General features: G+C 40.7%; 1 protein-coding gene and 1 pseudogene across 1 annotated transcript; one reads left to right on the top strand and one right to left on the bottom strand.

Annotated features, from left to right (window-relative positions):
• Positions 1–18,258: 18,258 nt before the first annotated feature.
• Positions 18,259–34,543, bottom strand: LOC114108403 (formin-like protein 1 pseudogene; annotated as a pseudogene).
• Positions 34,544–41,298: 6,755 nt separating this feature from the next.
• LOC114108404 (uncharacterized protein C12orf71 homolog) lies at positions 41,299–42,087 on the top strand. The gene has a single exon (XM_027956019.2). It carries the CDS (start codon positions 41,299–41,301, stop codon positions 42,085–42,087), a length of 789 nt encoding a protein of 262 aa, XP_027811820.2.
• The last annotated feature ends 30,002 nt before the right edge of the window (positions 42,088–72,089 follow it).

Genomic DNA, 72,089 nt, shown 5'->3' with positions numbered 1-72,089 from the left:
TAGTCAATTGCTCTAACTTAAAGGGGGAGAAATCCAAGAATTTGTTCGAATTGCATTCCAAATAAGGTCGAACAAATGACTTACAAAAGTCTCAAAGAAATTTTGAGCCCTTTTTATAAAAAAAAAAAACAACAACAAGACACACTATTGGAAATCAGATGCTATACTTTCTATTTGAAATCTGTCTCTCTGAATGGAAACACCAAAGTTTTATACCCTTGCAAAAAAAGTGGGACATAAAAAATGCATAGGGTACACGAAAATAGGAGAATTCAGATCTAAGAGGGTGATCTCAGGTGGTAGAATGAGATAAAAGGATCTCACATAGGGTGTTCTTTGTTAATTCTATAAAAGGTGGCATTGCTATTGTTTGGTGAATAGGAATTTTCCATTTGGAGAAATCTGTACCCTTGTTTTAAAAGGGGTGGAATCCTTTGTAACCATCTGGCAACAGGAATGCTAGCATTCAGAAGCTTGGGTTCATTTCATCTTGCTACTCTCCACTCCCTCCCCAAAAGTCAGTCTTTTAAACTTGACTTCACAAATAAAAAGGCTTCTTCAGCTGGGCTCTGGTCAGCTGGTCACCAGTGTCTGAAGTGAGGGATATGAGGAATTCAGAGCACTCAGGTTGGAAGAGTCCTTAGAGGAAAACTGGGTTTATAGGATTTGGAGTTTTGAAAGCAGTAGAACCCTTTCTTCAGCTAAGATCATATATGGCAAACGATGTATGTCAGGATTGTAAATATATAGATATGGGGAGGCAGAACGCCATCTTCTGGAGCCTTCCATCCCTGGGCTGCAATTGAAGCACCACACAGAACTCCTGAGCTCTTTGGAGCACAATTTCATGACTACAGACTTAGTCTTACTCTCTATTTAAAATGAGGGAGCAGAGGCTCAGAGACTTGTTCAAAGGCCATCACTTGGACAGAGACCCAACTGGGAAAAACCACATCCCATGATATGGTGAGTGGTCAAGTGTACTCTCTCTCTCTGTGCTCTGATTATGATGCCTACTGACATTCAGTTGGTCAAGAAAGTTCCTTTTGGGGGACAGGAGAGTGTTGAAGCATTTTTTTTTTTTTTTTTTTTTTTTTTGTGGAGGGTGAAGGAAGGATCTACTTCAAATGCCTGGCATGAGGGTATCTAGATTTGATACTCAAAGCTGGCTCTCAAAGAGAGAAGTCGAGGAAGTATGTTGGCTTAAAAATCAAAAGATATATAGGCCAGCATGTTGGGTTTTACAACTGATGCTGTCCTATAGATACCTCCCAGAATATACAAGGCCTTTGCCTATTGGAAAGTCCTAGGCTGACGTTGTAAGCATTTCTATGAGACTCTGGGCTAGAGGCAAAGCAATGTCCTGACTTTAAATAACTCGAAGTCCCAGGCACACGCCCCCTTCAGCATCCTCTGGAGTCTTAGACACTCTGGGGTTCAAGCTGTTTCTACCATGTGCCACTTCTTGTTGTCTAGGGACTGAAATAGCCTCTTCTGGCTCTCAGGTAAATGGGCCATGAGCTCCTCAGAGGTGCATATTTTACCTATTCATCTTTGCCTCCCTTGCTACTGGCCCATTCACTCCCACATAGGTACTTGAGAAATGTCACATCCAGAGCTTGCGACATGATTTTGATTGGAAGAGGGCTTCTCATTAAAGCCACCAAGCTCAATGGTGGGAAGACAGCAGGGTATTTGTCAGAAAACTGACCTGGCTAATCGTATTACTCTATCCCTGACTTACAGTCCAATTTGGGGAAGGTTATACTTGCTAGGCTTTGATTTCTTCGACTGTAAAATGAGGAAGACAGATGAGATCACTTCCAGGGTCTCTTCCAGTCTGACCCCTCATAGGTAACCCTTATTTTTGTGATAATAATAATGGTAACTGTTCTGTTTATGGAGTATTCACTGAAGATATCCTCTATCTACGTGTAACAACACCCAGCAGGGTCGGAAGAATGATGCCCCCTTGCAAACAAGGAAATGTAAGAGCAAAGAGATTGTAACTTGCACAAGTTCACAGGATAAGCCAAAGACAAAAATGGGAGTCAAAGTTAGATTTGCCGGACCCTGAATCTCCCTCACTATGCCATGTTCCCCCAAACGTAAGATGAGAAAGGAAAGTGATGGGGGGAGAGCAACCATGACAAAAGGCTCTCATAAGCCATTCTTGTCCACTCTTTTTTCCACCCCGCCTGGCTCAGGAGTGTGGATTACAAACTTTCAGCTTCTGCTTTGATCATTACCAGGAGCAGAAATCTCATCCTGCATCTCACGGCATACACTGGAGCCAGTTCTAATTGTTGAAGTGCTCTTCCTCAAACCTCTCTTCTTTTCTCTTCTACTTCTGGGTCTTGGATCAGTTCATTAAAATGGAGAAAAAAGCATGAAGCCTGTCTGAGCAGATAAAACCAGCTAGGCCTCAGCAGTCACCTAAACTTTACTTGCAAACTCTGGGCTGTTTCTTGTAAATGCTGATATACTAAAGAGAAACAGAACTTAAGTTCAACTGATCAGAAACCGCCAATAAACTCAACCTTTTGTAACTACAGACTTTCCAACAAAATAGACCAAAGAGGGTCATTATAGAAATATGACCAAATATTTTCTTGGCTTTACTTCTATGGCCATTCTACAAACGCTTGCCCATCATGTTCTCTCAGTGGAGATTCTAAACCACTTCTGGTTCAGAACTGCCCCATCAAGAATCATTACTTCCTCAAATAAAAAAAATTTTAAATTCTGTGCCTCAGTTTACCTTTTGAACAGTCATGCTCTCCTGGGTCTTTTCTATCCCTCTGCCAGTGGAAGGATTTGAGTTTCACAGAAAGTCAGAATGTGAGAGGGCCTTCGAGCTATGCCAAGCTTTCTAGGCTATTTTTAACCAAGGAGTTTTTGGCGTGAACCAGATCTTTCTGAAAATGAAAGATTTCTGTCCATCTCTTGCGAGAGGCTACCTGGCACAGGGTGGTCCAACCTTCCTCAGTTTCTGTTTCTCTGCAATTGGCAAGGGAATTGCTGGTAGTGCCAAAGCGTGAAGCTTCTTAGTGTTTATGGAGACTCCTTTTGTTTGGATTTGAACATCTCTCTGAAAGTGGAAGGTGCGGGGGAAACCCCTTGGTGTTTCCTCAGTGATGGCTTTAATTGCTAAAGTACACTAAAGGTTAGAGTGGGTGCTGGTGAAAGACTGGGGAAGCTCACACTTTCCTGTGCCACATGCATTTCAAAGTTGGTTTCCTGTTCTAGTTCCTGTGTGTGGCTTTATAAACTTTGTCTTGCCAGAATGCTGGCCCCTGAAACACACTTCTGGGTGGAGCTGACCTGGGGAGGGAAATAGTGGCTTGGACATGCCCAGGGGCCAGTGCTTAGAAGGAACTGAAGGATGTTGGTGTTGAGCTCCAGATGGACTTGTTCATGCCCTTGAAACTTTTCTCTTGCCATGAGTGGTGGTGAGAGCATGGTTCTTCACACCCTTCTCCTTATAGAAGTTGAAAGGTGCTGGGTGTGGTGGTGCATGCTTGTAATTCCGATGGATGGGGGTAGGGAACTGAGTCAGGAGGACCATGAGTTCAAAGCCAGCCTCAGCAACTTAGTGAAGTCCTAAAAGCAACTCAGCAAGACCCTTGTCTCTAAGTAAAATATAAAAAAAGGGCTGAGAATATGGCTCACTGGTTAAGCACCACTGGGTTCAATCCCTGGTGCCAAAAAAAAAAAAAAAAAAAAAAAAAAGTCGAAAGGTATACATTTATTTGCAAGAGTCTATTGAATTTCTGTTATAATTTAAAAGTTGGACCTCTAAAATGATATAGAAAACAATGAAATGAAATTGAACCATTAGGAATCCCTTTGTCTAACTTTTTCATATCTACATTATGACTTTGTTAACTATGGTGTTACCCTACGGTGCAATAGAACATCAAAAGTTGTTCCTCCTATCTAATGGTAAGTTCATGTCCATTGTCTAATCTCTCCCATTCCCCTGCTCCTCCCTGTCCTCCCCAGTCTCTGGGAACCACTGTTCTGTTCTTGCTTCATAAGGTGATAGATATGCTAATTACCCTGATTGCATCATTGCATAATGGATATATGTCTCAAAGTATTGGGTAGCCCATAATATGTACAATTATTGTGTGCCAATTAAAAGGTTAACTGATTAACTAAAAAAGAAGGGTAAAAGCTGTGTACTTTACAATGTAAAAAAAAAAAATCAATATTTAATTTTTTGAATGTCAGGGTCCAGGAGATTTGACTTCTATTTCCTCCTATAGCTCTTCCAGTCTATGCCCAGGTTGACCTACAGGGGTCCCGAGGAGCCCTTTCCCTTCCATCTTTCCCCCCACCCCCTTTTTTTTCACTGTTATCTCTGTTTTCCACGTTGTCTAATCTTGAACACATTTCAAGGACATTTCCTCATTTTATCCTGTATCCTCACTCTGACTCACAAGTCAAACAAGCCTCTCTTGCTAACCCTGACCTCTTCTTGCAGCATAACTGAGATCCTCTGTTATTCCGGGAGCATTGTCCTTGAAGGTTTCAAGGGTGAAGGTGGGTGGGGTGGAGCAGGCAGACTGTTCCCTTTTGCCACACATGCATGGAGTATCCAAGAATAAAGGACAGTAGAAAAAATCCCAAGGATGAAGGATAGGCCAGAATAAGGAAGCCCAGAGAAAATAAGATTCTGAAGGAAAACCTCAAAGTCAGAGCTCCTGGATCAGAGACCAGACAGGGAAGAATAGAGGAGAATGCTCCACTGTGCCCACCACGTACAGGGACTTCGCCTTCCCCAGGCTCCTGGTAGAAGAATCCAGAAGAACGGTATCACATCTGGCTCCCTACGAGGGTTCTGGCCACGGATGAAAACCATCTGTTCACTGTTTTGCTTTAACCAAGTCCATTTTTTTCACTGCTCCTTTTGAAACCCCAGTGACCAAGTCTCCAAAGTCGCTGTCTCACTTTTCCCTTTAGAGGACTCACTTTTTACTTCATGTAAAGGGCAGGACCTTTGGGCTCTTGGTCCTTCAGAGATGTCCACCTTCACCCTGGTAAATCTCCATTCACTGAAACTGGCTTCTCCTCTTTTTAGGAATCACAGGGATTGATCGCCTTTTCTAAACCTGAGCATGCCATCTGAGCCCTCCAGCTAAAGCCATTTCCAATCTCCAATTGCCCTCTTCTCTCTTTCTAGAAGATTCACCCTTTCTCTCCCTGGGTTTCCTTTTGTGGACCTTAAAGAAGTTTAGGTCTCTTCTGATCTTTCTACCACTGTCTTTGCCATGTTCTATTCTGTCCTCTTCTTCCCCAGCCTTCTTGTCTTTGACCTTCTATAATCCATACCCCCCTCATTATAAAAGCACCCTCCCACTGCCACCACTACTTTCTTTCAAATAGTCTAGCCCCACCCCTCTGGGATTGAACCAGGGGTGCTTAACATCTGAGCCACATCCCCAGCCCTTTTTATTTTTTTTTTATTTTGAGATAGAGTCTTGCTAAATTGCTTTGGCCTTGATAAGGTGCTGAAGTTGGCTTTGAATTTGTAATCCTCCTGCCTCAGCTTCCCAAGCTGCTGGGATTACAGGCATGTGCCACTGTGCCTGGATGTCTCTGTTTATACTTGATAAAGATGTGTGTATGTGTGTGGTTCTGGGGATCAGATGAAGGGCCTCATGCATGCTAAGCATGTGCTCTACCACTGATCTATGCTCCCAGATTGAGGATTTTTTTAATTAGTGAAAATAAAAATCATCCATAATTCCACCATTGGAAATAGCAGTGATTAGCACGGGAGGCAGCAGAAAAGCACTTTTTCCTCTAATTCTGTTCTTTTCTATTGTACATGTTTAATCCTTATGGTGTTCATAGAATTGCTTCTCTTAACGTTATTTTGAAATGTTTTTCTTTTTGTCGATGAAATCCCACTTAATTTTCTGGTCTTTCTCTGTTCTCATTTTCTAAAATATACAATATGTAAAATATACATTATAGAAAATGTGTATTATCATATAAAATTGTATGTTAAAATTGTATGTAAAATTGTATGTTATTGGTCATATTGTATGTTATACAAATAATTACATATTATATTTGTATTTGTACAAATAAATAATATATGGTTATATGTTATATTTATAGGCATGCACATTAGATCTGAGAGTATTTTTTTGTTAGCTGTGGAATTTTCTTTCTTATGTACAGATAAACAGAAATACAAAATCAATTGACATAAATCAGCAAGTATAAATGCATTTTGATCATTCTTTCACAGGCTTAAAGCTGCATAAAACAATTTTCTAAATCTTGGTCTATGGTGACCATAGTAGATCTGTTACAATCTTCTGAAAGATGACCTTCTCAGTATCACAGCAAGGTGATGTCCTGTGACTAGACAAGTTTCTTTCTCTTTCTTTGCTGATTTTGACTTTGGGTGGGGAGTGCCAGGATGGCAATATTGATCGTGACGTAGGGAGGTCTAGGTGTACATCTCTATGAAAGAAAGCAAGTAGCTATAGAAAGAATCCAACAATTGCAGCTCTTAATAACTTCCCAGCACATTACACGGAAAAGATTGGATAGAAGTCTTCTTTCCCCCGGGATGAAGCCAGAATTGATTCCTTCGCAGGTTTATGTGAACTTGAACTGTGGATCAGAGAAGAATCTCATTTCCTTATAGGAGATTTTATTAATGCATACTTACTGCAGATTGCTTATTTGGAGAAAACTGTGCTTCAGGAAATACATAAAAACAAAATTACACCTTACATGCTAAGCAGAAGTTGAGTGTTATAGACAATTCAATCACCTTGAACTGTGTGTCAGGAGACCTGAATTTTAGCTCTAGCTCTGAACACGATGAGTGACCTTAACCCCACCAGCTAAAGGATGGGTTCATATATTGATTTCTAGATTCTTTTCAGTTTAAGTTGGTGTTGGTATTATTATTATTAACTTATACTTATTGACTCTTGATTATGTGCCAGGAGTCATGCTGGGTGCTCTGCAGAGTTATTTATTTGATTTTCATGTTAACCCTATGAGGAAGGACTGTTTTGTCAGCTTTAGTGAGGTATAACTGACAAATAGAAATTGTGTATATTTAAAGGGAAAGACATGATCTTTGATATTTGTATATACTATGAAATGATTACCATAATCAAGCTAGTTAACATAGCTATCATCTTAATAGTTAACATGATGAGAATACTTGAAATTTACTGTCCTAGAAAATTTCAAATATATAATACAGTACTGTTAAGGAAAGTCACCATGCTGCACATCAGATCTCCGGAAACTCATTTGTTTTGCATAAGTGAAAGTTGGTATGCTTTGACCACCGTCTCCCCCTCCCCTACCTCCAAGACCCTGGCAACCACCATTCTACTTTTTGTTTGTACAAATTTGACTTTTAAGATGCTAGATAGAAGTGCATTCATATTGTAATGTCTTTCTGTGTCTGACTTATTTCACTTAGCACCAGGTTCATCCACATGGCACCACCAAATGATATTCTTATTATCCCTACTTGAGCAAAAAGGAAATATTGGCTTAAAGAAGCAAAGTAACTTTCTCAGTGTCCCATAGCCCATGAAAATTGACTGCAGGATTCAAATCTAGGTCTCCTTGACTCCAGATCGCATGATCTAGACCCCGAATGGCTGCCACTTGAGTGTTAGTTAGAGGTGGGAAATCATGCTGGAGCCTGGGGCCATGGCAAACAGGAAGCTTGGTGAAAGATGCAGGGAGGAGATTAATCCTGAATAACAGCAGGATTTGAATTATCAAATAGGAGGAAAGCCTCAGAGGTGAGGACATTGCATAAGCAAAAAGAGATTGACATCTGGATTTGGTGTTCAAAAAGCTACTCTTTTGCATCTGACACACACACTTGGTACCCCTTGAATACTTGGTGAATAAACAAGCCACATGAAGTGGTAGACAGAAAGGCATTTAAGGACTGTAATGTATTAACCTTGAATCTAGGCAGAAGCAGGCAGCATGTTTGCACAACTCAATCAGGCAATATTCAGTATTCAGATAGAAGTGAAACAGATTTTCACCTCCCAACATGCTGTGAGACTTTGTTCCAGTTATGGTGCCCATTCCAACTTGTCCATCTCAGATAATGAATCAGTTCCAGTGGAGTTTAGATCTGGATTCTCCCTTGAACACAGCTGTCTCCCTGCAGTATCAAATCCTTCTTTGTGACAATTAAAATGAATGACTGTGTGGGCAGGGGAGCATACCTCTACTCTGAGACAGTCCCTTCTTTCCAAGTAACCAGTTGGTATCCATCCACAGGACAATCCAAGTTCAAGTCGGGGGGGCCTCTGTACTTTTCCTTGGGGCACAGGTGTTTGCCAGACCTTGGCTTGTGATTTTTAGGGTGGAGATAGGGAGCTTTTGAAATGAGCAAAATCTACACCAGGCCTCAGAGAATGAAGGACAAGCTCCTTTCTTCCCAAGGATATCAGTGAAACATGTCCCATGCTCAGTTTCTTCAACACTGGGATTCTCTCTCTCTCTCTCAGGATCACTATGCCAGGAGGGTTCCAAGGGGGAAGACCATGAACACAGTATTTTGAGCATCCAGGTCCGAGGGAGTGGAGAGCTGCCATTGTGTGGAACTCTGAATGCCATTGACATTGGCAGAGAGCTTCTGTTCTCCCTCTGTGCTATCATCATGAGTCCCCAGCTGAGATGGAACCAGGTGTGGACCATATGAATGGCAATCACACTGGCCTGGCAGTGCAGTTTCTAAATCTAGATTTTTTTTTTTTTTGTTTTTAACTGAAAAAGAACATGGGAGGACGTTGGGAAGATTTTCAGGCTGAGATTTGTTATTTTCAGGGCTGCATGTTAAGGGAAGCAGGATTTTTTTTTTTTTTTTATCTATTATAACTTTTTTTCTTCCAAGAATAATTAAAAAAATTCATTGCAGAAATTAGGGAATACGTAAGCAAGTCAATGAACTGAAGGTATCTACACCCCCACTGTAACAGTGGTCCACATTATGCTTTGAATATAGCCCTTGCGGCTCTGCCCTTGTGATTTTTTTTTTTAATTTTTTTTTATTAGCTACACATGACATTACAATGATCTTGGCAATTCATACATTTGAATCAATTGGGGTATAATTTCTCATTTTTCTGATTGTACAGATTGCCAGAATCACACTGGTCATAGAGTCACCTATATACATACAGCAATCATAATAATTTTTAAAATGGACAAGTTTCTTTCTCTTCCTCTCTCCCTGCTCCTCCCTAATCTCTCCCCCTCACTAATCTCCGGGGAAATGGGATTATCTTTCTTCCCCCATCCTAGGCAGAGTTATCTGTCCTTGAGTCCATACCTACTATCAGAAACTTTTGGTAACACCACTACAGAGATATAATAATTTAAGAATATTTCCTAATAGTCACATATACGTATTGCCGAAAGCTTGGTCCTTGTCCCCCAATACCAATTTAATAACAAGGACACTGTTTTGAGAAAAAGGAAAAAGAAGTTTTATTGCTTTGCTAGCAAAGGAGAAACACGGGGGACTCCTGTCCCAGGGGCTGTGGTTTTTTCCTGCCCATCAGCAGGAACAGGGGGCTTTTAAAGAGGGATTCAAAGGCTACATTCCATTGTTCTGTCTGGAGTTGTAATTCACTTGTTAATTTGAGAGACTGTCATTTCTAAGATCTTCTGCTACCATCCTGAAAGTCTGTATTACTTCCTTCCTATGTTGGGTATAATCCTATTTCCCCTGAGACTAGGGAAGAGGAGAGATTAGAGAGGAGCCGGGAGAGAGGAAGAGAAAGAAACATGTCCATTTTAAAAATAAGTCACAGTGGCAGAGCAGCAAGGGCTATATTCAAAGCATAACGTGGACCACTGTTACAAAAGAAGATACGAATATATACACACGTAAAGTCATATATTTATTCCATTTTTTAAGCATTGGAACTGTATTGCATGTTTTTTCCATATTATTCTGTGAGCTTTTTTCCATACCATTAAACATTCTTTAGATTCCTAAGGATCAATAATTTTTTATTATTATGATTATCATCATCATCATCATCATCATCATCATCATTTGAGGTATTGAGGATGAATTCAGGGATGTCATAACACTGAGCTACATGTCCAGCCCTTTTTTTTAATTGATTTAAAAAAATAAATAAATGACCATGGAATGTATTACAATTCTTATTACATATATACAGCACAATTTTCATATCTCTGTTTGTATATAAAGTAAGTTGACACCCAATTCGTATCTTCATACATGTACTTTGGATAATAATGTTCATCACATTCCACCATCTCTAACCCCCTGCCCCCTCCCTTTCCCTCCCACCCTCTTCCCTATCTAGAATTCATCTATTCCTCCCATGCTCCACCTCCCTACCTCACTATGAGTCAGCCTCCTTATATCAGAGAAAACATTTGGCATTTGTTTTTTGGAGATTGGCTAACTTCACTTAGCATTATCTTCTCTAATGCCATCCATTTACCTGCAAATACCATGATTTTATTTTCTTTTATTGCTGAGTAAAATTCCATTGTATGTATATGCCACATTTTTTTTTATCCATTCATCCATTGAAGGGCATCTAGGTTGGCTCCACAGTTGAGCTATTGTAAATCGTGCTGCTATAAACATTGATGTGCCAGCCCTTTTTATTTTCTATTTTTAGACAGGGTCTCACAAAATTGCAAAGGCTGGCCTTGAACTGATGATCTTTCTGTCTCAGCCTCCTGAGTTGCTGGGACTATAGGCATGTGCTGGATGTAGGATCAATGCTTTTAAATGGCTGTGATATGTGGTATAAACATTATTATTTAAATGATGCATTAATACATTACTAATGTATTAATAAGATATTATTTGATCATAAAATTATGTATCCATTTTCGTACTGTTGGACATCTGGGATGCCTCTCGTGTTCTTCCATTGTAAATAATGGGGCCATGCTGTCATGTACATTCATCTTCACACACATACTTTGTTTCCTGAAATATTCTCAGTCCCCAAAATCTTGTAATAGTGGGAAATATTTTCATCAAAGCTTAAGTACAGTTTGGGTCCTGGTTTTAATTAGGGGTCCTCATGCATATGGAGAGGAGATGAGAAAGACGCTTCATGAGTGAAAATACGAAACTTTTCAGCGCTGGGGTAAAGTCTGTCTTTGGAACTTGTTCTTGAGCTGAATAGTCAGACTGACCTGTGGTTGTTTCTTCTGTTCTGTGAGGAAGACAGAGTGCCACTTATCCTGTCCTTCATTTGGGATCTGTCTCAAAGCAACTCAGCGGGACCTCTAGACGAATGAGCTGTTGACAGAAATAATGGACCTGCACACTGTCTTGCCTCTTTCCTTCCTCCAACAGGAACTCTGAGACCACCCCACACCTCTGAGACTTCACCTCCTCTTGGCAATTGGGTGCTTAGATTAAAAGGGAAGGGGGTTGCAGGTAAATGGATGGCGTTGGAGAAGATAATGCTAAGTGAAGTTAGCCAAGCCCATAAAAACAGATGCAGAATGTTTTCTCTGATATAAGGGGGGTGGCTCATAGTCGGGTAGGGAGGGGGAGCATGGGAAGATTCGATTAATTCTAGATAGGGAAGAGGGGTGGGAGGGAAAGGGAGGGGGGCAGGGGATTAGCAAGGATGGTGGAATGTGATGGTCATTCTTATACAAAATACATGTATGAAGGTTTGAATTTGAGGCCAACATACCTTATGTACAAATAGAGATATGAAAAATGGTGGTATATATGTGTATTAAGAATTGTAATGCAAAAAAAAATAGTACATGTATAATGGCATAAGGTGGCGTGAACATACTGTATGTACAGAGATACGAAAAATAGTGCTCTATGTGTGTAATAAGGATTGAAATGAAAATAAAATAAATAAAATAATGAAATAATAAAAAATAAATAAAAGGGCAGGGGGCAGGGGAGGAAATTTCTGATGAGACTGTGGCTTAGCTTATGACAGAAAACGAGCAATGTTGTTTTCCCTCTTTGCCAACAATGGGGTCTCCGAGTTGTTCTGCTGCAAGGAAAATCTCTAGGATCAAAAGATGGGGAAGGAGTGGCCAGATGCTTCATTTCCCTGAGGTAGAATCTCACTCATCCAAACAGTGTCAGAATAACCTCCAGGAAGACAAGGAGATTCAACCACAGCAGGCCCCGCTCAGCCCTGGGTGCCCTTCCTGTTGGAAGACCCTGATCTCTTTTTCATCTCTGGGAGATTTTCTTCTAATAGTTCTTTGGTAATGTCCCTATTCAATTTTCTATCCTTTTTGTTTGGGTTTGGAACCTCTTCAGTTAATCATCTTTGTCTCTTTTCTTTCTTTTAAAAATCTTCTTTCCTTTTATCTTTATATTCTTCATGGCTTCCTCAATAAAGTGGAATTTTAAAATTTCCATTTTTATATTTGTACTTTGTAGGGCTTCTTTTCTGTTCTCTATACATATATCATTCTAGTACTGTTTTAAGAATATAGCGTTAGGTGGGGAAGGAGCTTAGAGTTGTGTTGGAACATTTGCACAGCATGCACCAAATCTTGGATTTGAACTCTATCACCACCAAGTAAAGATGAAGAAGAAGGAGGAGGAGGAAGAGGAAGAGGAGGAGGAGGAGGAGGAGGAAGAGGAGGAAGAAGAGGAGGAGAAGGAGGAGGAAGAGGAGGAAGAGGAGGAGGAGGAGGAGGAGGAGGAGGAAGAGGAGGAAGAAGAGGAGGAGGAGGAGGAGAAGGAGGAGGAAGAGGAGGAAGAAGAGGAGGAGAAGGAGGAGGAAGAGGAGGAAGAAGAGGAGGAGGAGGAGGAGAAGGAGGAGGAGGAGAAGAAGGAGGAAGAGGAGGAGGAGGAAGAGGAGGAGGAGGAAGAGGAAGAAGAGGAAGAGGAGGAAGAAGGGGAGGAGGAGGAGAAGAAGGAGGAAGAGGAGGAGGAGGAAGAGGAGGAAGAGGAAGAAGAGGAAGAGGAGGAAGAGGAGGAAGAAGGGGAGGAGGAGGAGAAGAAGGAGGAAGAGGAGGAGGAGGAAGAGGAGGAGGAGGAAGAGGAAGAAGAGGAAGAGGAGGAAGAAGGGGAGGAGGAGGAGAAGAAGGAGGAAGAGGAGGAGGAGGAAGAGGAGGAGGAGGAGGAGGAATAAGAGGAGGAGGAGGAGGAGAAGGAGGAGGAGAAGGAGGAAGAGGAGGAAGAGGAGGAAGAAGAGGAGGAATAAGAGGAGGAGGAGGAGGAGGAGGAGGAGGAAGAGGAGGAAGAAGAGGAGGAGGAGGAGGAGAAGGAGGAGGAGAAGGAGGAAGAGGAGGAAGAGGAGGAAGAAGAGGAGGAGGAGGAGGGGGAAGAGGGGGAAGAGGAAGAAGAGGAAGAGGAGGAAGAAGAGGAGGAGGAGGAGGAGGAGGAGGAGATGACGACAATGCTACCTCAGTATACCTAAGCAGACTCATTAAAGCATTTTAAAATTTTTTTTTCTTCTATTTTAAAAAATTGTCTTTCCATTAGAGTCAAATTTCTGTTTGTGCATCTATCATACTGTGGTGGGATTCCTCATTTCCTGGCAGATCTTTCTGTTTCTACTTAAAGCTGCCTGAAGAGTTGAGAGTGGGGAAGGCTGACCAGCTGGTCCGGCTTCAATTTAGTGTAAGTAGGCAAGAATCTGAGGTACTGTAAAGCCCAAAAAAGAGGACTTTTTGTTTTTGTTTATTTGTTCCTGGAAGGCCTCCAGAGGGGCTGGTATTCACTTTGTCCTCATTTCCTCCAGGGATTAACCTAATTTTTAGAAAATAATCTTGAAATAGTTAGCAAGTGCTTGAGTATTTGTTATTCTCCAGGGAAATGAAGAAGATGGTCCATGGGTTCTTGGTGAATGCCCATATGCCAGTCCGTTCCTCACTTGGGCCTTCCCCAGCCCCCTGGGGCTCCACCACCCACTGGGGCTGATGTCCCAGCTGCAGCCCCTCTGCCTGTATTGTGGGCTTCGGAGCTCTGTTTCATCCATCAGTACACCTCCATCTGCTTTGATTTAATTTTAATTTTTTATGATCATGGATGTTTTAAATACATGGAAATTATTAGGACACCCGGGTCCCCTTTGCCCAGATTTAACACATGTTAAACATGTTGCCATCTGAACTTCAAATTCCATCTACTTTCCTTTGTTTAGCAATTGGTTCACATCTTTCATTTACTGATGAACCTTATTCTGTCTCCTTTTCTGTATGTGCTTTCGATTCAAACAAACGTGAACCAAACCCTCCATATTACCAGATTTCAAGAGGGAAGAGAAGCAGAGATAGATATCGTTATTTTGCCGTCTTGAACTTGGAGGCTAGCCAGAGTTTTACTGCAATCATCTAAAAGTGATTGTTCTAGGCTGGTACTTGCCAATTCACTGGGTGGAATATGAAGTACAGTTGTCCCCTCTTATCCACAGCTTCCTTTTCTGTGATTTAAGTTATTCACAATCAACCCAGGTGGGAAAATATTGAATGGAAAATTCCAGAAATAAACAATTCGAAAGTTTTAAATTGCATGCTATCTTGAGTAGAGTGATAAAAATCTTGATCCATCCTGCCTGGGATGTGACTCATTCCTTCGTCCAGTGCCTTCCACTCTGTATACACTATCTGCTAGTAATTAATGGTAACTCTTAAATCAACTGTCATAATATTGCAGTGCTTGTATTCAAAGAACCCTTCTTTTATTTAGGAATGACTCAAAACACAAGAGTGAGGATGTTGGCAAGTTCTCCACTTACAGAGAGGAAGAAAAAAAAATCACATACTGATGTTGCCAAGATCTATGGTAAGAATGAATATTTTATTTATGAAATTACCAAGAAAGAAAAAAAATTTGTTCGTTTTTGTAGTCATACCTCCAACTGCAAAGGTAGCGCCCCAGTGTGTAAATATTTAACATATTTTACAATTAAGGGTTTGGTGCATTACTGCAGAGGATAAGAGGGGACAGGAGTTATCAAGTTCTATAAATATTGAAGTTTTGTCCTTCCTTTAAGTCATTCAATTATATTAAGTTTCTACAATATGCTTTGTAGCACATTGTAAAAACAATATCTTTGGAAGATACACAAAAGGAGCCAAAAGACAGGGCCTTTGTCAAACAGTTAGGGAAATAAAATTAACAGGCATGTTGATCTTTAAAAATTAGACTTGTAACTTCTGCTTGTATAATGTTTTAAAATTGCTTTCCCAGAGGTTTTTGTTTGATCTCTAAAATAGCTAAGCCAGGGAGGCTCAGACCATGTAATAAGTCCCATTTCAGAGGGGAATGAAGCTGGCATTGGGCACAGACGTGGGAAAGGCTTTGTCATGAGACAGGACTTAGGCTGGAATTTAATGTGTCTGTCCTGAGGGAGAAGGATAGGTGGGGGTTCCTGACTCCTTGTCTTGATCATTGCTTCAAAATGGATATTCTTTATCCGTATGTGGAAGACTGAAACTAGACCCTTATCTCTCACCCTGTACAAAAATCAATTCAAGATACATCAGAGACCTGAATATAAGACCCAAAACTCTGTAGCTACTAGAAGAAAACAACAGAAAGACTTCAAAACATTGGTACAGCCAATGATTTTCTGGAATGGGATTTAATAGCTCAGAAAACAAAAACAAACACAGACAAATGAGATCCTATCAAATTAAAAAGCTTTTGCATAGCAAAGGAAATAATCAACAGAATGAAGAGACAATCCACAGAATGAGAGAAAATATTGACCAACTATGTATATGGCAGTGAGTTAATATCCAGAATATACAGAGAACTAAAACAAATTAACAATAAAAAACATGTAATACAATTTTTTAAAAATGGGCACATGATCTGAATAGACACTTTTCAAAAGAACAAATATACATGGCCAACAAATACGTGGTAAAAAAAAATGCTCAACTTCATTAGCCATCAGGGAAATAGAAATCAAAAGTACAATAAGCTACCATCCTGTTGGAATGGCTTCCTTCAAAATGAAAACGAACAATAATCAATAATACATCTGATGAAGTTGTGGGGGAAAAAAAGGAACTCTGATACACAGTTGGTAGAAATGAAAATTAGCACAGTCATTGTGGAGAATAATGTGGAGGTGCCTCAAAAAAACTACCATAGTATCCAGCTTTTCTAGTTCTGGTACATAGCCAAAGAAAAGGAAATTAGTATACCTGCCAGTCCTTGTTTATTACACTATTCACAATAGCTAAGATAGGGCATCAGCCTGGTGCCCATCAATAGTTGAATGGAAAGGAGAATGGAATTCTGTGTTTTGCAGCAAAATTGATAGAAGTGGAGGATATTATGTTGACTGAAATAAAGCAGATGCAGGAAGGCAAGTACTGTGTTTTCTCTCTCATATGTTGAAACTAAATAAAGTTGACCTGAAAGTGTAATAGTGATTATTAGAGATTGGGAAGTGTGTGTGTGGGTGGGAAGAATAAAGGAGGTTGAGCTTTATCAGAGCATGCTGTGTGCACGTATGGAAATATCACAATGAATGCCATTAATATGCACAATTAATATGTGTTAATAAAAATTTAAAAAGAATGTCCTTTTTAAAAAAAATTTTTCATTCTAATTTGTTGAATATGACAGTAGAATGTATTACAATTCATATTACACATATACAGCACAATTTTTCATATCTCCTGTTGTATACAAAGTATATTCACACCATTCGTATCTTCATACATGTACTTAGGGTAATGATGTCCATTTCATTCCTGTTAGAGTCTGTAAACAAGTCTGGATGGCGCCTGGCATTTTGCCAGAGGGAGTGGTTTATGAAGTAACGCCAGCGAGCCATTAAGTGTGGAGATTCCTTATTGGTTGACTACTGTATCGAGTTTATGTTAATTAAGATAAACTGTGTGGAATGTATATATACCGCTCTGGTCCTACAATAAACGGCTCCCACTCCTGCTGTATCAATGTACACAAGCTGTTCGTCACCCTCCGGTTATTTTGCTGCAGCCAGACTGCGGCACATTCCATCATCTTTTCTACCCCCATGCCACCCCTTTGCCCTATCTAGAGTTCATCTAATCCTCCCATGGCCCCCTTCCCAACTCCACTGTGAATCAGCCTCCTTATTCCAGAGAAAACATTTGGCATTTGGTTTTTAGGGAGTAGCTAACTTCATTTAGCATTATATTATCCAACTCCATCCATTTACCTGCAAATGCCATGATATTATTCTCTTTTATCACTGAGTAATATTCCATTTTGTGTATATATATCACAGTTTCTTCATCCATTCATCTACTGAAGGGCATCTAGTTTGGTTCCATAGTTTAGCTAAAATTATGAAATGTGCTGCAATAAGCATTGATGTGGCTGTGTCCCTGTAGCATGCTGTTTTTAAGTCCTTTGGGTATAAACCGAGGAGTGGGATAGCTGGGTCAAATGGTGGTTCCATTCCCAGTTTTCTAAGGACTCTCCATACTGCTTTTCATATTGTCTGCACCATTTTGCAGTCCTAGCAGCAATGTATGAGTGTACCTTTTCCCCACATCCTCACCAACACTTATTTTTGTTTATATTCTTAATAGCTGCCATTTTGACTCGAGTGAGATGAAATCTTAGAGTAGTTTTGATTTGCATTTCTCTAATTGCTAGAGATGTTGAACATTTTTTCATATATTTGTTGATTGAAATACTGTCATTTTTTTTTCAAACATGGAAAGAGACTAAAATGAATGAGTTTTCAAGAGGAAGTGGAATTTTTTTATAGGGTTATTAATGGAAAATTATTTGCACTAAAAATAAAATTTTCTTTCTCAATTAAATTTTCATTAAAAATAATAAGTAAAAGTCATATTTTCATGCCCACTGCCCTTCCACACATGCCCCAAATAATCACACTGAAAGTTGACTAGATATTTATGGACTAAAAACACAGTATAATAACTAGGAAATGGAATCCTAGAATTTAAGAGTTTTTTTTTTTTTTTCAAAGATCTTTATTAATCTTGTATAAAAATAAGTCCCAAAGAGAGTCCTTAGGGGTGGAGTTCCATGAGGGAGGGCAAGGTGCACTTTAAAAGTTGCAGGCCAGGCTCCTGCACAGGCTAAGCAGGGCTATTTGGTGGTGGTGGTAGGGTGGGTGGTGGGGTGCTGCAAGCAGCATTTGGGGATTGAAACCCGGACTCTGCCCTCTGCTGCAGGAGGAAGCTGATGGGAGGAGGAGGGGCTGCCCAGAGCACCACCTTCCTTGTGCCTCATCCCCTACAGAATCTACCTATGGAAATAGGCTACAGTGAGAGGTCTGAGGTGACCTGCAGTGGGGTGTCCTGGAAGGTGCCAATGTCTGTGTCTGTACGGATGTAGGACTGGTCCCACAGATCTGTAATCATGTCTACAGTGACCTCATCATGGTCACTCACATAGATGAGTGATTCTTTCCATTGCTTCCATTTCAGCTCAGAGGTGAGGTCTATCTGTTGTCGCCAGGCCTTGGGTGGAGACTTGGGTACAGGGACTCCCCCTGCCTGAGGTGTCCACATGTCCTCCTGAGCAGCTGCTTCTTTCTTCTATGGTTCCACCTCTTGCTTAGCTTTCTTGTAGGCCTTGGTGAAACAGCTAAAGGGGGAAAAGAACATGGCGGGTGGGGGGTGTGGTCTTGGGGTTTTCTGGGAAGTACTCCATCACAGACTCACAGGCCTCCTGAGCAGTCTTGCTGTCTGCCAGCAACTTGTCCGTGGTGGGAGAGTTCGCCCCCAGGAGCAACTTGAGCACCAGGTGGTCATCCTGCCATACAAACTCCTGCTGGGTCAACTCCAGGCCTGACTGCAGGAAGCACACATCCCTGCCCCCCAAGCTTTCCAAGGACACTGAGCCTTTCTTGTTCAGGAAGTGCAAGTCACTGTGGACGCCTGTGAGCTCTGGGTACTTCTCAGCCATGACCTTCACCGGGCAGTTCAGCAGCGTCTGCTTGAGGTCAGTGGACTTCATCTCCAACAGCACATCCAGACGCTGGAGCCAGACATTGTAAGCTGCCTCATGCTTGCTTCTGTACATGTAGTTGTCCAAGGCCAGGACGACATCCAGGATCTGGCAGTTTGTCAGAGACTTGATGGACATTGAGGCTGCAATGATGGCATTCAGTTGTGGCATGAGCAGCTGGGACATATCCGGGAGGTGACACAGGAAGGTGAGTATGGCCATGCTCTCTGGTGTGACAGCATGCGGTTGAAGTGCAGCATGAAGCAGTCTTCTTTAGATAGCTTCTCCATGGGATGATGCTCTGGCTCAAAGCAGGCAACCGGGTTGTCTGTGCTCATATTCTGTGGGCAGGAAGTGGGTCAAAAGCTCCAAGTCCAGGCGGAGAGCCTGCAGGTCCTAAATTTCAGTGGCCTGGCAGGTGTGGTCCCAGGCTGCCCTTGCACAGAGTGATAGCCAGGTTTTTGGTCCTGTTGGCTTCAATGAGTGTTGCTACTGGGTGCTTTGTGGGCTGTCTTGCCCTTGAGAACACTGAGGTCCAGACTGGGGCCTTGGGACTTGGTCTTGAACTGTTCCCTGAAGTCACTCATGTTCAGCTCCTGAAACACTTTCTCATGATTGAGCTCTGTGAGTGTGGTGCCTGTAATCTGGCTGGGTTTCAGGGCCACCCAGTTCAAGAATGGCATCTGGAACTCGGTCTGGATGGGTTTCTTGGCCTTTACTCCTAGTCTGGTCTTTGGTCTGGGCCTTCTAAGGACATCAGGAGATCAGGATGTAGTGGGGGTGAGGATGGACGTGTAGGTCTCCTGGCAATGGGGACTTGGCCCGGGGCTCTGACTTTAGGAATTTTCGTAAATTCTCTTTTATTAAAGTATCTTTAGTAAATAAGACAGGTCTTTTTTAACTGATTAAAAAGGATTTTTGTTTTTAAAAAGCAATACATTCCTATTGCAAAAGCTACAGATAATATGAAATAGTAAAAAAGGAAGTAATGATCATCTCCCATGAAGAACTTCTATTTCCAGTAATGGTTCATGAAATCATTTGGATCAATTCTCTATCTGTGGACATCTACAAAAGGAAGACAAATGTGGAAACCGTTGGAAAACCAATAAAGTAGTGAAAAATTACTAGCCAAGATCCAGGCATAAAATAGAAATCCCAGAGGTAAGATTGTCATGTGGGGCTGTTTCTCTCTTGGGGGGTATTGCTGATTCTTGGCATTGCTGGTAGATGAGGAGTAAAGAACTTTTAACAGCGTTTCTGGTTAGAGAAACAAAAAATTGGAGTGTAGGGTTTGTTAAGGTGAAAGTATTCATTAATTGGGTTGAGACCACCAATAGTTGCCTTCTAGGAGTAAAGATGAGCCAGAAATAATTCTTTCCTCAGTCTCAAGTCATCTGAGTGGCCCAATCATGACAGAAAGGATTTGAAAAGCATGATTAATAAAGATGACCTACTTGACATATATAGGAAATTGCATCTAACAACTGCTGATTGCACATCTATTTTAAGTTCACGTGGAACATTCACAAACTAAAAAGGAAATTTAAAACATAGGACCACATTTTTAAACTTACAGTGTGAACTTCTTTTGATGTCAATTATGGACTTTATGGTGTTTTTTTTTTTTAAGAAATAAAGGTACAGAATACAGGTAGGGGTAATGTAAAATCAGTCTTCAAGCTGCAGAGAGTCTCTTGTTATTTAAAAGAAAAAATATTTTGTTGTTTGTGTTGGCATAGTGTGAGGATGTTTTAGGTCATTGCATTTGCTAAAGAATTTGCTCACTTGCTGTTGGTTTCTTCTTCATTTATCTCTTTTGGCTGATCTCTCCCAGGAATCTGAGTCCTACCCTAGCCAGAACCTGGTTGGGATTGGAGGGTGGTGGGAGGAAGAGGCTTGGGTTAAGGACATATCCCTCTCAATTTTGGATTTGTCGGCTGACTTTTGATCGCACCTAAGTATGGAAGGTCCTCAGTGCCGCAGTCTGGCTGGGCACAAAATCACGAGCCACCACACAGCTTGTAGATTCAAACAGCAACTCTTTATTCCCGAACTCACACCAGCCGTCTACAATCACGTTCTGGGGAAATCCACGTTCTCTGCCCAAATCCACGTTCTCTGCCCAAATTCACCTCCACTGGGCTTCTATCTCCAAAATATACTGTCTGAATCACGTGAGAACTCAAGGGGAACTCAGGCAGCAGGATACGCCCTATTCCCAGGAGGAATAATCTTAAACCTTAAACCTGGAACCTAAACTGGGAACGCCCTAAACACGATTTATCTTAAAACCGGGAACACCCTAATCTGCCTTGGTCCTTGAGCAAGGTCACCTACATTCAATGTCGCTGCAACATGTCAGCAACATGGGGTACGCTGGCAAGGAGGGGTACGCTGGCAAGGAAATTGTCATACCTACTTGGCTAATGGCTCCCAGCATCTCCCCCCTTCTGATTAATTAAACAACAAGCAATGTGGCTTAAGGACCGTGCCTGGTAGGTTGTCCAATTCAACATATGGTTCTTACCCGTCATCGGAAAACTGACCTTTAGGCGTCAGCCTCCTGTCTTAGGTTGATACCACTGCAATTGAATCATACCCGTCACTGACTACCGGTCCAGCATACAGCCATACTTGTGGATAGGTCTATGCACCAGTGGGGGGGTGAGGTTCTTTGCCTCACCTCTGTTGGCCCCCAAATTTGGCCTTGGTGCCAGTGGGGGAGTGAGGTTAATGTGGCTTATGGACCGTGCCTGGTAGGTTGTCCAATTCAACATATGGTTCTTACCCGTCATCCGAAAACTGACCTTTAGGCGTCAGCCTCCTGTCTTAGGTTGATACCACTGCAATTGGATCATACCCGTCACTGACTACCGGTCCAGCATAAGCCATTGGCCCCCAAATTTTAGACCATCACTAGCAGAAGGGAGGAGGATACAGAAATGCCACGACACCAAGCCAATTGACGGCTCCTTGGGAAAAAATTGCATCACTGGTGACACCATCAGCAAAGATATGTCAGCACTACCACAATTAACATGGGGTGCGCTGGCAAGGAAATAAAAATTGCATCACTAGTGACACCATCAGCAAAGATATGCCAGCATTAACACAATTCGCTGCACCAAACGATAGTTACATAGTCCAGGCAAGTTCTGCAAGCAGTTCAAAGCAGAGGAATCTATCAATATGTCCATTTCCTCCCAAAATCCGTTTCCTCCCAAAGTAAGTTGACTCTTTGATTGAGCATTACTTGTTGAGTTCTTCACCGGCACTGGGATGGAGATAGGAATTCTGGCAATGATGCTAAAGAGACATTATCCTGAAAAGAATTATTAAATATAATGAAAAGGAAAGGTGAAAGTAAACAAACAGATCTGTTAACCTACTTTAAAAACAATCCTTAACAGCCTTTTACCTAATTTAAACTAGTAAACAAACAGATCTGTTAACCACCTTTAAAAACAATCCTTAACAGCTGTTTACCTAATTTAAATTAAACCATTTAAATCACGTGAATAAAAATAATAATAATTCGGATCCATTTTTTCATGAGCGCTCCTCATATAAGAAATATGGACATACGCACATACAGACATACAACACAAAACACAAGAGTGTACACAAACGTACAACACATAAGAAAATAGTAAAGGCCTTGTAGCTTTACCTGGGTGAAATCTCCATTGCAATGTTTAAAAACTCCACAGTCAAAAAATAAAACTGATCAGAAAAACATTAACCTAGGTTTGTATGAGCTCAAAAAATAAAAATAGAACCTTATGATGTGGAAAAATGCAATAATAAAATAGCTATTGAAAAAAGCATCCTGGTTAATCACTGTCGCAGATGTAAGAATGGCCAAGCTGGAGTTCTGGATATCAGCTGTTATGGGTTTGAGTCAAATCATCTTCTTTTCAATCTGTAGAGACTGTTTTAGTTAATCTTTCTGGAATCCAAATGGGCTGCTGTTCTCCCTGTGGAAAAACACAAACAGACCCCCGACTCCAGACAATCACTGGGTCAGGACCTTTCCATTGTCCTGTTAGAATATCTTTCCAAAGTACTTTAGGCTTATGTACATTTTTTGGATACATATGCCTTTCCGCAGCACTAAGTCCTGATGAATCCAAATTTAAAAAGTTTAGAGTAAAAAGCGTTATTTTAAGTTTATCTTTGGGGGATATATACCCCTTTCCAATTCCCTCTTTTTGCTTTAATAAGTATGTTTTAATAGTTTGATGAGCTCTTTCAACTATGCCTTGTCCCTGTGGATTGTATGGGATTCCTGTTATATGAGTAATACCAAATGATGAGCAAAATTGTTTAAAAGAGGTAGAGGTATAGCCAGGACCCTTATCGGTTTTTAACTGTTTAGGAACGCCCACAGTGGCAAAATTTTGTAAGCAATGAGCTATAACATCTTTAGTTTTTTCTCCGGCATGAAGGGAGCCCATCAAAAATCCAGAAGAAGTATCGACTGTAACATGTAAATATTTTAATTTTCCAAATTCTGGCAAGTGTGTGACGTCCATCTGCCAAATATGGTTAGGTATCAGTCCTCTAGGATTGACTCCAAGATTAACTTGTGGTAAAAATGTCACACAATTTTGACATTGTTTTATTATATGTCTGGCTTGTTCCTTAGTTATTTTAAAACGCTTTTGTAAAGTATTAGCATTAACATGAAACCTTTTATGAAAATTTGTAGCTTCTTCAAATGTAGAGAAAATATGTATGTCATGTGTAGTTTTATCTGCTAAATCATTGCCTAAACTAAGGGCTCCAGGCAATCCTGTATGTGCCCTAATATGTCCTATAAAGAATGGATCTTTTCTGTCCCAGATTAGACTTTGTATAGTGGAAAACAAAGAGAAAACAGTAGAAGAAGGGGAAATCCTACCAGCATCTTCAAGAGATACTATAGCATTAACTACATACTGACTATCAGAAAATAAATTAAATACAGAATCTTTAAACATCAAAAAAGCTTGTAAAACTGCATTAAGCTCTACCTTTTGAGCTGATTGTTTGGGTACTAAAAATGTAAAAGTTTGATCAGGGGTAACTACTGCTGCTGTACCATTATTTGACCCATCAGTGAAAATATTTGGAGCATTCATGATAGGTGTTTTTCTTGTCATTTTAGGAAAAACTACAGGATGCTTAGACCAAAAAGACAACAAAGGATTAGATGGTAAATGATTATCAAATGAAACATTAGACTTACACATGATTATTGCCCAAGTATTTAACTCATTAGCTAACTCATCAATTTGATCCATAGTATATGGAGTAATAATTTTATTGGGAGAAATTCCAAACACTCCCTTCGCTGCTTTTATTCCTTTGAGTATTAATTGTCCTACAGCCTCAGGATACCTAGTAAGAATAGTGTTAGGAGAATAAGATAAATGTATCCATAATAATGGACCTTCTTGCCAAAATACTCCTGTAGGAATATTTTTTGTTGGTAGTACAATAAATAATAAAGGCAAACTTATATCAATTCTATCCAAATGCATATTTTCCATATATGTTTCAATAATTTTTAATGCCTTTCTTGCTTTAGGAGTTAACATGCGGGGTGAATTTGGATCTGATGGACCTTTTAGGATATCAAATAAAGGTCCCAACTCTCCTGTTGGTATACCTAGATAAGGCCTTATCCAATTTATGTCTCCCAATAACTTTTGAAAGTCGTTAAGTGATTTGAGTTGATCTACTCGTATTTGAATTTTTGGTGGACGGACCATGGTTGAGGATAATAGAACTCCTAAATAATTAATTGGAAAATTTAATTGTACTTTATCTATTGCTATCTCTAGATTATAATTTTTTAATAAGTTTGTAAGTGTGGCATAACATTCCAGCAATATGTTTTTATCTTTATGTGCCAATAATACATCATCCATATAGTGAAATATTTGTAGTTCAGGATTTTGATTTCTAAGTGGCTGGATTGCTTTGTTAACATATATTTGACACATAGTTGGACTGTTAGCCATCCCTTGAGGGAGTACTTTCCATTCATATCTCTGATCAGGACCTTCATGATTTAATGCAGGGATAGTAAATGCAAAACATGGACTATCCTTGGGATGAATTGGAATTGAAAAAAAACAATCTTTAATATCTATAGCTAAAACATGCCAAGTTTTTGGCAAAGCAGACAATTGAGGAATCCCTGATTGAGCAGGTCCCATAATAACCATCTCATTATTAATGGCTCTTAAATCTTGCAATAATCTCCATTTACCAGACTTCTTTTTGATGACAAAAATGGGAGTATTATGGGGAGATATGGAAGGTTGTATATGTCCTTCCGCTAATTGTTGTTTGACCAGATCATGGGCTACTTGTGTCTTTTCTTTAGTCAGGGGCCACTGAGGAACCCACACTGGTCTTTCTGATTTCCAAGTAATTTTGATTGTCTCAGTGGCCCTTTCTGAAAATCCAACCCATGTCTGTCTATTCCTTGATCTATTTGTACTGGTGCTGCTATACCTTGCCCTTGTTTTCCTAATCTTTTTTCTTTCCTAAAGCCTTGTCTAGCCCTAGTGGGCGCATTAGGATTGATGTTATTTGTTAACGTCAAACCTAATTGATCTAGGACATCTCGTCCCCATAAATTTATAGGAAGATGATCCAATACATATGGCTGTATAGTTCCTTCACATCCTTCAGGATCCTTCCAATCTAATATCATAGAACTTCTATGGGGATTAGTCGCCACTCCTAGGCCTCGAAGCGTTTGAGTGGCTTGTTGTAATGGCCAATGTTTTGGCCATTGTTGACGAGATATGATGCTAAGGTCAGCTCCTGTGTCCAGTAGCCCATTAAACTCATGACCTTGAATATTTAGTTTTAGCATTGGGCGAGAATCTAAATTTAAAGACAACATAGCCCAATCTACACCTGTGGAGCCTAATCCCCTGGAACCTCTTTCTACACTATGACTAGGAAATTTATTATGTAGGCTGGGTATTATTAACAACTGTGCTATTCTATCTCCAGGTGAAATTACTGATATACCTCTTGGAGAACTAGCTATAATTTTTATTTCACCTACATAATCGGGATCAATTACCCCAGGACTTATCATAAGTCCTTTTAATGTAGATGAACTACGTCCCAGTAATAAGCCTACTGTTCCTTGGGGAAGAGGTCCTTTTACTCCTGTGGGAATGATTTGAACTCCCATCTCTGGAGTTAATACTGCTCTGGCAGAGGCGCAGATGTCCAACCCTGCGCTCCCTCGGGTTTGTCTGATGAGGGATTTAATGGACAATGTGTCCTGGGCACTACCCTGATGGTGTTGCTGGGATCCTCCACTGCCCCGTATATTTGTGGTTGTGGGCCCCGGAGCATTGGGCCCCCCTGTCCGTTTTTTGGCAATGGAGCCTGATGCCTTTCTCCACGATATCTTGGATAAATACCTGGTCTTTGTCCGTTTTTTGATAAGGGAGTACCTTCTATGGTGGTTTGAGAACGGCATTCATTAGCCCAATGTCTCCCTCTACGGCATCGTGGGCAAATACCCGGTATTCTATTCCTTTGATACCTACTTTTGTTAAACCCTCCTCCTATGGGGCAATTCCTTTTAAAATGTCCTGTTTGTTCACAATCATAGCATGTTTTTGGCCTGGCATCTAAAGCCTGTTGTACTGCAGCTGCCAAGACTTGCCCTTGTTCATTAATATCTCTACATAATTTAATATATGTGTTTAAATCTTCATGTCTCCATGGTCTAATAACCTCTCTGCAGCAACGATTTGCTTGGTCATAAGCCAGTTGTTTTATTAATGGCATTGCTTGTTCTGTATCCCCAAAAATTTTGGCAGCCGTTTGAATTAGCCTATCTACAAAGTCAGCATAAGGTTCATTAGCTCTCTGTATTACCTTAGATAGCTGACCTTGTAAATCTCCATGTCCTTGTAAAGTCTTCCATGCCCTAACTGCGTCTGCAGCAATTTGTGCATATATAGCAGGATCATATTCAATTTGTTGCCGTTGACCCTCATAAGGTCCTTTTCCTAACAACATATCTAGATTTCTTTGAGGGTAACCGGCTGCTGCATTTCGCCTAGCTGTCTCCGTGCAAAATTCCTCATTGGCAACCTTCCATAACAAATATTGTCCTCCATTTAGTACAGATTTACACATGCTAGCCCAATCTGCTGGCGTCATGTCCAAGTTAGTAATGGACTCAACCATGCTTACCGTGAAGGGAGCTTGGGGACCATAGGTTGTTACAGCCTCCTTTAACTGCTTCACTGTTTTAAAATCTAATGCACGGTGAATTCGCTGCCCTCCTGCCTGTTCAAGTACAGGGCATGCTAATCTTTGAGGTCCTGTCTCAGGATCCCATTTATCAACTACGGGGTTTGAGGGCCACTCAGCTGTCTCCATCGGTGGGGCTGTTGGTTGAATTACGCCCTCTTGTGATAAAACGGAGTTAGTAACAGCCTCCTGTTGTGGCCTTTTTCCTAACAACCCCTTTTCCTTTAAATTTTCTTCCTCTGTCTGACTAGCTCGAGAGACCTTCTCTTTTGCTTGATCTAAAATGTCTTTCTCCATGGTCTGAACCTCTAACAATTTACTTAACATCTTTTCGGTTTGTTTTTTACTAATTTCTAATCTACTATAAAGATAACGCAACCCAATAAGATAGCACAAAACAAAGCCGAAACTGAATGAAACAAAAACGGAATAAAAAATCATTGTATCAATTTTCTCTTCCTCAGGGCCGACAAACTTCAAACCTTTAGTCAACCATTTTTTCCAGTTTGCCTGAGAAATTTCTAGGGACAGGCAACTTGAAATAAAAACAAAATAAATCAAAACAATAACACATTGTTTTTTGAATTGGTGACCCATTCTTTCTCTCTTCCTCAAGGGTGAGAAATTTCACTTACCTCTAAGCTTCAGAAGTTCCCCGCACGGGCCGCCAAATGCCGCAGTCTGGCTGGGCACAAAATCACGAGCCACCACACAGCTTGTAGATTCAAACAGCAACTCTTTATTCCCGAACTCACACCAGCCGTCTACAATCACGTTCTGGGGAAATCCACGTTCTCTGCCCAAATCCACGTTCTCTGCCCAAATTCACCTCCACTGGGCTTCTATCTCCAAAATATACTGTCTGAATCACGTGAGAACTCAAGGGGAACTCAGGCAGCAGGATACGCCCTATTCCCAGGAGGAATAATCTTAAACCTTAAACCTGGAACCTAAACTGGGAACGCCCTAAACACGATTTATCTTAAAACCGGGAACACCCTAATCTGCCTTGGTCCTTGAGCAAGGTCACCTACATTCAATGTCGCTGCAACATGTCAGCAACATGGGGTACGCTGGCAAGGAGGGGTACGCTGGCAAGGAAATTGTCATACCTACTTGGCTAATGGCTCCCAGCACCTCAGCTTACATTAATTTGACTTAATTTTTTTTAAACTTTATGATGGTGCAAAACTGATACACCTTCAGGATAAACATACTTCAGATTTTGAATTTTGATCTCTTTTGGGGGCTAGAGAAATGCAAAAAAATATTCTCTCACAGTGTTGGCAGCTGCGGTGAGCTGAAGATTCCAATCAGCCGTGCAATAACTAGAATAAATGATGGGTACCCTACAGTGTACTGTGTTGCTAAGAGAGGAGGGTCAGCTAGGGGTTTAAGATGCATTCTTGACCTATGATATTTTCAACTTATAGTAGGTGTATTAGGTTGTGGCCCCATTGTAAGTACAGATGCATTTGTAGTAGGCACAGAGAAGAAAGTAACCATGATTTTTGGAACTTAATTATTTAAAATCAATTCCTTTATTGGAGTAATATATGCATGTCATTCAAATAGTAAAATGTTTAGAGGGCTTATAAATGAAAAAAATAATTGTACCCTGTTCCATATTTTGTGCTATGAAGTTCCTTTTCCTAGAGGCATTAACTTAGAACTTTTAAAGCTATTTCTATTGGTAGCTATAAATAATATGCTTATACTGAAGTATATAATATTTTTTAAAAATGCGGACCTTGTATTTTGATGTTGGGCTATGATGGTGCGGATTCATCTCATCCATATCGTCACCCACATTCTTACCTTTGCTTTCTTATTCCCCCAATTTTAATATCCTCTCTTTTCTCCTCTATTCTTTACACTTATATTTGCATATTTATTTATTGTTCCACCAATAATAGCATCTTGTAACTCTTCTCTGATTAAGATATTCTTAAGGACATCACTTTGGGACATAATATCCCAACAATTTTATGTTGGAGCATGAATTTATTTACATTACATTTGATTACTGATTTGTCTTTATTGAAAATCATGTTTCCTTAGAAATTTGAAGGTATCTCATAATAATTTTCTAACTTCTCATGGTGTTGATAAGCAATTTACTTTCAATCTTCTTCTCATTCTTGGTAGAGAAACTATTTTCTTTCTTTTAGGATTTTGAATGTTTACTTTAAGTCTTTTAAAATCATAAAGTAGGAAGGCATGGCTATTAAAGTCCAGGACATTTTTCAGTCTTGAATATCATGCCAGTCACCTCTGAAAAATATACTTCCACTATTTCTTTCATAATCTCAGTTCCTCTGCTTTCTTTTTCAAAAATCTAATTAACAGGATGTCAAACTTCATAGATGTATCCAACAGGTCTAATCTTTTGTATTTTTAATCTCTTAGTGTTTCAGTCTTAATTTTCTTTATAATTTATTGGACTTTATTTCCAAATTTTCTTTGGAAGTTTTAATCTTGGTTCTTATTTTTAAAGCTTATTGTTAATGAACTTTTGTTAACATATTAATACCCATATAAAAGAAAGAGTTGAGTGGTATTTATTTTTTTAATTAATCAATTTATTTATTTGTTCTAATTTGTTATACATGACTACAGAATGCATTTCAGTTTGTAGTACACAAATGGAACATAATTTTTCATGTCTCTGATTGTACATAAAGTAGAGTCACACCATTCTTGTCTTTATACATGTACTTAGGGTAATGATATCCATTGCATCATTCTTCCTACCTCCATGCCCCCTTCCCTCCCCTCTCTCCCCTTTGCCCTATCCAAAGTTATTCCATTCCTCCCATGCTTCCCCCCACACCTCTATTATGGATCAGAATCCATTTTTCAGAGAACACATTCAGCCTTTGTTTTTTTTTTTTTTGGGGGGGGGGTGGATTGGCTTATTCACTTAGCATTATATTCTCCAACTCCATCCATTTACCTGAAAATGCCATGATTTTATTCTCTTTTAATGTTGAGTAATATTCCATTGTGTATATATACCACAATTTTTTTATCCATTCATCTATAGAAGGACATCTAGGTTGGTTCCACGATTTAGCTATTGTGAATTGTACTGCAATAAACACTGATGTGGCTGTGTCCCTGTAGTATGCTGTTTTTAAGTCCTTTGGGTATAGACCAAGGAGTGGGACAGCTGGGTCAAATGGTGGTTCCATTCCAAGTTTTCTAAGGAATCTCCATTCTGCTTTTCATATTGGTTGCACCATTTTGCAGTCCCACCAGCAGTATATGAGTGTGCCTTTTCCCCCTACATCCTGGCCAACATTTACTGTTGCTTGTATTCTTAATAATTGCCATTCTGACTAGAGTGAGGTGAAATCTTAGAGTAGTTTTGATTTGCATTTCTCTAATTGCTAGAGATGTTGAACATTTTTTCATATATTTGATCGATTGTATATCTTCTCCTGAGAAGTGTTTATTCAGTTCCTTGGCCCATTTATTGATTGGATTATTTGTTTTCTTGGTGTTAAGATTTTTTGAGTTCTTTATGTATCCTAGAGATTAGTGTTCTATCTGATGTGTTTGTGGTAAAAATTTGCTGCCATTCTGTAGGCTCTATTCACTTCACTTATTTTTTCTTTTGCTGAGAAGAAGCTTTTCATCCCATTTATTGGTACTTGAATTTAATTCTTGAGATATAGGAGTCTTATTAAGGAAGTCAGAGCCTAATCCAAAATGATGTAGATTTGGGCATACATATTCTTCTATTAGGTGTAGGGTCTCTGATCTAATTTATAGGCCCTTGCTCCACTTTGAGTTGAGTTTCGTGCATGATGAGAGACAGATACTAATTTCATTTTGCTGCATGTGGATTTCCAGTTTTCCCAGCACCATTTGTTGATGATGCTATCTTTTCTCCAATATATGTTTTTGGCACCTTTGTTTAATATAAGGTATCTGTAATTATGTGAGTTTGTTTCTATGTCCTCTATTCTATATCATTGGTCTCCAAGTCTATTTTAGTGCCAATACTATGCTGGTTTTGTTACTATAGCTCTGTAGTATAGTTTCAGGTCTGGTATAGTGATGCCACCTGCTTCACTCTTCCTGCTAAGGATTGCTTTAGCTATTCTGGGTCTCTTATTTTTCCAGATGAATTTCATGACTGTTTTTTCTATTTCTATGAGGAATATCATTAGTATTTTGATAGGAATTGCATTAAATCTGTATAGTGCTTTTGGTAGTATGATCACTTAGACAATATTAATTCTGCCTATCCAAGAACAAGAGAGATCTTCCCATCTTCTAAGTTCTTCTTTAATTTCTTTCTTTAGTGTTCTGTAGTTTTCATTGTGCAGGTCTTTCACTTCTTTTGTTGATTCCTTAGTATTTTTTTTTTTTTTTGAGGCTATTGTAAATGGGGTAGTTTCCCTCGTTTCTCTTTCAGAGGATTTGTCACTGATATTCAGAAATGCATTTGATTTATGGGTGTGGAATTTATATCCTGCTACTTTGCTGAATTTATTTATTTGTTCTAGAAGTGGATTTTTTTTTGCATCTTCTATGTATAGAATCATATCATTGGCAAAGAGTGCTAATTTGAGTTCTTCTTTTCCTATCCATATCCCTTTACTTTCTTTCGTCTAATTGTACTTGCTAGTGTTTCAAGAACTATGTTGAATAGATGTAGTGAAAGAGGGCATCCCTGTCTTGTTTCAGTTTTTAGAAGGAATGTTTTCAATTTTTCTCCATTTAGAATGATGTTGGCCAGGGCTTAGCATAGGTAGCTTTTACAATGTTGAGATATATTCCTGTTATTCCTAGTTTTTCTAGTGTTTTAAGCATGAAGCGGTGCTGTATTTTCTCGAATGCTTTTTCTGCATCTATTGAGATGATCATCTGATTCTTATGTTTAAGTCTATCGATGTGATGAATTACATTTATTGATTTCCATATGTTGAACCAAACTTGCATCCCTGGGATGAACCCCATTTGATTACGGTGTACTATCTTTTTGATATGTTTTTGTATTTGATTTGCCAGAATTTTATTGAGAATTATTGCATCTATGTTCATTAGAGGTATTGGTCTGAAGTTTTCTTTCTTTAATGTGCCTTTGCCTGGTTTTGGAATCAGGATGATATTGGCCTCATAGAATGAGTTTGGAAGTGTTCCCTCTTTTTCTATTTCATGAAATAATTTGAGGAGTATTGGTATTTTGGATGTGAGGTGTCCAGCATAAGTTTTTATTAATGCCAGAATATTCGGAGGTCAGAGAAGTAGATTGTGAGAGTTAAAACCCAATGAATTCATCCTAGTTTGAGTGAACTGACTGGTTAGTAATGGTAGGTGGTGGGACATGCTTGGAGGAGGTGAGTCACTGGGAGTTGGTCCAGTTCCTCCTGTGGCCCTTTCTTGTCTCAGTTTTCTGACCCCCATCTATTGATATATTTCCTCCACTGGGCCCTCCCCCCATGATGTACTACTGCACTGAGGACCCAGAGCAAGGGAGCCAGTTACCTATGACCTCTGAAAATGTGTGTGTGCCTGTGTTTGGCTTTAATGTGAGTGAGTCCTGAAACTTTGCATTGACAGTTGGCTTACTTAGGTAAAAACATAAATTAGAAATCCATAAATGAGTAATATTGGCCCCATTGCTGCTGACCCTGAATGTCTCTAACTCCTCCTCTTTGCCTTGGCAGATGGAAAGCCAGGAGCCTGGCACTGTAAAGAGCTCTCCAGTCTCAGCATTGCAGTCAGAGGAGCGGGATATGCCTTCAGACAAAGAAAGCACCTCCTGCCTGAATTTCCGGGGCTTCTTCCACTGGCTCAGGAAGAGAGTAGTGTCCTCCCTGCCAGGGAGAAAGTGCCATGAGAAGGCCAAGAAAGTCCCATCCTGCTGGCACTAAAGAGAAGACATTTGGTTGGAGGCCACAGAATCCTACCTCAAGGATCCCTCTAGTTAGGAACCCTATGCACCCAGAATTTTAATTGATTCCTGAGCCCATGTTGTAACGTTAGCATAGTTTTGTGTTTTCCTAATAAAGTTCTTGTTTTCCATGTCTTCCTCCTCTTCCGTCATAACATCTGGGCCCAGGTTGAAAGTAGGTATGTTGACCAGAAGACTGAGGTTGACTCTGAGGACATCACAGGGAGTATTCTGCCTCCTAAACAAAGGCCTTCATTTCTCTCTCCCTAGGCCCCTTCTTACTGTATTTACCTCTATTTATCAATTATTTTATGCATTTTAACCTCTTTTACCATTAACTCCTATCTGCAGTGTCAGAGGCAGCAGGACCCCTGTGACTTCCACTTAGCTGGGGATTCATGCCTATAATCCCAGCAGCTCCAGAGGCTGAGGCAGGAGGATCATAAGTTTAAAGACAGCCTAGTAAGTAATGAATCAAATATGGCAAACTGTCAAGGCCTGACAAACTTCGTTGTAACACATGGTTGGTTGTTTTATCCTTTTTCCTACTTTAATGTGTTTGTCTTTGACCTTTTCATCTTGGCCTCAGTGTACACTTCCAGAGAAGGTGCAAGCATACTGAAGGGCATCCATATGTCCCTCAGCCCACTGCTCCAAGGGTGACATCTTACACGGCTACCACAGTGAGCAGACCATGGTGGGAACTTTGGTGCTGTACCATTGACTAGCACAGAGAGAGCCCTGGAGCTGCCCCAGTTCTTCCACTAAGGTCCTTTTCCTATTCTTTCTTTCTTTGTTTAGGTACTGGGTGTTGAACCCAGAGGCACTTCTCCAGTGAGCAACACGCCCAGCTTTTTTCATGTTTTATTTAGAGACAGTCTCACGGAGATGCTTAGGGCCTTGCTAAGATGGCAAGGCTGGCTTCGAAATCACAATCCTCCTGCCTCAGCCTCCCAAGCCATTGAGATTCCAGGTTTGCACCACCCTACCTGGCTTAGTGGAGCAAATATTAATCTCATCCAGAAGTCTTATTTATTTATTTTTAACAGGACAGTACAGATTTATTGAAGGTACAGATAGTACTGTTAGGTAGAGTAGAGCCTTTTGAGCATCTTCCAGAACATCATGATCAATCCCATGAACTCCTGTTAGAAGGATCTCAAAGGAAAAGCCACAAAGTACATTGGCTTCTCCATTTCCCTCTGCTGGATCCTGTACATTGTGGTGAATTCATTTTTCCTCTCTATGTGCTTAGCATATGGAGTAGCAAAAACCTGACATAGATTTTGGGTACTGTACTTCTGCAGGTTGTGACAAAAACCAAATTCATTATATGCAGCATTGTTTGTATTTCCTGAGGTTGTCTTTTCTGTGCTCATGATATGGTCCGGTGGCTCCATGGTTCTCCTTTTTATCCAGGCTCTGCTTTGTCTGCATAAAAAATACAAAGTCCTGCCAGGTGCTGTGGCATGTGCATGAAATCCCAGCAACACAGGAAGCTGAGAGAGGAGCATTCCAAGTTCAAGGCCAGCCTCAACAACTTAGCAAGACTCTGTCTCAAAACTTACTCTATTTTTATTTTTGCTTTATAGAAAAAGGTGCATTCTGTGTGTCTTACTTGCCCAATGAGAGACACATTTAGAAACACACTAATAATGTGGTGTATGCTGGTAATCCCAAGGGCTAGTCAGATTGAGGGTGGATGATCCATGTTCAAGCCCAGCAGTAACTCAGCAAGGTCCTCCTTTCACACCCTCCACAAATGCCCACTCATTTGGAGGCCTGGATATTTCCTCTGGGCCATTCACAGTCCAGAGCTTCCTCCCTTGCTCCAACCAGGAGAGGACACTCAGGTCTGAAGGACATATTCCCAGAAAGACCAGGTTCCTGTAGGTCTCCAGCATCACGTCCCTGTACAAAGCCCTCTGAGCAGGGACCAGGAACTTCCACTCCTCCTGGGAGAATTCTATGGCCACATCCCTGAATGTCAGCGGACCCAGCCTCGCGACGACCGGATCCACTTCCAGGTCTCCTCGTGGACCCAGAAGTCATATTTAAATGTACTTTCCCACGAGGGGCCTGCAGTGTGTGACGAGAACTCAGTCTTCCCTTACCTTTCATGACCTGACAATAATGAGATATTTTGTCACATGTCCCACAGTTGGAGTTGTCTGTCACTTTACCATAACTGCAGTAAGGTGATGCATATGGGCAAGAATCCACAGAGGCTTTGTTGAGCATTCTGTGCATCCTATCACACGTTCAGAATGCCTCTTTTTATACTTTTAAATTACATTATAATTAAAAAAAAATGGAAGCTAGGTGCTGTGATGTGTCCTGTAATCCCAACTACTCTGGTGACTGAAGCAGAAGGATTAGAAGTTCAAAGTCAGCCTGAGCAACATAAAAAGACCCTGTCATAAAATAAAATAAAATATAAAATAAAATAAATAAAATAAAATAATAAAATAATAAAATAAAATAAAATTTAAAAAATGGGCTGTGAGTGTAATTTAGTGATAGAGAGCTGTTTAGTGTGTACAAGGTTCTAGGTTTGATCCTTGGCACTGGAAAGGAAGGAAAAAAGGCAGAAAAGTAAGAAGGAAGAAAAGAAGGAAGGAAGGAAGGAAGGAAGGAAGGAAGGAAAGAAGGAAGGAAGGAGTCTAGTATGTGATCTGGAATCTCTAGAAAAAGAGAATGAGTAGGAGATTGTAGCCTGTGTGTTTTGGTGCCTGCCTGTGATCCCAGTGGCTCAGGAGGCTGAGGCAGGGCCAGCTCAGCTACTTAGCAAGGCCCTCCTAGCAAGACGACTGTCTCTAAATAAAATATATTTTTTTAAAAAAACTGTCTAGGGATGTGGCTTAGATGTTGATCACTGCTGGGTTCGATCCCTCTTACCAAGAAAAATAATAATGAATATGAAACAATATAGAAGATTCTACACATAAAGAGAGAAATTGTACAAGATATCGGCTCATGGTGTTATGGAGTCTGAGAAGTCCAGGAGCAGCCATCTGCCAGCTGGAGACCCAGGAGTGACAACAGTAGTGTTCTAGTCTGAGTCTGAAGGCTGGAGAAGCAGGAGGGCTGATGGGACAAGTCCAGTCCAAGTCCAGAGGCAGGGAGAACTGATGACCAAGCTCCAAGACAGTTGGGCAGAGCAGTCTTTTGTTTTATGCAGACCTCGAATGGATTTGGAAGAGGCCCACACACTGGGGCAGCCGAACTGCTTTACTGGGTCGACTGGGACAAACTTCTTTGTTTGTTTGTTTGTTCAGGTACTGGGTATTGAACCCAGAGGCACTACACTATGAGCAACACCTCCAGCCTTTTTCCTGTTTTATTTAGAGATAGTCTCACTGAGAAGCTTAGGGCCTTGCTAAGATGCCAAGGCTGGCTTTGAAATCACAATCCTCCTGCCTCAGCCTCCCAATCCACTGGGATTCCAGGCTTGTACCACCCTACCTGGCTTAGTGGAACAAATATTAATCCCATCCAGAAACATCCTCACTGACACACCCAGGATGATGCTTAACCAAAAAATATCTGGAAACCTGATAGTCCATCGAGTTGACACATTAAATCAACCATTATATTAGCTTAACTAATAAATGAGAAACTTCCTGTAGGTATTCAGGTTCCAAGACACATTGAGTCAAATGGATTTCCCAAAGTGTCCCATCTCTTAATGTCACTCTCATTACTGACTTTACATCTGAAGCATAGATCCACAACATATTATCATTTTTGATACCTGAAGAAGATTTGTTATAATCTTGCTTCATGAGAAGGCAGTTGATGCCATTTTAGAAAAAGAAACTGTCATCTAAAAGAGCTAGGCCAGCAAGTCTGATTAAGGCCCTAGAAAATAAGGAACACTGAAGGTATTGTGAAGAAGGACCCCAAGTCCCCTAATCTGTTAGGAGAGGTAAAAGGTCAGTTTTCATTTGGAAGTGACTGCACTCCTCAGCATGGCCAAGAAGGGGGATGTGTGTCATTGCTATTTCTCTGATGCTTTAGAAAAACAATGTAAATAAATTAAGAAACATATTAAACTACAAAGAATCAGCATTGTTTTTTTCTGGGGTAGGAAAGGGTGTGAGTGTCTGGGATATTCACTAGCTGAGTTGCACATTTCAAATGGGGACAAAAGTGTGTGTGCGTGTTCTCTTTTGTCAGCACAGAGCAACACAAAAATGCATTTCAGAGAAATGGTAAAAGTAAACAAAAGTGCAATTTTTTTTTTTTTTTTTTTAGATTCTCGCTGTGTTGTTTTTTTATTTCCAAGAGCTGGGTTTTATTTTTCCCTCTTAAGTAGCGTTACTTACATGCACTTCACATACCAAGGTCTGTACTGTACAGCTAAGTGGTTTCTTATATATTCACATGGTTGTGAAACCATCACCCCGGTGTAACTCTAGAACATTTTCATCACCCTAGAAAGAACCTTTGGACACATTAGAGGGGATCTGCATTTCCCCAGAAGCTCCTCATCCTCTTTCTTTCTCTCTACATTTGCATATTCTGAATGTTTCCTATTACAGGAAGCAGATATGTGATCTCTTGTGACTGGCTTCTTTCACTGAGATCCTGTTTTCCAGGTTCACAGAGGTTGTGTCATGAATCAGTACTCCATTCCTTTTCATGATTGAGTAATGTTTTATTGTGTAGATCTCCTATATATTGTTCACCCTTTCATCCACTGATGGACATTTGGGTTGATTCCACTTTGGGGCATTTATGAGTAACACTTCATTTAACATTCATGTCCAGGTTTCTGTGGAGACATAACTCTTCAATTCTCTAGGGAACAGGCATAGGAGGGATTTGCAATTTGAGATTGCAAAGATTTACTCTGATGTTTCCTTCCGAGTGTCCTGGGGCTGTCCTTATTTGGGTCTGTGGGTCAAAGAGTTCAATCTTGCTCACGTGTGTGAAGCACTTCACCTTCATCGTTTGGCATGTGGGTGTCCAGCTGCCCAGGTAACAGTTATTAAAAGGATTGTTTTTTTTTTTAATTTGCTTTTTTAGGTGTACATGAGAGGAGAGTGTATTTTGACATATTATCCATACATGGAGGATAACTTAGGGTCTCATTCATGTGGTTGTACATGATGTGAGCTTCACTGGGGTGTATTCCTATATGAACATAAAACCTTATGTCTGACTCATTCTACCTCCTTTCCTGTTCCCCTCTCCTCTCCCTTCCCTTGGTTGTCTCCTTTTGAAGGTCCCTTGGCTTCAGGATCACTCTGTACTTCAGTGGTCTAGGGTGGAAATCGTTCTTTCCTTCTCAAGGGTCTATATTCTGGTCAAAAAGCTCCATTTCATGGGTGACAGTACAATGTACAGCTTCACTTCCCCTGCACAGAAGGAGAGGTCGAGGTGAATTCTCTTCAAGGACACAGTGCTCTGGAAGGCAGGCTTAAAGTTTTCATCAAAAGCCAAAGCAGAGCATTTCAGATCTCCTTATGTCAAAGAGGAAGCTTAATACTTATTTCACAACTTCCCTTCCCCCCTGCTCCACATGTGGACCCCATTGTTCAGGGCCAGCTCTATGGAACGCCTATTCCTATTGCTTGTCCCATGGAGCATCACGTTCTGCACAGGGGAGTTTCTACAGAGGAACAGCCTATGGGTTGGCCTGTGGACTGAGTCAGTTCTCCCACAGTCTTCCAGGAGGAAGTGGGTGCTCAGGTCCCTAGAGATGAGGGTGAGTGGAGATTAAGGGGTGGGGGCTCTGAAGGCAGATTGCCTCTGAATCCAGGTGCCTGGGGTTATGACTTGGGAATGTGAGCCAGTTACCTGACTGCGCATGTTTCATGTTCTTCTGTGAAGCAGGCAACCAATGAGACTTAGCTCATAGGCTTCTTTGAGCCTAAAAGGAGCTAACACCCAGAAAGGGGGCATGTGGTCATGAGCACAAGACCCTGCATATACTCAGGGAGGCCATGGTCACTCATGGCAGCTGGGGCAGCCTAGGGCATTTGCCAGGCTGCATCTATTGAATAGTAGGTGTTTCTTGCCAACCCCAGCTCTGCCTATTCATTGCATCATGCCATCAAAACTCTGGAAGAGAGAACTTCTACAAACTTTGAGAAGAGAAACTAGATATTTAAGTCCAGTCAATAGTAAAAAATGGAACAGTTATGCACACTGTAAATACTATCTTATTGAATGGAAATAGAGACAAATATTTGGGAAAGCTCTTATGAAGTTGACAGAGCCCAATGAGTTGACGTTCTTTTAGGTCCAATAGCTATTTCTTAGCTTTGATTACTATTCCGTAAAGTGTGTGTATGTGTGTGTGTGTGTGTGTGTGTGTGTGTGCGCGCCACACATGTGTATTTTCCTCAGGTGTTCTTAAACCCAGGTCTCTCTCTTTTTTTTTTTTTTGACAAATACATAAGGGGCCATGAAATTTCCACCAAGATTTCAAAGAAAGATCTGGAAGCCAGGCAAAATGTTGCTGGATCAAAGTCCCTGTAGGTGCCCCTGAGAGACCAATGCTTGAAGTTGTAGGTAAAGTGAAGCTGTGATGGAGACCCCAGATGAGCAGTTAGTGACAACTGAAACCTAATGAATTTATCCTAGTTTGAATGAACTTTGTGGTTAGAAATGGTAGGTGGTAGGACATGCTTGGAGGAGGTGAGCCATAGTGAGTTGGTCCTGGAGGTGTTCTTCCTGTGGCCCTTTCCTGTCTCAGTTTTCTGACCCCCATCTGTTGATACATTTCCTCCACTGGGCCCTACCCCCATGATGGGCTGGTGCACTAAGGACCCAGAGCAAGGGAGCCAGTGATCTAATGTGAGGTTACAAAATACTTTCCTGGCTGTCAATTGTTCTTGTCATATACTTTGGTCACAATGAAAGAAACAAATGACTAAAGCAAGGGGATGTGTCCTCTGGTATTTTATCCCCATTTTTTCTTTCACATTTGTGACTCTCCTGTGTTCCTCTGTTGCCATGGCAGCCAAGGTTCTCAGAACAAAGGATTCTGACATTTGAACTTCTCAGTTACTGGATTCAGTACCTGAAGGACTTCAGGTAGCCTGGGTCTGCCTCAGGAGTTGGCAGCATCTGTTTTTCGCAAGAAGTCACTAGAGCCAGTTTTGACAGAGTCTACAGGTACATGAATGTGTGTGTGCGAGAACAGAAGATAGAAATAGAGATAGACAGAGAGAGAGATAGATAGAGAGAGAGAGAGAGAGAGAGAGAGAGAGAGAGAGAGATCTCAAGGGAAAGCCAATGTTTGTTTTCTCTTCCCCAATGACTTGCTGAAGCATCACGGGAAATGCTGGACTAAAGATACCATCCGATGATGTCAGGATGGGCATTTAATTAGATGTATTCTTTCTAGAAATTAATTTAATATCAATTATCATAATTTTATAATATTTGTAATATTTGAGTCAATGATCCTACCTATAGGACTATGTAAAGGAAGACAAAAATGTGTGGATAAGGGGGTTTAATATCATTAATAAGACCATTGTTAATGGTCTTAATTATCTAAGGTTCATTGATCACCTATGTTGATGATTGTTAACAGGTGATCACCAAAGAGAGTTAATGAGAAAGTGCTGAAGGATCACAGAATAGCCATATATTTGTTTCCTGTAGGGTGTACCACAAAATTTAATAATCTCAGTTTCTTTGATGTGACATCCACATATGTGCACACGAGTACAATCCATACATGTATGTAGATAAGAGGGAAATAAGACTATAAAGGAATGCACCAAACTCTTTCCCTGAGGATTGTCATTCCCCTTGGATGGTGGGATATGGGTATTTCTTTACATCTTTGACTTTCCTGTAGCTTTCAAATTTATACAACTATCTTTTATGGCAGGCAGTTCTTCCAACTGTAGTGATAAGACAAAGCATGAGAGGTATCAGGTGGAGATGCTCAGGGCAGAGGGTCATTACTCAATAAAATGAGTTTTCCAAGAGAAAGAACTGCTCTTGGGCCCTTGACTGGAGAGTGCAAATACAGGATGCACTTCTGCCTGAGTGGGATAGCTGGGAATGGATGAAGGAATGGGCATCATTTGGAAAAGTACATGAGTCACTTCCCCCTATCATGAATTAATATTTTTCTTTTGAAATTTCCAGAGTCCAGGGAGACTGGGCTTTTGTGCCCTTAGTCCCTATGGACGACTCATCATCTGGCAGCAGCTGCCCTGACATGGAGCACTGTATTTCGGAATCCAAATCCAACCAGAGCCTCTCTGTAGTCCCTTTCCCCTCAGAGGACAGGCCTGACTGTGAGGCTGTCGTAGCCTGTGAAGACTTGACCTCTGAGCGTCCTTCCTCCCTCCCTCCTGTCCAAGGGGCATGGGGAACCAATGATGTAAGGGGACCCATGGGCAGAAGAAATGAAATTCAGGAGAAGCCAGAGGAGCCTGGTGAAGAAGACGTGGATGAGCCCATGAATGGCGATGTGTGCAGCCCCTTCGACTACTCACAAATGAAATGGGCTGAATGGGAGGAAGATGATGAGGAGAGTATGTACAATTGGCAAGAGGAGACAGGATGCCAGAGCATCTTGGAACTGATTTATTTCTTGAGAGTTATTGCTGTATGTCTAGACAAGGATGAGGAAGATGACGACTCTCTGTTCTCCGATCCTCATCGGGAGGAGGATGTAGACGACTCTGTACCCCCTGAGTCTCCTCAGGAGGAGGAGAATGTCCAGCCATCCAGCAGTGTCTCTTCCCATATGGATCAGGTCAGTCCTGAAGAGCAGGAGGCTTGTCAGGACTTGCCCAAGTATCAACCAGCAGAAAATGGAGACACCAAGCAGAGCCCAGAAATGCCTCCTGGGCTTGAGGAGGATGAAATTGTTGAGGTGAGCACAGAGCTGCCCCCCTGCAGAGGAAGGGACAGACCCAGTGGGGGTGCCAGGTGGGACAGCATGGAGTCCTTGTACCTGCTGTGAAGCAGAGGAGGACCCCAGTGTCTGAGCAGTTGAGCAATGGGAGAAGGTCCACAGCCAGGAAAGGGGTCAGGGAAGAGGTGTTGGGGAAATGCCAGGGAGCACTGAGAGAGAGAGAGAGAGAGAGAGAGAGAGAGAGAGAGAGAGAGAAGCAGAGAAGCACTGTACAGACCAGTGTGTGTGCCTGTGTGTGGCTTTAATGTGAGTGAGTCCTGAAACTTTGCATTGACAGTTGGCTCATTTTGGTAAAAAAGTAAATTGGAAATCCATAAATGAGTAATATTGGCCCCATTGCTGCTGACCCTGAATGTCTCTAACTCCTCCTCTTTGTCTTGGCAGATGGAAAGCCAGGAGCCTGGCACAGCAAAGAGCTCCCTAGGGTCATCAGAGCAGTCAGAGGAGGGGGACCTGCCTTCAGACAAGGAAGGCACTTCCTGTATGAATTTCTGGCGCTTCTCTCACTGGCTCAGGAAGAGAGTGGTGTCCTCCCTGCCAGGGAGAAAGTGCCATGAGAAGGCCAAGAAGGTCTCATCCTGCTGGTGCTAAAGAGAAGACATTTGGTTGGAGGCCACAGGCTCCAACCTCAAGAATCCCTCTAGTTAAGAACCCTATGCACCCAGAATTTTAATTGATTCCGCAGCCCGTGTTGTAGAGTTAGCATGGTTTTGTGTTTTCCATGTCTTCCTCCTCTTCCGTCATAACATCTGGGCCCAGGTTGAAAGTAGGTATGTTGACCAGAAGACTGACATTGACCCTGAGGATACCACAGGGAGTATCCTGCCTCCTAAAGAGAAGGCCTTCATTTCTCTCTCCCTAGGCCCCTTCTTACTGTATTTCTCCCCCTAGTTTGTCTATTATTTCATGCATTTTAACATGTTTTATCATTAACTCCTATCTGCAGTGTCAGAGGAGACAGGACCCCTGTGACTCTCAAGTGGCAGAATGGTTTGGGGGGAACTTCTGGGTCTGGAGTGAGTGGCAGGGGGTAGTGAGTCACTGGGAAGGCCGTGTCAGTCAGTAGTGTTAGACAGAGAGCTGTTCTGATGACCCTGGGGACCAGGTGGTTCTAGCATGTTATTCTAAAATGTCCTGGCATGGTGGCTGGTTCTAGCAAGTCGGCTGGCATTAGGGGCAAAGTGGCAGGGGAAGGTGGGGGCTGGGAACGCCACTTAAGCACACTAAGCCTGGCTGTCTTCATTCATAATTTGAGGGAAATTTTATTATAGAATGCACAGTGTTGTTCCCGAATCAATGAGATAAAACAAGCCCTTGATAAATACTGTAGCTTCTGGTGGTGACCATGTTCCTGAAGATCTTCTCATCACAAGACATCAACAGATATCTAAGAGAGCCTCTTGGGGGTCAACTCTCATGGAGCTATTTCTAACACTGAAGCTATTTTACCAAAACTTAAAAAGTTTTCAGTAGATCTTAATTTAACCAAATCCTCTCAACCCATGTACTGTGCTCTCTGAATTTCCTCTGCGAGTGCCATTAAAATTGTCCCTACAGTTCTTCCTCTTTGAGGATGGCTGGACTCATCCTTCTTGCTGATTCTTCCTATGTTTCCAGCTTATCTCCAGGGTCACCATCCTCCTCCTCACTCATCCACAGGCTCAGTCAAACGTGTTTCTCCTCCTCCTTTTACTATCACCCTGTGTGACTTCCATTGTCCCCATGTTGAGAATCCTGTGTTTAGTCTTAGAGTCTTCCTTTCCTTAGTTTCAACCTCCCTTCCACAGAAATTGAGCACACACACTTCTCACTAGTTTAAGATATCAAAAAGAGATGTTTGGATTTTGGGGGACCCGTGACTCCTCATTCAAGAGTTAAAGACACGTACACCTATGACCATAAAGGATTGTCGGTGAGGTCATCTGTAGCAAGTACACGAAGTGTACTAAAGAAAGAATACTTCAGCCTGAGAAGGTTGAATGTGAAAGTTTTCATAAAAAGCATAACATAGAATCCATTTAAGTTGGTATTTTTTCCCTGCTTTTATTGTTAAAATATATATATAAATTTTACCATTTAACCACTTCTTTTTGCATACAATTCAGATATATTGAGTATATTCCTCAGAGTAAAGCAATATATTAATATGAAAGAGCATTAAAACATGCCTAACAGAAACATCTAGATGAGAATGGTGCTTATGAGGGACGTGGGAGACAAATGGAACCGCAAAGGAGGAGGTCAGGGGCCTATGTTTTATCTATAATATATTTGTTTTTGGGGGGGTAGGTGGTACTAAGATTTGAACTCAGGGGCACTCAATCACTGAGCCACATGCTCAGCCCTATTTTGTATTTTATTTAGAGACAGGATCTCACCGAGTTGCTTAGTGCCTCACTTTTGCTGTGGCTGGCTTTGAACTTGGGATCCTCCTGCCTCAGCCTTCTGAGCTGTTGGGATTATAGGTGTGCACCCTTGGCCTGGCTATAATATATTCTTTTTTTGTTTGTTTTTTAATTTTTATTCAGTGCTAAGGATCAAACCCAGTACCTCATACAAGCCAGGCAAGCCCTCTTCCCCTGCCCCAGTGCTACAGATTCAGACCTATACATGGTATTATTGATAAAATATTCAAGGAAAGTAATAATAGGTATTGATATCAATTACCTTTTTTAAAGAATTTTATTTATTCTAATTTGTTATAAATGACAGCAGAAAGCATTTCAACTCATAGTACACATATGGAACGCAATTTTTCATGTATCTGATTGTACACAAAATGCAGTCACATTTATTTCTTCATACATGTACTTAGGGTAATGATATCCATCTCATTCCACCATCCTTCCTATCTCCATGCCCCCTTTCCTCCCCTCTCTTCCCTTTGCCCTGTCTAAAGTTCCTCTATTCCTCCCATGCTCCCCCCAACCCCCATTATATATCAGCATCCACATGTCAGAGAAAATATTTGTCCTTTGGCTTTTTGGGATTGATTTACTTCACTTAGCATAATATTCTCCAACACTGTTCATTTATCTGCAGATGCCATGATTTTATTCTCTTGTAATGCTGAGTAATATTCCATTGTGTATTTGTATACCACAGTTTCTTTATCCTTTCATCTACTGAAGGGCATCTGGGTTGGTTCCACAATTTAGCTATTGTGAATTTTTCTGCTATAAACATTGATGTGGCTGTGTCCCTGAAGTATGCTATTTTTAAATCCTTTGGTTAGCTAGGTCAAAAGCTAGTTCCATTCCAAGTTTTCCAAGGAATCTCCATATTGCTTTCCATATTGGTTGCACCGATTTGCAGTCCCACCAGCAATGTAAGAGTGTGCCCTTTTCCCCACATCCTTGCCAACACTTATTGTTGTTTGTATTCTTAATAGCTGCCATTCTGACTAGAGTAAGATGAAATCTTAGAGTAGTTTTGATTTGCATTTCTCTAATTGCTAAAGATGTTGAACATTTTTTTTTCATATATTTGTTAATTGATTGTATATCATCTTCTGAGAAGTGTTTGTTCAGTTCCTTGGCCCATTTATTGTTTGGGTTATTTGTTTTCTTGGTGTTAAGATTTTTGAGTTATTTATATATTCTAGAGATTAGTGCTCTATCTGATGTGAGTGTGGTAAAAATTTGATCCCATTCTATAGGCATTCTATTCACCTCACCGATTGTTTCTTTTGCTGAGAGGAAGCTTTTGAGTTTGAAACCATCTCATTTGTTGATTCTTGATTTTATTTCTTGTGCTATAGGAGTCTTGTTAAGGTAGTCAGGGCCTAATCCAACATGATGAAGATTTGCACCTACATTTTTTTTTTCTATTAGGCGTAGGGTCTCTGGTTTAATTTCTAGATTCTTGACCCATTTTGAGTTGAGTTTTGTGCATGGTAAGAGATAGGAGATTAATTTTACTTTGCTGCATGTGGATTTCCAGTTTTTCCAGCACCATTTGTTGAACAGGCTATCTTTTCTCCAATATATGTTTTTGGCACCTTTATCTACTATAAGATAACTGTTATTATGTGAGTTTGTCCCTGTGTCCTCAATTCTGTACCATTGCCAATACAATGCTGTTTTTGTTACTGTAGCTCTGAATATAGTTCAAGGTCTAGTATAGTGATGTCTCCTACTTCTCTCTTCTTGCTAAGAATTGCTTTGGCCCTTCTGGGTCTCTTATTTTTCCAGATGAAATTCATGATGGTTTTTTCTATTTCTATTTTGATTGCGATGGTATTCAATCTGTACAGTGCTTTTGGTAGTATGGTCATTTTGACAATCTTAATTCTGCCTATCCAAGAACAAGTAAGGTCTTCTTTAATTTCTTTCTTTAGCATTCTGTAGTTTTCATTGTACAGGTGTTTCACTTCTTTTGTTAAGTTGATTCCCAAGTATTTTATTCTTTTTTGAGGCTATTGTAAATGAAATAGTTTTCCTTGTTTCCCTTTCAGAGGATTTGTCACTGATATACAGAAATGCCTTTGATTTATGGGTGTTGATTTTGTATTCTGGTACTTTGCTGAATTCACTTATTCATTCTAGAAGTTTTCTGGTGGAATTTTTTGCATCTTCTATGTATAGAATTATATTGTCAGCAAATAGTGCTAATTTGAGTTCTTCTATTCCTATCCATATCACTTTACTTTCTTTCATCTGTCTAATTGCTCTGGTCACTGTTTCAAGAACTATGTTAAATAGAAGTGGTGAAAGAGGGCATCCCTGTTTTGTTCTAGTTTTCAGAGGGAATGCTTTCAGTTTTTCTCCATTTAGAATGATGTTGGCCTGAGGCTTAGCATAGATAATTTTTATAATGTTGATATATGTTCCTGTTATCATCCCTAGTTTTTCTAGTGTTTTCAACAGGAAGGGGTGCTGTATTTTGTCTAATGTTTTTTTTTTTTTTTTTTTTTTTTGTGCATCTATTGAGATGATCATCTGATTCTTATGTTTAAGTCTATTGACATGATGAATTACATGTATTGATTTCCATATGTTGAACCAACCTTGCATCCCTGGGATGAGCCCCACACAATCGTGGTGCACTATCTTTTTGATATGTTTTTGTATTTGTTTTGCGAGAATTTTAGCATCTATGTTCATTGGTGATACTGGTCTGAAGTTTTCTTTCTTTCATGTGTCTTTGTCTGGTTTTGGAATCAGGGTGATATTGGCTTCATAGAATGAGTTTGGAATTGTTTCTTCTTTTTCTATTTCATGGAATAATTTGAGGAGTGGTATTAGTTCTTCTTGGAAGGTCTTGTTGAACTCAGCTCTGTATCCATCTGGTCCTGGGCTTTTCTTGCTTGGTAGGCTTCTGATGGTGTCTTCTATTTCTTTGGTTGAAATTGATCTGTTTAATTTGTATATATCATCTTGATTCCATTTAGGCAAATCATATGACTTTAGAATTTTGTTGATGGCTTCAATATTTTGGATTTTGTTGAACTACAAATTTTCAAAATAATTTCTAATTATCTTTTCTTTTTCTATAATGTCTGTCCTGATATTTACTTTTTCATCATGGATGTTAGTAATTTGAGTTTTCTCTCTCCTTGTTTTTGTTAGCATGGCTAAGGATTTATCAACTTTATTTATTTTTTTAAAGAACCAACTTTTTGTCTTGTCAATTTTTAAAAATGTTTCTTTTGTTTCAGTTTCATTGATTTCAGTTCTGATTTTAATTATTTCCTGTCTTCTACTGCTATTGGTATTGATTTTTTTTGTTCTTTTTCTAGGGCTTTGAGATGTGGTGTTAGGTCATTTATTTGTTGACCTTTTCTTCTTTTAAGGAATGAACTCCATGCAATGAACTTTCCTCTTAGTACCACCTTCATAATGTCCCAGAGATTTTGATATGTTGTATCAGTATTCTCATTTACCTGTAAGAATTTTTAACCTCCTCTTTAATGTCTTCTGTAATCCATTGTCCATTCAAATAGCATAAAATTTAGTCTCCAGGTGTAGGAGTGGATTTTATTTCTTATTTTATCATTGATTTCTAATTTCATTCCATTATGATCTGATAGAATGCAGGGTAGTATTTCTACTTTTTTATATTTGCTAAGAGTTGCTTTGTGGCATAGTATATGGTCTATTTTAGAGAAGGATCCATGTGCTACTGAGAAGAAAATGTATTCTCTCATTGAAGGAATGGAATAATCTATATATGTCAGTTAAGTCTAAGTTATTGATTGTATTACTGAGTTCTATAGTTTATTTTTTCAGCTTTTGTTTGGAAGATCTATCTAGTGGTGAAAGTCACCCAGTATTAGTGTGTTGTGGTCTATTTGACTCTTGAACTTGAAAAGAGTTTGTTTGATGAATACAGATGCTCCATTTTTGGGGCCATACATATTTATAACTGTTATGTCTTATTGAGACTTCAAGTCAAAGTTAATGAAAATGGATAAAGAATGATAAATAATCTGAAATATCATTCTTTATCCATTTTCATTAACTTTGACTTGAAGTCTATTTGATATAAGGATGAAAATCCCTGATTGTTTCCATAGTCCATGTGAGTGGTATGTTTTTACCCAACCTTTTACCTTCGGTCTGTGGATGTCTCTTCCTATGAGATGAGTCTCTTGAAGGGAGCATATTGTTGAGTCTTTTTTTTTTTAATCCAATCTAACAGTCTATGTCTTTTGAATAATGATTTTAGGCTGTTAACATTCAGGGTTATTATTGAGACATGATTTGTATTCCCCGTCATTTTTGTTTTTTAACTTGACTTTGTTTCTCTTTTGATTGGTTTATCCTTTAGTGTAATACCTTCCTTTGCTGATTTTTATTGTTTCCTCCTCATGACATATTTGCTTTCTAGTTGTAAATTATTTTAAGTTTTGTTTATCATGGAAGGATTTTATTTTTTCATTAAATCTAAAGCTTAATTTTGCTGGATATTAGATTCTTGGATGGCATCTATTTTCTTTCAGAACTTCGTATATGTTGTTCCAGGATCTTCTAGCTTTGAGGGTCTGGGCTGAGAAATCTGCAGAGATCCTCATTGGTTTCTCCCTTTATGTGATCTGATTCCTTTCTCTTGTGGCTTTTAATAACCTCTTATTATTCTGTATGTTAGGCTTTTTCATTATAAAGTGTTTTGGTGTGGATCTGTTGTGATTTTGTACATTTGGCATCCTGTAAGCCTCTGGTATTTGATTTTCCAATGCATTCTTCATGTTTGGAAATTTTTCTGATATTATTTCATTAAATAGATTGTTCATTCATTTGGTTTGTAACTCTATGCCTTCCTCTATCCCAATAATTCTTAAATTTTGTCTTTTCATATTACTCCATAATTCCTGAATGTTCTGCTCATGTTTTCTTAGCATCTTCACTATGTGGTCAACTTTATTTTCAAGATTATATATTTTGTCTTCATTGTCTGAGGTTCTGTCTTCCGAGTGGTCCAGTCTGTTGGTTATGCTTTCTATTGCATTTTTTATTTGGTTTATTATTGTTTCCTCCATTTTAAAGTTTTCTGTTTTTTTTTTTTTCTTTTCAGAGTCTCTAATCTCCTATTGAAGTAATCCTTTGCTTCCTTTATTTTCTTAGGTAGCTCTTTATCAAAATGATTTTTTTTGGGGGTGTCTGTATTTGTTCTCTTGTATCATCCTTTAATTCACAGAGCATTTTAATTATGTACATCCTGAACTCCTTCTCTGACATTTTTCCTGCCATGCTGGCCATGAATTCTAATAATGTAGTATCTTGATTTGTTTGGGTCACTTTGTTCCCTTGTTTTTTCATGTTGTTTGTGTCTCCCGTCTAGCATTGCAGATCTGAGGCATTAAAAATTTTACCCTATAGGCTTATCATGTCTCTGTGGGGTTTCAATACCTCTCCTTTAAGGAGGAGAGCAATAATATTAACATATCCCAATACAAACAATATACAGCCGTCAACCAAATAGGTCCTAGTAAGATGTTTATAGTTTTGTCACGATATATAGAAATGGTGAGTTCACTTATTATCTGTAATTTAAACAGTAGGTTTGCAAAAGGGTCTATAGTATCTGATGGTAGACAAAGAGAAAACTTGGGGGGTTTGGGGGGTGGGTTCTCTCTTGGATTAGATATTAGGAATTGTGAAAGAAGTATCAAAAGAAGTTGGTGAGTAATAGGAGAAAAGAGAGAGAGTGATTTTGGGGAGACAAGTGGGAAGACTGTAGAGTACAACAAAGAAACAAACAGATATAAAAACTTAACAAAATAAAAAATGTAAAAATAGGAGATAAAAGAATGTTCAACACAACTGTAATATGCTATTCAGATATCCCATTCCTCAGTAGCCTAATCCATGAAAAGTACTTGGTTTCACAACTATTGGGGATGTGAGGGCAGGAGAAGAGATACAAAGAAAAGAAAAAAGAAAAAAATCTCAAGGGAAAATTAAAGAACTGTTTCTGTTGGAGTTCAGTACCTTTCCTGCTGCCCTTCTCATCAAATAGGTGGGGTTGTCTGTTGTTTGCTGGTATCTCCACCCTCAGAATGGTGAAAATTATTAGGGCGGGAGGGTTAGTTTTGGGGGCAGAACTCCTGGAGGTGGGGTATAGCACTTGCTAGTCCCCATTGTGAGACTGCACCCCAAGGATCTCATTTGAGGCCTGCTCATGTGATGTGGGTACCTGATCTTATCTCCTTATACTGCCTGTAGACCTCACAATTCCTGGCCTCTACTTTAGCCTCTAAACGCTATCTCATTAACCCCCTCCCTTTCTACTTCCCAATCAGGAACCATTCTGTCCTCTCCCTGAAGGTCTTGTGGGCTGCACTCTGCCACCTGATGTTTTGTATCAGGCAGGTCAGGACCACTCTTTGTGAGCTACAGACTGGCCACATAGCTGCAAGCACTGTGTCAGGTTAGTGAGGGGGAGAGGGGGAAGGAGGGGGAAGTTTGGGGACTACAGGTACCTTGATATTGCTTCTAGGCCCCAGCTGGTGTCCCAAGCTGGGAGTTGCTCCAACTAAAGATGGCAACAAAGGTGTCTCAAGATGGAGGCAGCTGCTTGCAGAGATGGGGTGTCAGGTTGGGCCGGCCAATGTGTTCAGAGATGCAGCTCTGTGGTGAGCAGTGGTGGTTGATGGTTGTCTCCAGACCCTGTCCAATGTCCCCAGGTGCAGGTAACTGTATAGATAGAGGTGACCCTGGGGAGCCCCACACTGGTAGATGGGGGCCTACACAGGAGCGGTGGCTGGGGGTCTTACCTGGATGCCAGGTAAGGCATAGCAACTGGGATTACTGCTTGATAGCTGCTGTCCAGTGTCCTCCAATAACTCACAGAGAAACAGTATTCCCACTGCTTGAATCCCAGGTCACAGAGCAACAAGGAATGCAGCCTCCTCTAGCCCGCCATCTTGGATCTCCAGCTGAGTGGTATTAAACCTTGTTAAGAAAACTCTCAGTCTCTTCCCCTCTTTTCCCTAATTTTTCCTCCACCAGTACTTTAAACAATTTTCTTTAAATTATATGCTCACATTCCTTCCTTCTCTTCCTCTTCTGCCTCTTTTTCTTCTCCTTCCTCTTCTTCTGTTTTATTTTTAAGTTTTAGGCATTAGTATAGACTCCTCCCCACTTTTTTTTTTCTAACAATAGACATTTTACTGTAGAAGATAAGGTTTTTAGCTCTTTTTCTGGCCTCTACCTCCACCTTCCTCATCCCATCTCTCTTGCATGACTTATCTCTGGTCACTCGATACTACATAATGAACAGCCACAGCACCCCAATGGCATAAATTAAAAATCCTGATTTCTCTCTCAATTTCAGGGTTTCGATGAACTTAGTCAAGTGGCTCTATAGATCTAGACTAAGCTCCCCTGGTGTGTGGGAAGTGACCTGCCCTGGGTGATCTAGGCTGGATGCTGCTAGGCTGCTCCACATGTCCTTCACCCCCAACAGGCTACCTGTGGTCTGTTCTCATGGAGATGGTAGAGGAACCAGAGACAAAGCCCATTTAAAGCCTCTGCTAACCTCCTAATGGCCAAAGCCAGTCACATGATTGAGCCCAAGATCAGAGGCAAGTAAGGGTACTCTTAACTACGACGTCACAGGGCAAAGGACACGGGTGCAGAGAGGGTGAAGAATGGGGTCATCATTGCCAATCCTTCTCTCTGAACATACCTACTTAAAACTTGTGTCTGAATTTTTGTGAGTTCAATATGCTCTGTCTCTCTCTGTTTTGGAGTTAATCAATGTGTTTCTCTAGCTTTTTAAAAATATTTCAACTTTGCTCCTCAGATGTTGGATCAAAAATTTCAACAATTTTATCTTCCTGAACATACCTGGGGTGCTCCTGTCTGGATTGGTGGCCTTTATTCTGATAATGGTTGCCATCTTCAGCTTGATCTTCTCCACTCTCCTGGAAATTCCTTCTTTCCCGAGTGTAATCCTCTGCTTCCTAGATCTGTAACTTCTTTTGTCTTAGGTTAACCCTTTGTTTTAGAGGAACATGTCCTCTAATAGCTTCCTGAAGAGGAGTACATGGAAGACATATTTTTCTAGAACTGAAATCTTTGAAAAGGCTTTATTTTACCTTCTAACTTTATAGAGTTTAGAGAGATAAACCCTCCTAAAACTTCCTGAGACCAGCATTTCCCAACATATATTACTGTGTTCTGGAAATGTTAATATGTGTTACCCATAAGACTATTTTGAAGATAGGGCAGTTTGATAAGTGTTACATCAAAAACTGGTTTCTCTCCTAAGCGCTTCTCAGAGCTTTTAATGAGACTTCAAATATGCTCTGTGACTCCCTGTGAAGTGGGATGTATCATGTGATCTTTTCAACCTTTGCGTGATCATGGAACCTTTTATTTGTGTTGCGTCCTAAGGGAATAATATTCTTCAGAACAAACATTTGGAAATGGTGCAGAAGAATTTTGAACTTGGGTACCCTTGTGTAGGTACTACGAAGAGACTGATTCTACTCACCCCAACACCCTGTTCTTTAGCTCCTCCCGGAAGCCTTTAAAAGGCTTTTAAATCCTTTTGCTTTCTCCTGGTAGTGAGTTTCAGAACAGAGATATGTTCACTTAGGAGGGTAATAGCAAACTAAAAGAGAGGGGATATGAGGGGGAGAGAGAAAGAGGAAGAAAAAGCAGAATGGAAGAATATAGCATTTAAAAAATGTGTAAAGTGAAGTATCTTAAATTGTCATAACCATAGTCCTTTCTGTAGTTTCTGGTATGGGATTCGTTCCCCCATCAGTCTTCCTCTTTATCTTGAGAAGGGATGATGGCACATTTAAAAATAAACCTGTCAAAATCCTTTTGGGGAAACATCCTTTCCCATTCTCAATTCCGGTGGTCCTGGGAAGACTCCCCTCATCCTCTGTCTCTGAAATGGTCATGGGACCTAGTTCTGTCTCATGAGATTCAGCTATGGGGTTTGGGCGAGAACTTTTGAGAAGGGTCAGATCAGTTTTTTGCTTGGATTAGTAGATGTTTGGATGATGCTAGGCTAGGGCTGCCTGTGGTCTTTGCTGCCACTGTTTTAAGAGATTTTATCTGAAAATGGATTCTAAATCAACACAAAGGGAAGCAGGATCAAGTCATCAAAGTCATCAAAAATTTCTAGAGTTTTCCTTCAGAAACCCACATCAGCCTTGCCTTGTTTATCAATTTTCTTTGGACTTTTCAGTTTCTAAACAAATACATTCATTTTTTTTTTTATGTTTCAGTTCCTTTAAGTTGGATTTCTATCATTTTCAATGAAAAGAATCCAGATTAATAGAGTGACTTTGCCTCCCTTAGCAGCACAGCTACTAAGATAAAGTGGGAATGAAGATAGAGGTGTCTACTGCCCAGTTAGAACTCATCAGTTGCAAGTTTCCATTCCCACATAGTTCTTTTCTTTTTCCTCAGAAGAGACTATCCTAAAACATCACCATTTAATGAGACCTACTACAGAGAAAGGAAGAAATCCAGGCAACCCATATTCCACGACTCGGCATCTTAGACACCCAGATAAGAACTTAACACTGAGAAGAAAAATAGCCAAGTTGAGTGTCAGGGTGTCAAATGTGGGAGCTGAGCTCTAAATAGTATAATGATGTCTGTTCTAAAGACTGTTGCAGAGGAAAAAATTTTCCATGTACAAATTCTGGAAAATTCTCTGAGATGTTGCCAGCAAAAGGGAGCAGAAACCCTATAGAGGAAGAAGGCAGGCCGTTCTTTGGTGCTGCATATTGGCTAAATGTCTGTGCTTGTGTGTTCCTGACCTGTTCTGAGCTCACCCATCTTTCTTTTTCCAATGGGGAGAAAGAAACTTAACCAGTGGCTTTTAAGTAGAAGCTCCTTGACTCTTGTAGTATGTTACAAAGTCAAAGAATCTTCACTGGGGAAGTGGGGTCTGGTTTGCCAGACATTCTCTCATAGACATTGGCATTTCTTTGCCTTGGTTAACAGTTCCAATGAGCACCAACATGTTTGTTTATTTTTGAAGATTAAAGATTAGGGGTGCCGCAGTCTGGCTGGGCACAAATCACGAGCCACTCAAGCAGGAACAAACTTTATTTCCGAACTCCCCCTGAACGCCACCCACGCTGCCCTTCCAGGGACTACACCAACCGGAACTCCCTCCACCAGAACTTCACCAACCAACGCGAACTCCTCAGGAATCCCTGCGAGAACTCCAAAGTATCGGTGCCCAAGGCGGACAGCAGGGGTCTATATACAACTGAATACACAGCTTAACATAACCATCATCATCTCAATGGCTCGCTGGCATCACCTCTCATCCACTCCCTTCTAGCAAAATGCCATGCGGCAGGCATTCCGACTGGACTCTCCCATCATGGGGAAAAATGGATTAGGTTGTAGATTAGACAACAGATCAACTACTACCAGAGTGTTTTCCTTACTACTTCCTCCACACATGTGGACATAAAATCACATGTGGACATGGATGAGTACTCATGTACTCATGCACACACACATATGCACACATAGTCACTTGTGCATCCACGTGTGTACTTACATATGGATGCTCCCTCAAGATCAGGGAAAGAGCTTCCAAGTTTCACACACATATTCATAGACGGTCTAACAATGTAGCCTGTAGTTCCTGCCTTGGTGGAAAGAGGTGGAGAGCAGGGAGTTGGAGTGGTTTATCCAGGTCTTCTCTGCAATCTCCCTCATTGTATGAAAACAATGGGCTTAGTGACTGGGGACAGAGCAGTGGAGCTTTGGTTTTGTCTCAGGAAGACAGCCTGCCTCTCCCTGGGATGTTGTCTGCTGTGTTTGCTTCTGGTTCGTTTCCTGGAAAGGAATTGTTTACACCAAGACATCAAAAGGGAGGACAATGAGAGAGGAGGAGAGTGCGTATTTGTATGTATAGTGGAGTAAGTTCAAGTTTGCCTGGACTCTGGAAGAATTTGCAGGGTCAGCATTTGACACCATGAAGCAGCTCAGGCTGGTAGGAATGTCCTGAGTTCCTGGTCTCTTGGGTACATCTCCCCTGGGAGCAATGCGCTTCAGTACTCCCCAGTTCTCTGTGGAGCTCTGAGTTCCAACTCTGAATGGCCTCCCTGAGTGCATGCAGGCCTCAAGGCAAAGGTCTCCGTGAGGGTCACCTTGGTCATTTAGTAAAGTGACCCAACTGTGTCCCCCAAAACTGCTTTATATCCCTTGCAATTTTTAATCAGGAACCATAAAGATCTTATTTGCCTATTTATACAAATAAGCAAATATCTGCCTCTCTCCATGAGAATATAAGTTTCTTGAGGTCAAGGGCTCTATCTTCCCCTCATTTGTCTCCATTACTTTGAACAGATGGTAGCATATCATAGATTCACTGTAAATTTAGTATTTGTTGATTGTCTCACTCACTGCACAGACTGAATTCTGGGGAGCAATTAGTCAACTTAATTCAATGATTTGAGGATCTGGGATACAAGAAAAGCAAACCATCATTAATGTTTTCAAGAAATATATAGTAGCCAGGCTTCATGGCACATGCCTGTAATCCTAGTGACTTGGGAAACCAAGGCAGAAGGATCACAAGTTCGAGGCTAGCTTGGGCCATTTAGTGAGGCCCTCAGCAACTTGGCAAGAACCTGTCTTAAAATAAAAAATACAAATGATTGGGGATGTCACTCAGTTGTAAAACATCCCTGGATTCAACTCTTAGTACCAAAAGAATGAGAGAGAGGGAGAGAGAGAGAGAGAGAGAGAGAGAGAGAGAGAGAGAGAGAGAGAGAGAGAGAACGTTTTATTATGGGTGAGATGGTTCTTTGTGTGTCTACTTGATGAGGCTATGATGCCCAGCTGTTTGGTCAAACACCAGTGCAGATGCAGCTGTGAAGATATTATCTAGATGTGATTTGCATTTATACCAGTGGACTTTGAGTGAAGCAGAGTGCTCTTCACAATGTGTATGTGTATGTATGTGTGGGCGGGGGCTCATCCAGTCAGATGAGGCCTTGAAAGTAATCGAATGAGGTTTCCTAAAGAGAAAGGAGGGGTTCTCCTGTTCACTGCAATGTAAAATCCTGTCTGAATTTTCAGTCTGCACTCTGAAATTTGAACCCCAAACCAACACCAACTCTTAGGTGAATTTCCAGCCTGTTAGCCTTTGCTAGTGCTTTCTCTCTCTCTCTCTCTCTCTCTCTCTCTCTCTCTCTCTCTCTCGATTTTGTTTCTCTAGAGAACTCTTACTACTACCCAGGGGTCATAGTCATAATAATAACTACCACATTTTCAATGCTATATATTGTGTGATTTTATTTAACCTTTACTAAAACCCTATAAAATAGGCATTGTTTATTATTATTCCTACTTACCTTACAATGTGAAAATCAAGGTCCAAAGAGGTCAAGCAATTTAGCCAATATCACACAGCTGGCCAATCATGGAGCCTGTACCCCAAACTGAGTGTGTCTGATGCTGGAGCATCACACAAAAATTTGAGCATCACTAAAATTGGGACCTGAATTAGAAATGGTTCTTGTCTGAGGGGCTAGGGAGGTATGACTAGAAATATTTGTTATTTATAGAGTAGAGATTGATAAGACATAATATAAATCTTATGGAATTTCAGAGGTGAGAAAGACTAATTCTGGCTCCCGTGGGTCATGTGAAGCTTAGTGGATAATCAGTTCAATCTGAGCTTTGCAGAGTGAATGGGACTTGGACACATGGAGCCAGGAGAACAGTCATTCTAGTTCAGCATTCTCAAGTAGAAATATATGAGCTATGTCTAAGAGCCACATACGGAATTTTAAAATATCTACTGTGGAATTAAGGAAATTCCTTGAAAGAAAAGAGGTAAAATTAAATTTGATAATATGCTTTATTCTGCCCAATACATCAGAAACATTAATCCATATAAAATTATTAACGTGGAAATTTCCACATTCATTTTTTACTATATCTTCAGAATCTTATATTACATTGCAATTCAGCCTGCAATCAATATAAAAATTAGATATGAGATATTTCACATTCTCTTTGAGATCAGTTAATGTATATTTTTCCCCTAACAGCTCATCTCAGTTCAGGATAGTCACCTTTCAAGTGCTGGTCCCATTAGTTTCATGGAATGCGTGAGGCATGACGGAAACAGGAAACACAGAGGCAGGAAGTACTGAGTATGTCTGGGGAATTGAGAAGAGAGGTCAGCTGGAGTGGACTGTGTCTTGGGAGAGCCATGAGCAACATAGCAGAAAGGTAGGTGGGGCTGGATTACGCACAGCAAGCGTTTAGATTGTAGTAACAGGAGCCACCATGGGTCCTGAGGAGGGAAGAAAGCTCCATCTAAGTAGTGTCACCCTACAGGATGAAGGGGTCATGGGATGGTTAATGGGGAGGAAGAACAGCTAGAAAGCAATGGTGCTAGTTCCAAGCAGGAGTAATGAAATTAACTAAGGCTAGGATGTTGGGAATGGAGAGGGTGGAACATATTTCTGGATATGGGTGGGCAGGCACTGGTGAAGTATGGGAGAAGCCTTGAGAAGGTGGGTGTTAAGAGGGAACTCCAAGCTTTCCATCCCAGGTGACTGGGCCACAGTGTGAAACGTGAAGCTGAAAAGCACTTCTACCAACAGATTATGAGATTCACATTTTTTTTCACTTTGGGGATTCAGAATCAATTTCCCAGAACCTCTTCCCTCTTCCCTATTGGGGGAAAATACCTTGTTTCTTGGCATCTCTCCAGCAGAAAGGAGGATGGGCATACTGTCTAACTCTTAAGAAGACCATCTCCGTGTTTTTCAGAGTTGGATCTATCCTTCATCCTGTCTGAGCCACATGACCCTGAGCATCCCATTGAATGTCTCTGGGTCTTGGAATTCCCAGAAGCATAGCTCCCCGACCCCAGAGGCATTGCTAGATAGCAATGGGACCTTGCTGTCTGATACATCTAATGAGCTGTTATTATATGGTCAGTGTGTCTCTAACTGCTCTAATGAGCTGGAAGTCTGGAGGAGGAATGGCAAGGATTTACAGCTTTTTCTTGGGAAACCTATGTCATGTCAAGGGAGGGATTAGCTGGACCAGGCATGACTCTCTGCTCAGTGGCTGCTGATAACAAGCCTCACGGACCACGAGAGCCTTTGTTGATTAGCACTGTGTGCTATGGTAGGGGCCTTCCTCACCATTGTTTATTTTAGATTGTGGTCATCCAGGGAGCCTGCTTGGTGTGTGTCAGACATACTTAATAGAGAGATAATTTAGGAATTAGAATGTGCACGATGGTTATGGGGAGTGGAGTCATTCCCACGATTGCTGGCTGCATACTTTGTTATCTAGGGAAAAGCTTCTGGAGACTTCTTGGAGATACCTCAACTTCTGGAACTCCCCCTCCCTCAATCTTCCTACAGTTTCTTCTTTAGTTATGTTCTGAGTTTCCCCCCTCTCCAGGTCTCAGTATTGCCCCTTCGATGATTCATCTTAAACTTCCAGTTTTGATCTTTTTCTTCACCAAGGTACTTCTTATCCCCCCCACCCTCCCCGGCCCCGCCAGCCCCTTTGTTCTCTCAACTCTTGTTCAGTTTCTTTCCTGTTTGGAATATTTATTTGCTGCTCACATCTGTCTGCTGAGTCTCTTCGTGTGAAATCTCCACCATTTTTATTTGCCTCACATTGATCCTTGTATTTTTTTCTTACATTTTTCTCCTGGCTCCATTCTTGTAAACTTTATAATATCTCCCCTCTCCCATTTTCCCTTTTCATTGTCCTTTGAGAAGAAGAAGGAGGAGGAGGAGGAGGAGGAGGAGGAGGAGGAGGAGGAGGAGGAGGAGGAGGAGAGGAGGAAGAAGAGGAAGAGGAGGAGGAAGAGGAGGAGGAGGAAGAGGAGGAGGAGGAGGAGGAAGAGGAGGAGGAGAACAAAATAAAAAGCAGCATAGAAGGATTTTTGTAGCCCAGGGAAATTTCTACTAGATCATTACAAACAAACAAACAAACAACAAAAAAAAAAAAACTGTCTTTTTCAAAGGCGAAGACCTTTAATAGGATCCAAACCATAAGACTCCAGGAGTTACTTAGCACACTCACTGGAAAACATGACACACTGAACCAATATATTTTGTATTTGTCTTTTTTTTTTTAAGTTATATAGTTAGAAACAAATGAAGTCCAAAGACCATAAGCCTCAAAATTAAGAATGCAAGAAAAGAAGGCCTATTATTTGAATTATATTGTTGACATTGGCCCTGTCATAATGCCAAAAACTTTTAATCATTCTCTAGGGGACTGTCTATCAAAGCCACAAAAAGTTGTCCGAACAAGAGCATTGAAAACTCTGCCCTTGATTGGCTCATCTCAAGCCATCTGAGGATTAGTCTCTGAAGTTCCTTCTCTCAAAATCATCCCCAAACTCAAAGGGGAAAAGCTCTAATAGCCAAGCTTCCTTCTTTTTTTTTTTTTTAAAGTTCTTTTTTTTTTAATATTTATTTTTTAGTTTTCAGCGGACACTACATCTTTGTTTGTATGTGGTGCTGAGGATCGAACCCGGGCCGCACGCATGCCAGGCAAGCGCGCTACCACTTGAGCCACATCCCCAGCCCCCCAAGCTTCCTTCTTAATAATCCAATTTGGATCAATTGACCATATCATCATTCAAAACCTTCTTTAACCTATTAATACGCAACTCACACAGGCTCCTGGGATAATGAGTTCCATATGGCACGAGGTGATTGAGTCCACCTTGATATTTTTAGAGGAATTCAGACGTATGCTACTCTAGCTGGGCAGGTGTCTTTCAGCCTCCAAGTGCCCTCCAGGGGTAATTGCTTAGGTGCCCTTTGTACAGTGTTCTTCCTCCAAAATCCCTTATCACCAGGAGATCTGTCCCAGACATGCAAGAAGGAGCATTTGTCTCCTAGGCCACTGTGAAACTGAGCATTGTCCCAGAGCTGAGGTTGCTTCCGCAGGGCTCTGCACCCCGACTGCATCCATCTGTTTTTAAAGGGAGCGGCACAAAACAGCACCGGATGTGCATTAAGTCCCCTTGTCACCAGTGTCTGCTCTGCTCTTTGCTGGCCCCAGAGCCTTAAGCAAATCACCTGAATCTTCTCAGCCTCCAGTTTCTCATTTGTAAAATGGATACTTTGGTATCCACCCAAATTACTTCTCAGAATATTTTGGAGGAATGAATGAGATGGGGGGTGTTTTGAAAATGGAAGTGAGCTGCAAACCTGTTGTCATCATCATCCTTTGATGGAGGTGGCTAGATCCTCCTCTGCAGGAGGAAGTGTGAAGTGTTGAAAGATGGTCGTTCATTTTGGTGCCTTTCTGGGCACTGGGCCCTGGGCATTTGACCTCTCTTGCTTCTCTCTTCTTGGCCACTCATTGGCCTCCTGTCTGCCTCTCCAATTTTGGAGAATTCTTTTTCTAAGTGTGGGCTGGAGTCGTCCAGTAGGCTGTGTTACACTGCAGCGTGGAGATGGTCCCCATCCTGCGCTGAACACATTTGAGCAATGGAAGTTGGGCTGAAACTGTGAAGGTAGATCCTGCAGATAACAGGGACTTAACCCAGAAGAAGGGTGGGGCTCATTTCCAGGGGAAGATTTTCAGAGGAGTCTAGAAATAAGGGCTGAGAGGGATGTCTGAGTACGAGAGAAAACTGGGATCCTGGTACCATTCCTGGCTGTTGAATTCTTGATACGTGTTTCTTTTCTTTTTTTTCTTTAATGAAATGCCATCTTTTTAGTTATGCCTTTTAAAATATTTCATATACTTTATGCACATTAGCTCTTAGTCCTGCAAACAACCTTGCAAATTTGGTGTTGACATGTTTCCCGTTTTACAGATGAGGAAACTGAGGTTCAGAGAGATAAGCTGGGATTCCAACATGTCTTTGTCCATCTCCACTCTCTGCAGTTAACCAAAAGGAAGGGGAAAATCAGCCAGGGAACCTCAAGTTTTTGATAGTGGTCATAGCACATGCTTCTAATCTCTCTCATGGTTTTCTTAATTACAAGAGAAATGACTAGGAAATATCACAAATAGAGAAAAGCCATACTCATGCTGGAAACTAGAGAATCTCTACAGATTCAGTCAAGTTCATTATTTCTAGCAACTTCTCCCACAGACCGCCACCTTCCTGGCACTTGGTACCTTCTGAACTTGGTTGCGTCAATCACTCTTTTTATTTTTTAATTTTTTTTATTTTCCCCCAAGTCAACATGTTCCTCCAAAGGCAACAGAATAAAGTATTCACTGCTCTCTTAAATCAGTTAAGATTTAAATCCCTCTGATTTCTATTTTCTATCTTCTAAGACCTATAGATTTTTTTCTCATGTTGCCTTTCTTTCCAGCTTACTTTGTTCTGATGGGCTTGTACCTTTGTTTTTTTTTTTTTTTTTAAAAAAAACCCTCTTCTTCCATTAAACTGGATTTCCAGAGGGAGTGGGGCTACACATATGAGTTCAATCCACATGTTGAGCCGCAGCCACTGTAGACCTATGTGGAGAACCCTGGGACCATGAAAGCCAGGAATGTGTTAGGAGAGGCTGACCTGCAGGTGGTTGCTTAGAGGTGTGAGTGAGGGAGGTGACTACAGCTAGGAGGCCAGCCAGGAAGTGTCTGCAGAATTTTGATGAGAGCCGATAAGTGAAACGTGTATGAATTTGGTTAGGTGTACATTGTTTCTGCAAGAAAACACATGCCTCTGATTTGGAAAGGAAACCAGTGTCCCACTTGGAAGATGGATTCTACATTCAATTCTCTTTACCTACATCTTTTCAGTATGCATTCTGTTGGCATATTTTGCCCATCATTTCTTCCTTTATTTTGCTGGAGGTCTAGGGTTAGTGTTTGTTTTTATTCAGCTGTCTTTTTGACCTGTGTTTTTTTTTTTTTTTTAATTTTCATATGCATAAGGATCACTTATGATTCTGACTTAGAGGTCTGAGCTAGGAACCTGAGATTTTGCATTTCTAATGGACTCCCAGGGAATGTAGATGTGACCGATCCATTGGGTTCTAGAAGGATGACTGAAGTCTTGGAAAGGCCATCCAGAGGTACCTTCTAGCCCTAACTCTGTTCCTTTCACTCTTATGCTTTTTTCCAGGCTTCTGCTGACTCAGGTTCAGCATGATTTCCTGCATTGCATCCTCCTGCTAAGCACTGCCCCACAGATGAGTGGCTCCTTCAAGCCTTATCTCTGCATTTACTGTTCCCTCCCCTAGGACCATGCACAGCTTGTGGTAGATTCTGCAGCACCTACAGCATCTTTCTTCCCTGCTTCATGCTTTCTCACTTTTTTAGATAGTCCTGCTGCAGCCCCATTGCCAGCACAGAGTGAATTGGGCACATGGGTGGCAACGAGGGCTGGCCTTTGACTCTCAATGTTATTGCAGTTTACATTTCAACATCCACAACTTAGGTGCATTTTCTGTAGGTTTCTATTGAGTCGGTAAACTAACAGCATTTAACCAGAGAACAGAGGAAACAAAAGAAGGATTTCCTTTGCTTTATTTACATAAAGAGAGGGAGAATCTAGCCAGAGTGATCTAATGTGAATTTTCAGAATTAGCATTTGCTGTTTTCATTTGCCTAATGTAATTCCGCTTCTGCTTATTCAATGGGGATTTCATTTGTCTGATGTGGTTTTCTAAGAAGCACTAGTGGTTGAAGGAGCAAAAGGAAAAATGAACTCGATCTTCATATCTTTTAAAAAATTTATTATGAAGATGATTAGATTTTTTTTTTTGAAGTATGTTTTTTTTTTTTTTTTTAAATTTCTCAAAAGCCTGAGATGACTTGTGACAATCTGGACATTATCTAGCCTGTATTGGTTTCCAGTAGATTTCTTTCTGGATGGTATAGTCAAGTCAGGCTATATGTAGCTTCCTGTTCCTGGGGACAGATGCCTGTAGCATCCTGGATCCTTGCTTTGGAGTTACCAACGGGGTCACTACCTGAAACTTTGAAGATGATGTCTTATCAGGACGAGTGAATCACAGTAATGAGGTCTCAGTTTGGTTTGATATCATGCCTAACTTCCTGCCCAAACTCAAATAGGATATATAATCTCATAGGCAAAAGAACAGCATGTATATATTTTGAAGAGTTCACCCTGGGGAATCCAAGTGAATCTCCCGATTATGTGATTCTAATTACTTATTCCACAGAGGTTAGGGCAAAGAGACCCGGAATGAGGAAACGGATGTATGATAATTGGCTTGCAGGTTTGCTTACTGTTATTTGGTACCATATTAACATCCCTTTATGTTTCTTGAGCATTTGCCTCATTGTTTTCTCAGCAGGGTAGATGGAAAGGCTGATGGGATCTTGCAGTGCCTGGCTGGACTTGGAGGTTGGAAGCAGCTATAAATGGGGACATTTGCTTGGCTCACTGGCTAATGAGTGAAGGATCGCCAAGAGTAATAAGGGTGCAGTGGAATTTCCTTAATGATTGGCACAGTTCATTAAGAGAAGAAACAAAACTGTAGAGATACTGTTGGGGAGAGGCTGGGGATGGGAAGGCTCGATCATGTAAATGGGGGCTGTGGCTGCAAGGAATGTAGCTTTCACACAATTAGGTGTTTGAAGGAAGACAGAACCAGGACACAGTTGAATAATTTTGGCTAATTGAGATTTGCATGGGTCAAAGACCAGAGGTCTTGCTGCTGTTAAAACAGGATGACATCCGTTATGGGATCCCTGGATGAACAGCGGCCCCTGTGTGCCCCAGGATAATGGAAAGTGATTCCTTCCTGACAAAGAACAGTTTTCATGGGTGATGCCCTTCCACCCTAGTCCCAACTGCTTGTTCTCAGTGGTGAATCTGATGGCCTCAAATTTGTCTAGGTAGATTCGCATCCAGTCTGTCTCCCTTACCTACTTTTTTCTAGGGGTGAGGACTAATGATGCATCTATAGCTCTTCTATCAGGGATACTGCTTTGGTAAGATGTGCCTCTCAGAGAGGCTGCCGTGGCAACCTTCACCATTCCGTGCTTTGGATATGAGAAAGGCTGACCACTTTATTTTTTATTTTTATTTTATTTTTTTGCTTTGGTACCGAGGATTGAACCCAGGGGTGCTCAACCACTGAGCCACATCCCCAGCCCTATTTTGTATTTTATTTAGAGACAGGGCTCACTGAGTTGCTTAGTGCCTCACTGTTGCTGAGGCTGGCTTTGAACTTGTGATCCTCCTGCCTCTGCCTCCCGAGCCGCTGGGATTACAGGCATACACCACCACACCCGGCAGGCTGACCACTTTAAATGTTTGGTAGAGAGAGTATGAATTTTTGCTTCCAGATGGTATACAATAGGCATTCTGTTTCTTTTTTTCTCTTTAAACAACTTCTGTCTGTGAGACCACCATCATGCTCTAGCGATACAAAATTCATCCACAGTCATCAGAAATGCTCTGCCAGACACGGGAGCAAGGCCACAGATGGGCAAGTACCTGCGAGGCCACAGTCAGTCCATATAGCACATGCGTGTATAGTGAAAAAGGGTGGCCTTTCTACTTTGTAGCTGCACATCTATATCATGGTTCTGGTGAGTGCAGGCTAGATTTCAGTTATTGCTTGCCCCTGTGATCAGGCCCCCCCCCCCCCCACACACACTCTGTACAGGGCTTGGTCCACACAGCTACCAGACCTGAAGTGGCATGAGGCTATAGGCAGACCCCTGGTACAGACCACTGTACCATCCAGGTGTTCCTTCTTAACCCTGGCTGCTTCCCCACCAGACTCAGTTCTGGGACTCACACTTCTTCCCCTCCAGGGGTAAACTTGAATACCTTTTCTCCTGTCTTGCTATAATCAATGGCATTCTCCTTCCCAGCTACTCAGGAGGTTTAGGCAGGAGGATCACAAGTTTGAGGCCAACCTGGGCAATTTAGCAAGTCCCTGTCTCAAAATAATAATAATAATAATGATAATAATAATAATAATAATAATAATAATAATAATAATAATAATTAAAAAAAATACTGAGGAAACTCAGTGGTAGAGTGCTTGTATAGCATGCACGAGGTTCTGGGTATAATCCCCAGTAAAATATCACACACACACACACACACACCTGGTACTGTCCTTTCTCCCCACTTCCTGGGTGCTTAACGTATTCCCATCAGCAAGTTTAGCCTTATAAAATACAATAAGAACTGCAGTTCTAGATTTTCCACCTTCCCCAAATCCCCAAGGCAAGAAAAGACAATGTTCACTACCAACTAGAACTGGAAAGGCAGAAATACAGAGAAAGCAAACGATGGTTATGTAATAGTCTGAAGAACAATTCGAGGCTCTTGCAATAATTGGACAAGAACTGGTTCCCATTGAGTGGTGCGGACAGAGGGAGGAAGGTGGAGCTGCCATTGAGTGACTGTGTGACCTTGGGAAGACTTCCTTGTAGAAGGCAGGAGGGGCCAGAATGGAATGATTTCTTAGTACATTTCACCATTGCTGTCTGTAAAAAAAAATGTGTGTGCTAAACAAAAAGATTGGGAGAAGCAGAAGAATAAGGCAAGGGAAACATTCTCTCTACCTTTTTATTTCTTCCTTTTTTTCCTCTTTATTCCTCTATCACCTCATTTCATTCTATTTATCTTACTTTTTTGTTCTCACTCTTTCTTTCTTCCCTTTGGCTTTGTTCTTACTATTTTTGTTTCTCCTTCTTCTGTATTCGATTTTATTTATATTTACTGAAGAAAGTTTTGTAAGCTTGGACCTTAAATTTAGCCACATTGAATGTTTTATGTATCTATCTAAACTCAAGAAGAAACTGAAATCAGAATTTGAAACTGTAGCCAGATGCAGTGGCTCATGCCTGTAATCTCAGCAGCACAGGAGACTGAGGCAGGAGGATCATGAGTTCAAAGCCAGCCTCAGCAAAAGCAAGGTGCTAAGCAACTCAGTGAGACCCTGTCTCTAAATAAAATACAAAATAGGGCTAGGGATGTGGCTCTGTGGCCAAGTGCCCCTGAGTTCAGTCCCTGGTACCCCTCCCCACCAAAAACAAAATTCGAAATTGTTATAACATGGGTGTGTAATCTCCAAATTTGTTTTTTCAGAGGACTTCATGAACAAAAATATACCTCCTCTTTCCACTAAAACTAGCCAATCTGAGAAATGATGTTGCCGCATTGTTAACCTTGGAAATGGATGTTAATCAGGAGGTGTTAGGCTGACAGAAGACAAGGATACTCTGTGTGAGATACCTCATTGCCTTCATCCTGAGGTGAGCTGCAGTAAAATGAATATGTGATGAAAATAATACTGGGTTGAAATGTCGCAGTGATTACACATATGTTCGAGGGGAGATTAGAGTCAGCTCATGGTCATTATAACATTAGGCTGCTCTGGAAAATTAACTCTCAGAATTTCAGATCCAGGTTAGTTCTCTGTAGGTCAATGCAAATGCTCAGATTGGCAAGGAGCTTCCTTGACTCTTATGCTGGGACTGTGACTTTGACAGTCAGTGAAAAACGCACGTCTGGAATAAAACCAGACTTCGCCCTTTTCAAACTTCTGCTCCTTGGTATTCAATTTTTATGACTTGAATGTGACTCAGGCTAAAGGCTTTATTTTTGGCAAAGATAAGAATTGCTCTGGATGTGTAAATCAGGAATGCTGTTTAGCTTTTAAATTAGAGCATGTGACTAAGTTTTATTTCTCAAATCTTGAATGAATATAGCTGACACTTAGGAAAACACATTTAGATATGTTAAGCAATGAATGCTCAAAGAGAAATATTGGAGACTCTTTTTCTTCAAGTTGCTAGGGTAGTCCTGCGATATTTTGGTAAGAGTGCTATTATTTTGCCTTGGGTCCAACTTGGAATTGTAGATTATAGGAATTATAGGGGACTGCAGCCATCATTCTATTGAATATTCATTAGGACAGAGGAGGAGCTGGGGGTCCACAGGGCTGAATTCGAGGGCTCAAATCACTCACTGAGGATTTTCAAAACTGGTCCTAGAAACTTCAAAGTTCTCCTGACACCATCTCCTGACCTTTCTACCACCACCAGCATCTCGTGAATATGGGATTTGTACAATTGCTGGTTCCTTCAATTATTTTAGATGGTATGTGATAGGGTATTAAATAATGGAACCATATAAGGAGACATCCGTTTCAATTCTCATTCTTTCCTCTTGTTTACCTAAAGGAAAACAAACCTGTGTTTGAGATTAGTCCTTCACCCTAATACTTGCCAATTTACCCCCTTTAACCAACAGATAGCAGATCTTAGGCTCGGAGCCTTCACCCAGGGACTCATGTACAAGTAGAATTTAATAACATTGTTTTTTTTTTTTTTTCATTTTCTACTTATAGGAAGTATATTAATCATTTGTGAATATATAACAAAAATATCCCAAAACTTAATGACTGAAAGTTAACAATATACACTTGTTGTCTGAGGTAGTTTCTGTGTCGGTCAGGAATTTAAGAGCGTTTTAGATGGACATTTCTGACCTAGGTCTTATGAGCTTGTACTCATGAGGTCAGAGAGGGCTGAACTGATCTGACAGCATGGCTGGAGAAGATGATCTACTTCCAAAATGGCACACTTACATGGCTGTTGGCAGGAGGCCTCAGTTCCTCCATGTGTGAACCTTTTCACAGGAGAGCTTGACTATCCTTAGGACATATCAGCTGTTTTTTTCTAGAAGGAGCAATCTAAGAGAAAGAAAAATAGAGGTGACAATTTTTTTTTGTACCAGTGATTGAACTCGGGGGGCACTCGACCACTGAGCCACATCCCCATCCCTATTTTGTATTTTATTTAGAGACAGGGTCTCACTGAGTTGCTTAGCTCCTCACTTTTGCTGAGGCTGGCTTTGAACTCGTGATCCTCCTGCCTCAACTTCCCGAGCTGCTGGCATTACAGGCATGTGCCACCATGCCTGGCAGAGGTGACAATTTTTTGATGACTAAATCTTAGAAGCCACCCTCTGCTTTTTCTAGAACATCTTCTTGGGTACACATGTCATCCCTCTTCAGCGTAGGAAGAGACAACACAGAAGCATAAATACCACAGGACAGGAATTTGTGGGGGGTGGGGGCAGCAATTTTGGAGACCAGCTCCCACAGAACATGCTTAGTTTTCTCTTGATGAAAATGACATGAATTTACCTTTTAGATACTTGTATTTAAGTATGAAGATTTTATATGATTATTATAAATGTTCTAACGAAAATTTTAATACAGGAAGTCCCCAGGTATCACAAAGATTGTGTAGGTGACATGCATACGACTTTCATTAGGAAACATCTTATCCCTCTGTGGCTCTCCAAACCCAGAGGTACAGAGGAAATAGCTACTTTGCCAGTGTTGGTGAACAAGTGATCATATGACTACTCAAGACTACGGTCCCTGCAGTAGAGAGAGGTACACCTTGTTACATGTGGAGGAGACCCATGCTAACAGCAATGGTCCCTTGACCCCTCCTCTGAAGGCATCTTCTTGTTTCTGATACACTTTGTGTGTCTACCTTGTGCATCAGAGGTGAGACTTAGATTTATGGCCTTCATTTCTCATTCTTGACTTTTCTTTGCTTACTGCCCCAGCCTCCCCACTGTAGTGAGCCATCTGTCCAAAACCAGATTCGACTTTACCATAGTGAGGTTTCTCAGAGCACAAAGTCCAAAAGATCTTCTAGACTTGTCCCTATGTTTGAAATAGCTTCAATGTATGGATTTTCTTGTCCAAGCATCTTTGATGGTTATTTTATTGAACTAAACATTTTTTGTACCCCATAAATTTCTCCAGGCTTGAAAGAACAAACAAGGCTCATCTTTGGAGAAAATGCCCATTTTTTGAGGAACAGCTCTGCATGTTTATAGAGCCAGGGGTGGTTTGACAGTTATGACAGTTTAACAGTTGGCATGGGGTGTTTTCTGATTGTTGGGTAAGGATCATGTGAGCCAGCAGGGCTAGCCTGATTGGTGGGTAAGGATCATGTGAGTAAGCAGGGCTAGTCTGATTGGTGGGTAAGGATCATGTGAGCCAGCAGGGCTAGTCTGATTGGTGGGTAAGGATCATGTGAGCCATTAGGGCTCACCATTGGATGGCTCTTCTGGGGGGATGGGGAAGTTAGTCTTTGGAGCCAGGCCACTCCCAACAAGGCTGAGAAATAAGAATCCTTTTCTAGATATAATGTGCCCAAGTTCAGGCCAAGCAGTTAATGCAGGCAGGCTCTACATTCCTGTTGCTGGTACTCATCTGCTCACTCATACGCCTGTGCATTACTTGCCTGGTTTATTGGTGTTCATTGTTCATTTCCCTCATGCCTTCCAAAGGCTTCTTAGTAATTTTCTACCAAGTCAATTACCTCAGGAATTTATCTGCTCCAGTTTTTTTCCCCCGTTAGGTATGGTTCTCAATTTTTATTGTTCTTCTCTATCTGAATTGCTAGCTCTGACCTTGAGACTTCTCTCTACTGCAATTATTGGAATTCTTTTGCCTTTCTTCTGAGTTGAATTCCCTCCTGTTTGGATGCTGTTTTTGTTTGCTTATTCTTAGAGAAAGCATGTCCTCCAGAAATTATCCAAGTTGAGCCGATTACAGCAGAGCACGTGGCAATGACAGTCTTCAACACGCCCTTCTCTCAAGTCAGCCTCATGTGGACCAGTTACCACCTCAAGTGTGATATTGGACCCTCCTTCCACACCATTCTGGAACTTTTGGTACCAGGGATTGAACCCCGGGGGTGCTTAACATCCCCCATCCCTATTTTATTTTTTATTTTGAGACAGGGTCTCACTAAGTTGCTTATGACCTCAAATATTGCTGAGGCTGGCTTTGAATTCACAATCCTCCTGCCTCAGCCTCCTAAGCCACTGGGATTATAGGCAGGTGCCATCGCAGCCAGCAGTACAAATCTATTTTTAACCCTGATCCTTTGAATGTGATCAACTCTTTTCTCTCTGGAAGCTTGTAATATCTTTCCTTTGTCATTTATATTATGAAATTTCACCATGAGTTTCCTAGGGGAAAATCCAATTCTTCAAATGTATTTTTTCCCATATGTACACATATTTTTCAGTTCATTTTATAGGATCTTATTAATGCTATTGTTACTGACTTTGCTTTCATACTTCTCTTCTCTGCTATGTCTGAAACTCTAATTATTTGGATGTTGGACTCCCTGGAACACTCTGCTAATCTGATCTTTCCTTTACTGTTTTCTTTTCTTTGTTTCTTTTTAGGGAGATGACTACAACTTTATCTTCCAAACTCTCTACTGAGTTTCTAATTTCTAACACCATGTTTTCAATTCCTGAGACATATCTTTTGTTCTTCTTCTTCTTCTTTTTTTTTTTTTTTTTTTTGCAAATGTAGGATCCTGTTCCTAAGGAGCAATACTTTTTTAAAGATCCTTCTCTGAGGATGTTAATAATATATTTTTGAAGCCATCGGCTTTTTATAGTTTCTTGCACTTATTCTGAGCTTTTTGTTTTAGTATCAACCTTTAACATTAGCTGTGTATCTCCTCAATGTTAACAAGAGGAGGCTAAAAAAAAAAAGTCAACCTGAAGCTCTGAGAAAGTGGGTATAGGCTTATTTTACAAGACACCTGAAATAAAAATATAATTACCATATGACCCAGCTATACCACTTCTCAGTATGTCTCCAAAGAAATTAAAATCAGCATACTATAGAGGTACATGCATATCCATGTTTATTATAGCACAATTCACAATAGCCAAGTTATGGACTTATCCTAGGTGTCCATCAACAGATGAATGGATAAAAATGTGACACACACACACACACATACAATGGAGTAGTATTCAGCCACAAAGAAAAATGAAATAATGTCATTTGCAGGAAAAGTAATGGAAATTGAAGTGATTGTGTTAAGTGAAATAAGCCAGTCTCAGAAAAACAAGTTTTCTTCCCTGTGTGGGATCTAGAGGGGGAGAAAAGATGAAAGTAGAAGGGAGACTGTTAGAGAAAATGAAGGGGGTCAAGGGCAAGGGGAACAAGAAGGGATGTGGGGAAAACAAGGAGCTGGGAAGGATCAACATATGCTAAATATAGGTGTGAATGCACCACGATGAAACCCATTATTCTATATAATTAATATGCACTAATAAAATAACAGATAAATAAAATCAACCTAAAAATACTTCAAATAAATGAGAAGGCATTATTCAATGTGGTCATTACTGTGACCAAGGAGATCACAGGGTGTATGACAGGGAGAACATGGATGGGTATCTGACATAGGAGGAGGGGGACTTGTCTTCATGACTTGGAGTAGGAATTAGTCAAACTGGGATGGAAAGAGCATTCCAGGTGCAGGGAACAGCACTCATTTATCTGCTCACTAAGTATATTTGTGTAGCAGGTGTTGCACGAGGGCTTTAATGATACAACCAACATAGTTCCTACTTTCTTATCTTCAAAAGAGGAAGACAAACAACTGAGCCATTAAAACATAAATTAATTTCCGATAAGAGTAGGCTCCAAGAAATTAATTTATGTTTTAATGGCTCAGTTGTTTGTCTTCCTCTTTTGAAGATAAGAAAACCTAGATGCCCTTCAATAGACGAATGGATAAAAAAAATGTGGCAATTATACACAATGGAGTATTACTCTGCATTAAAAAATGACAAAATCATAGAATTTGCAGGGA

The sequence above is a fragment of the Marmota flaviventris genome, chromosome 17, assembly GCF_047511675.1.
Source record: "Marmota flaviventris isolate mMarFla1 chromosome 17, mMarFla1.hap1, whole genome shotgun sequence".
NCBI classification, from domain to species: domain Eukaryota; kingdom Metazoa; phylum Chordata; class Mammalia; order Rodentia; family Sciuridae; genus Marmota; species Marmota flaviventris.
This window is presented reverse-complemented; position numbering and strand designations above follow the sequence as displayed.

Bases quoted from the DNA above. Each gene is read 5' to 3' on its own strand.
- LOC114108404 (XM_027956019.2), top strand. From the start codon at position 41,299: ATGGACGACTCATCATCTGGCAGCAGCTGCCCTGACATGGAGCACTGT.